The sequence below is a fragment of the Phragmites australis genome, chromosome 1 (assembly GCF_958298935.1).
Source record: "Phragmites australis chromosome 1, lpPhrAust1.1, whole genome shotgun sequence".
In the NCBI taxonomy this organism is placed as follows: Eukaryota; Viridiplantae; Streptophyta; class Magnoliopsida; order Poales; family Poaceae; genus Phragmites; species Phragmites australis.
This window is the reverse complement of record NC_084921.1, coordinates 32,014,009-32,085,936: the sequence shown is the minus strand read 5'-3', so window position 1 is coordinate 32,085,936 and position 71,928 is coordinate 32,014,009. Positions and strand designations below refer to the sequence as shown.

The 71,928-nt window shown below is 45.0% G+C and overlaps 3 protein-coding genes across 6 annotated transcripts; 1 reads left to right on the top strand and 2 right to left on the bottom strand.

The window, feature by feature from the left end:
* The first annotated feature begins 13,181 nt into the window (after positions 1-13,181).
* On the top strand, positions 13,182-14,561 carry LOC133915448 (uncharacterized). The gene has a single exon (XM_062358606.1). The coding sequence runs from the start codon at positions 13,186-13,188 to the stop codon at positions 14,278-14,280; it is 1,095 nt and encodes a 364-aa protein (XP_062214590.1). The 5' UTR covers positions 13,182-13,185; the 3' UTR covers positions 14,281-14,561.
* Positions 14,562-52,447: 37,886 nt separating this feature from the next.
* On the bottom strand, positions 52,448-54,463 carry LOC133915440 (putative F-box protein At3g58860). The gene is made up of 3 exons (XM_062358593.1): positions 53,384-54,463; positions 53,124-53,258; positions 52,448-53,013 (listed from the first exon to the last, which is right to left on the bottom strand). Exons 1-3 carry the CDS (start codon positions 54,413-54,415, stop codon positions 52,654-52,656), a joined length of 1,527 nt encoding a protein of 508 aa, XP_062214577.1. The 5' UTR covers positions 54,416-54,463; the 3' UTR covers positions 52,448-52,653.
* Positions 54,464-56,182: 1,719 nt separating this feature from the next.
* On the bottom strand, positions 56,183-59,371 carry LOC133915411 (uncharacterized). Of its 4 annotated transcripts, none has more exons than XM_062358568.1 (6): positions 59,031-59,350; positions 58,344-58,495; positions 57,155-57,290; positions 56,965-57,046; positions 56,689-56,805; positions 56,183-56,523 (listed from the first exon to the last, which is right to left on the bottom strand). In XM_062358568.1, the coding sequence occupies exons 3-6, from the start codon at positions 57,271-57,273 to the stop codon at positions 56,473-56,475; spliced, it is 369 nt and encodes a 122-aa protein (XP_062214552.1). In that variant the 5' UTR covers positions 57,274-57,290; positions 58,344-58,495; positions 59,031-59,350; the 3' UTR covers positions 56,183-56,472. The 4 variants fall into 4 exon arrangements, with proteins under 4 accessions (XP_062214552.1, XP_062214568.1, XP_062214559.1 ...); XM_062358584.1 differs by having other exon boundaries at positions 57,155-57,308; positions 58,380-58,495; XM_062358575.1 differs by having other exon boundaries at positions 58,380-58,495.
* Between the last annotated feature and the right edge of the window lie 12,557 nt (positions 59,372-71,928).

The window sequence follows — 71,928 nt, the reverse complement described above, 5'->3', positions numbered from 1 at the left end:
TCCTATTTATAGGGCCATGCGTAGCTTGGTGTACAAGTTATCATAATGTACAAATATTCAGGATCTGACTAAATTACTGGGCCTTATCTCAGATAACTACCCTCTATCCTATCAGGGAGATAAATATCCATCGTGGAAATTATCATGATGCCTGCCCCCTGAAGGAGGTGGGCTGGTTGCCAACTACGGCCTGTCGTCGCACTGTCAGGGGCGTCAGAACAGGTACCAGCATGCCAGGGTGTCAGAGCGGCGTCCACTAGCCTAGGTATTTAATGCCGATCACCTCCTCGCAGGCAAAGTACAATCTGTTCTTCCCTTTTGGCAGATTTTTCCTGAGGCCTGATGACTCACCCAGTAACCTCCGGGAACCCAGCCCGGGCAGCGGGAGGCCGAGGCCTTGGGAGGCCGAGCCTTCGAGAGGCTAAGCTCTGGAAGGCTGGGGCTTCAGAAGGGGGAGGCTTCGGGAGGCTGAGCTCCGGAAGGCCGGGGCTTCGGAAGGCAGAGGCTTCGAGAGGCCGAGCCTTCGAGAGGTATAGCTCCGGAAGGCTGGGACTTCAGAAGGCGGAGGTTTTGAGAGGCCGAGCCTTTGGGAGGCTGTGCTGATTAAGCCAAGGGGCCGTTGGGGGTCCTTGATAACGACCCCCAATAGTAGCCCGTCGCGAGGGTGGCCAGCGAAGCGGTTGGGCCCGCGGTTCCTTCGGAGCAGGGCCCCCGGCAGTGCCTGGCTTGTGGCTGATGGCTCGTGGTTTGAGAATCGCTTGGCTTGTCCAGGACGGTTTGACCCAGGTGACGGAATGACATATTGGATGACGTTGGTGATAGGTGGCATTGAATGCACCATAGGTAGAGGTGTAGTCCTGCTTTGTCAGGCGGGGCATGGGACGCGTGTCGTCTTGTCATTGGGGGGGCAAGGGAGTCAGTTTCGTTCCCCATGATTTCGGCCAGGCAGGCGAAAGGACAGCGCGTGCACCCGCCGCCTGGACGGGGCAAGTTGCTACCTATTTGTAGCAAAAGGGGGATTACCTAGAGTAACCATTTTGCCAACTCCTCGTTATCATCTGCCTTTGTCTTCGGTGCCTTTTGCTTTGTGCGAGCTGTCCTTTGATCCCTACTCTTCTCTCTCTCGTAATCCAGCGCCTTTCACCATCCTCTTGCAGTTCATATGGCTAACTTGAGTACCCCATGTGAAGCTAAAACTCAGGCAGCGGGGGAGATGGCCAGAGTAGCTGTGGCGGGGGACCCTCAGGTGGCACCGGCTTTCCCGCTGCTGATGGGGCCGCCGCCAGGAGTGGAGCTCCAGCGTGCTAGCAAAAGCCACTCCTGGCAAACCACTGTGCTGGGAGCGTCTGTCATCGGTGACGAGGAGCTTAACCGGATGGTTAGGGAGGGGAAGATTCCCTCCCGAGCTATCGCTCGGGCTTCGTTGGGTGAGGAGGTCTCGAAGCCCCTGGCCCATGAGGTCATGGTGTTTGAAGCCTTCTTCGAGGTGGGCCTGTGTTTTCCCTCGATACTGTTGCTTGAAGAGGTGCTCCGCCACTTCTATGTGAAGCTTCCGCAGCTTCACACCAACGCCATTGCCTGCTTGACCACCTTTGAGTGGGCCATGCGGGCGGAGGGGTGCAAAGGGAGGGCGGATTTCTTCGCGGCCCTCCACTTTGCCATCCGCCAGCCGAAGTTGATCAAGATCGAGGGGACGAAGAGGCCCCTTAGTTTTGGGAGTATCAACTTCCAGATACGGCCGCAGTATCGCTATGCCTTCCCGGCGAAGGCCATTAACGGCCAGTGGTATACCGGATGGTTGCAGCGGTGGTTTTACTACAGTGTCGGCCCTGCATTGGCCCTTCGCTCCACGAACTGGGATATCGCGTATGTTCTGGAGCTGGAGACGGGGATTACGGACGACCAGTTCGCCTCACGTTTGGCCCTTCTTCGGAGGGTGGCCGAAAAGATGAGCATGCGTGACCTCGTGAAGGAGTTCACCATGTTGCACGTCCGACCCCTTCAAATGGGCTGGAACTGTGTTTTTGAGCAAGGTGTGGAAGAGTGGCCAAAGGTGTATTCCGGTCCGTCTGTCAGTGCTGTTGAGTTCCCTTTGTAGTTGGGTTCTCGATCTGCCGATGTGAGCTATGTTTTCTCTTCCAAAGAGCTGCCTCCCGCTGGAGCGCGTGGCAGAGATCATGGAGGTGATCCTGGGTCCCCCTACTCTCGCGGAGCGAGAGTGGCGGATGGCCCTGGCATGGAGCTGGGAGCGGTACAATCGTGTCTACTTTTACCTTGGCATGGGGGCCCCGGCATGGCGGGATCCTCCAGAGCCTGGGGCTGCTGGAAAATGAGCGCGGGCAGGCCCCCATTTGTGCGAGGATGCTCCAGGCCCGGCGGCCTTCAGCATCTGGATGCTCGCATACTGGTTCGATGGCCGAGTCGTCGGAGGTGCCCTTAGTCGTCTGAGGCGGGTTGGGAGCATGAGCGATCAGTCCAGAGGCGAGGGCCAGGGTGGCGGTGATGACCGGGGGAAGGACTGGGCCTCCCCGGATATTGCGGGTCACAGCCAGAGCCAACGGAGAGGCGTAGCCTCTGTGGACTTCAACTTCAGTATTGTTGACTCGGATGTTGAGGATGCTACGGGTCCTCCTGTAAGAGGCTCAGGGGAACCAGATGTGATTTGCTTCATTTGTCATATCCTTTTTTTTTTGTCATTGGCGGGGATCTCAATTTGTGTTTCTCTTTTGTAGCGACCCTCGAGGTGGATGCGTCCCTGACTCCACCCCTCGAGGCCAAGGAGGCCCAGCGGAGATCAGGGACTCCTCCGGAGGGGTCTCTGAGGGCTGTCTCGGGGGACGTGGCCTTGTTCCTGTGGGGCCCTGAGTCCGCTGGTGGCCCACCCACAACGGCTGGTGCTGGAGGCATCGTGCCCTCCGCCAAGAGTCCCTTCGTAGCGGTTGAGGGGGGCCCTGGCCTCAGGGTCCTGACCCCGGATGACTTCGTGCTACGCCCGGAGGCTTCAAGGGCCTTCGCTGCGGCCTCCTCTCTACTCCGAAGTGGAGAGGTCGAGCGATCGTTGGCCCAGTGTCCCCTGGAGGAGCTGGAGGCGCGGTTGGTAGTGGTGGCCCTTCAGGTCGGCAGTATTAGTTATGATTTGTCGGGTCCGGTGTTGGGTCCTGAGTAGCTCATCTTGTCTTTTTCCATCTTTGTGGTGCCTTGTAGCAAGTATTTTTGATGAGGGCACTAGGAGGTGGCAAGCGCCAGGCTTTGGAAGAGGCCCGAGAACAGGCGAAGTCCGCGGAGGGTCATCTTCATGAGGAGATGGTGCTTCATGAGCGTGTGGAGGCTGAGGCGCGGAAGGCTGCTGAAGACCTCTGGGAGGTGAAGGAGGTTGCCGATGCGGCCAACGCAGCCCGCGTATCCGCTGAGAGTAACGTTGACACCCTCAGGCGACGGTGCTAAATATGCAGCGAGAGCTAGAGAAAGTTTTGGCATTGGAGGGGGCACTGCGTTCGGAGTGCCAGCAGTTAATGGTGCTTGCATCGGAGGTGGCCCGGATTACCTTTGATGCCTTGAGCGGTCTAGGGGCTCGGTGTCCGCCACTGCCCTTCGACTCGGAGGCATCGATCATGCCGCTCTTCTGGCTTCGGTCTGTCGCGAAGGTTATGGTTAGGGCTGTGGAGGTGTATGCGAGGTCCAGCGCTCGTGTGGCCGCTGTGCTTCAGCTGACCCTGCTGCACCAGGCGGGGGTTGGTCCCTTTGAAGCTCTAGAGTGGTAGGTGCCGGACTCCGTGGTCGAGGCCTTCCAGCCAAAGGCACCTCCGGCGGAGATCTGCACAGCCCTGGATAGCTTCCGTGGCGGCGTATGGGCGAAGCATGGCCGGAGCGTGACGTTGCGCTTCATGGCCAGTTAGGGGACTCCGAGTGCCTCAGGGGGCCTTCGCCTGAGTTCTTCGTTAGGAGGTTTGGTGCTTCACCCGGGGTCTACGGGCGCTTCGTGGCCCTCTGAGGGAGATTTGTTAGGCGCTATTGCCCCGCTGGAGCTGAGCGTGGATGCCCCAGAGGTGTAGCTCTGCCGCGGCTATCTTTTTTTTTCCCGGGGAGGGGGGTCGAGTTCTAGTATGTTGACCGCCTCCTTCTGCTTCATGTATATAATCTTTCCTTTATTTGATGGAAACCGTGCCTGTCTTCCTGTGTTTTACCTGTGTTGTTTTTGGAATGTTTGTGCCTTTGAGTTTTAGTCGGAGTTTGCTCGGCGTGTATAGGTATGGCGGCCCGAGGCCGGAGGAGGCCTCGTCCGTACCTTGGATAGTGCCTCTAGGGAGGGATCGAGTGCGTCGGGGGCTACTCCATTCGTTCGTCGGTGGAGTCGTTTCGTTATGCCCCGTGATCCCGAGGGGCGTATTGACCCGCAGGTGGCCGCCGATGTCTTGGTTAAGGTTGAGCCGAAGGATCCCTCGGTGTCCGCTTTGTATGTATGTTTTACCGCAAGAGATGACTGGTGTGCGACCCGAACGGCCTGGGAGGTTGCCAGCTCACGCTTCTTACGACGCTTCGTCTTTCCCTGGGGTTCTGACGAAAGGGTGCCCTCGGAAATCCTCGAGTCTATCTTGGGTGAGGTGAAGGTGGAGGAGGCACAGTCCGCGGAGGCCTCGCTAGTGGGGCAGGAAGAGGAAGAGCTAGACTTATCGGCCTTTGACTCGTATCCCTTCCCGGTTGATCCCTTGTCTTTTCGAGGCCGAGCCTCTGTTTCGGGTAGTAGCCCTTCTTGTGGAGGGGGCTCGCGTCAGCCTCCCATGCGCAGTCATCGTGGACGACTCTCCAGGTCCCACGGTGTGTCTGGGAGGCGTGGTGGTCGGGCACCCTCGTCTTCCCGTAGTGGTACATGGGGGCATAGTAGGCTAGCCAGTTTGCTGGGCATAGATTCGTTGTACAACGGTTAACTGTGTAAAAAGACCCTTTGTATGTCATGTGTGTAAAACATGTGTTGTGCTAGCTTGTTGTTTTTGTTTCTTTTCCTCTCCCTTTTTTATGATTGATCGCGCCGATGTTTCGCCTGTGCCCCTTGTCCTAGCCCCTTCACATCCTATGGCTGCTCCGCGACCACGGGATGACGACGGCTGTCTCGTTGGGAGCTCTGGCGGTCGGTTGGTGCATGGTCTCGAGGAAGGTGCCTAATAGTGGGTCTTTACCCGTGGTTGTGGCCTTTGCTAAGGCTTCTGCTTGATTGTTATCCGCCCATGGTATGCTTCGTATTGATATGCCGCGGAATTGTGCCTCGGCCTTGCGAATGGCCTCGAGGTATGTTATCATGTTTGGATGCCAGAGTTGGAAGTCCTTATTGACGTGACTGGCGATGATCTGAGAGTCGGTTCGGATGATGACTCTAGCTGCTCTTAAGGCTCGGGCCTTTCGGAGGCCTAAGAGGACGGCCTCGTATTCGGCTATGTTGTTGGTCGTCTTGAAATCTAGGCAAGCAGTGTATTGAACTTGTTGTCCTGTGGGGGTGATGAGGACCGCGCCAGCTCCGGCGCCTGTGGAGCAGTATGCTCCGTCAGTGTAGATGGTCCAGATGTCTTGGGTGGGTGTAGTGGTGGGTTCGGTGGGTGCCGGGGTCCATTCAGTGATGAAGTCCGCCAAGATTTGGGATTTGACGGTGATGCAGGCTACAAAACTTACCACGAAGGGGGCTAACTCTACCGCCCACTTGCCGATACGTTTCGTCGCCTCCCGGTTGCGAAACATGTCACCAAGCGGGTACGAGGTTGGGACAGTGATGTCGTAGGCAAGGAAGTTGTGCCGGAGCTTACGCGAGGCCATTAGCAGGGCGTAGGCTATTTTTTGAGCTTAGTGTAGCATGTATTGGCCCCGGCTAAAGCCTCCGAGACGTAGTATACAGCCCTTTGAGTGGGGCGACTGTTACTTTTTTCCTCTCGTACCAGGGCGGCGCTGACGGCGGATGCGGAGACGGATAGGTACAGGAGTAGTCCTCCACCGGGGAGGGGCATCATGAGTGTTTCGAGGTGGGAAAGGTGTGCCTTTAGGGCCTCGAATGCTGCCTGGTAGTTCGGTGTCCAGCTAAATGTCTCGGAGCCCCTTAGCGTTTTAAAGAAAGGGAGGTTGTGCACAACGGATTTTGCGAGGAAGCGACTAAGGGCCGCGAGGCGGTCGGCCAGACATTGTACTTCTTTCGGATTGGAAGGAGGCGACATTTCTGTGATAGCACGAATCTTGCCCAGGTTGGCCTCGATGCCTCTTCGGGAAACAAGATATCCTAGTATTTTTCCACCTCTAGTGCCAAATACGCATTTTTCTGGGTTCAGCCGTACTCCAGCGACTCGGAGGCTGTTGAATGTTTCTTGTAGGTCGACGATGTGGGTGGCTTCTAGTTGGCTTTTCACCACGATATCGTTTACGTAGGCCTCGACATTGCGGTCCAACTACTATTGCAGCACATTGTGTACTAGGCGGGAGAAGGTGGCCCCGGCATTTCGAAGACCAAAGGGCATCCGGATGTAGCAGTATACTCCGAAGGGGGTAAGGAAGCTGGTCTTGTTCTCATCCTCCATTGCCATCCACACCTGGTGGTATCCGGAGTAGGCATCGAGGAAGCTTAGCATTTCGCAGCCGGCTGTGGAATCCACCAGCTGGTCGATGCGGGGGAGAGGGTACAGATCCCGGGGGCATACTTTGTTTAATGACGTGAAATCGATGCACATACACCATTTTCTGCTATGTTTCTTGACCAGGACGGTGTTGAAGAGTCAATCGGAGTGGATGACCTCTCGGATAACATCGGCTTTCAGCAGCTTCTGGACTTCTTCTTTTGCTGCTTCTTCCCGCTCTGGAGAGAGCTTGCGAATCCCCTGGTGTACGGGCCTTGCCTTGGGGTCGACCTGGAGCGAGTGCTCGATGATGCTGCGATCGACTCCTGGGAGGTCCTGCAGGGACCATGCGAAGATGTTGAGGTTACTCCGTAAGACGGCCAGAAGTTGGGCTTCTTGCACGGAGGTGCGATCTGCCCCTATTCGGAGGGTCCGGTCGGGTTAGTCTTGATGTATGGGGGCCAGCTTTGTCCCCTTCTGGCTGTGGCCTCGGAGGGCAGCGGTGCTCGGGGTGCATCGACGGAGGATCTTTCGAGTCCTCCTGTGTCATAGTGTGGATATGGCGACTGGGGAGTGGAGCAGGGTGCCCATACTCGATGCATCTAGCCAGGTCTTGGTTGTCGTGGATGGTTATTAGCCCCTGGGGTCCGTGTATTTTCTGGCAGAGGTAATTGTGATGGGGTACAACTCCGAATCTATTTAGGGTCCCCTGTCCCAGGATGGCGTTGTAGGTACGTCCACGACGTCGAAGGTGATAACCTCGGACGGTGATGCGGAGCCCTCGCCGAAGATGACTAGGAGTTCTATCTGTCGTAGGGCGTTGAGGGGGGGGGGGCATTGAATCCCTGGAGGGGTCTGCTGCTCGGTGAGATCCGGCTTCGCGGAATTCGGAGCTGGTTGAAGGCATGCACGAATAGGAGGTCCGTTGAGCTACCTCCGTCGACCAGTATTCTTTGGACCTCGACTTCGGCGATATTGGCTGAGATGACCAGGTCATCAGAGTGGGGAATGTTACCCCTTTGGAGTCATCGACGATGAATGTTACAGGGGCGTCGTGATGAGTAATGTTGGCCTGATCTTCCGATAGGTAGCGATAAGTCAGTGGGTGGAGAACTCGACGTTGATGATCCAAAGGCTTCGACCCGAACAGATCGTCTCCCTTGCAATCACTACACCACAGCTCCGATGGTTATCAACCGTGTCGCGCGGTTGACCTCGCCAAGAAGGCTCAATCCCTGCAAGCGTACTGAGAACACAAGCAAGAACGTAGAAGATGCAATCTGAAATATTGCGAATTAAATTCAAGCACTCGAAGTCGGGGTTCCACAAACACTTGCGGCGGCCTAGTCGGTCCGGAACAAGAGCGAAAATCTCACAACTGTGTGTAGATCAATATCTAAGCAAAACCCAACCCTAATTAGGGTGGCGGCTACTGTATATAAAAAACTAGGGTCGGCCAAGGACCCCTGGACGCGTCCCTAATGGACTACAACACGATACACGGCCCAACGGCCCAAAAGATGGTGGTGCAGCACCCTGATAGATTCTGGACGTCCACTTGTTTCGACGATTCCCGTTGACTCATAAAGAATTTGGATATGGGACCAGTTCCGTTGGAAAGCTTATCTCCTTAGCTTTCCAACCATGTGTAGAACGTCGAAAACAGAGTCCGTATGCGTCCTGGGCGATGATTTTAGTGTAGGCTAGTCCTGGACTCCGAAACGGACTCGAACTTGATTGGGCCTCCACCTTGGCTTTGGCGCCCTTGCTGTTCTTCTCCCGTGTTCCTAAGTAACAATACATCACAATTATTCAGTAGTATCCCATCCTCATCAAAATATAAAGGAACACTAAGGAACGAGCTCACCTCATGATTTAGTTGACGTGCACGAGCTCGTGTCAATGGACCTATTGTTGGAGGAATACTCAGTGTGTGTGTATCCGAAAGAGTGATGTCCTCATCACGTCGGCCCAGTCGGGGGCCTGTTGTCGATGGATGCTAGCTGCTCCCATGTGGTGTACCCTGCGAGCGTAGTCTCACTGCTGTTATTTCGAAGTGCTACGAGAGCTCCCTCCGCCGGTAATGGCGAGGACGATCTGTTTGCTCCGCACTCCTTCATCACCGTACCATTCTAGGGATGAGTGGTGTAGTGAAGGTAGGGCCAGCTGTGGAGGATTCTGTAGGGCCAGGTGGTCGACCCATCGGTTGGCCGATGGCCTGCGATCTTTGGACTGCTCCTTAGAGGCCCCACCGTTGGAGGCGAAGGCTGCCTGCCTCCCGAGGTACTCATCTTGGAAGGTGGTGAGAGTTCGGTAGTTATCGGTATTATAACCCGTCCTATGTCATGTAGAGTGCACCAGAACTCTTCCTCGAAACGCTGGTTTGGGGCGTGGCTTCGCTCTGGGAGGCCTCCGGAGCGTCCTCGGCTGTGTCCCTTGGGGTGGCCTTGGTTCGAAGCCCTGCGGCTTGGGCTTACGTTTCGGTGTTGTCATTGCCGCCGTCTTTGGGACCCGGTGTGTGACGATCCGGCTGTGAGTGTGGTCTCTCGGAATTAGCACAGGAAGCCTCGCCAGCTTGTGAGCGCCTCCGGCGGAGTTTTTCCTCCTCTGCCCGGGCATACTCCTCAAACTTTCTCATGAGGATTTCTACCGTGCGTATTGGGCATCGGTTTAGTCGATCATATAGGGGGCCTTCGGCCAGGCCCTGAGCTGCGGCATCGATGACCGAAGAGTCCGATATGCCCTTAATCTGGGCTTTGGTCTGGGAGAACCTTCGAAAGTAGTCCTGGAGGGTTTTGTCTGGTCCCTGCCTGATAGTGAACAGGGTGCCGAAGGTTACTGGTTCGATGAAGGTGCCCTGGAAGTTGCTACGGAAGAGGTCTCGAAGTTGGGACTAGGTGTGAATGGTGCCGAGGTCCAGTGCCCAAAACCAGCACATGGGCACCCCTTCTAGGGCGAGGGGTAAGCATTTAGTCATGGTGGTCAGTCCGTCCCTACTGGCCTCTATGGCTAGGGCGTAGGATCTGGCGAACTCGTCGAGGTCTGAATTACCTTTAAACTTGGGCAACTTCGGGGTCCAAAAACCCTTCGGGAAGGGCATGCCTTGCAGGCTGGCCCGCAGGGAGAGTCGTGGTCCTATAGGAGGTCCTCACGACGTCGGCCCCGGGGTTCCGGGGATCAAACGGGTCATGTCCTTACGTCGAGGGGCACGCCTGTTCGTAGAGCTTGGGTCAAAAACGCGTCGACCGTCCCGGGAGCGGTGGCGAAGGTATGAGCAGCTTCCTGCTCGACCCGTAGGGCCGTCTGTAGCTCCTCCATCTGCGCTAGGAGTGCTGCCAAGCATGATTGCTGCTCTGGCGGAGCGGTGTTTTCGGCGGCAGCACCGGCCGTAGCCCCTAGGGGAGCAGCGGGGGTCTCGCCTTGCTGTTGCTAGGTCTCCGGGGTAGAGAACCCTTCGGTGTCGCCTGCAGCTGTAGTTATGGTTGGGTCGGTGGTGGCTGTAAGGTTCTCGTTCCCCGCTGCTAGGGGGCCGTTGTTGGTGCCAGCTACGTATAGCCGGCTGGACTGCCGCGCAGGCGTGACTAGGGGGTCAGCCGCTGCCGATGCGGTCTTGGTGGTCTTTTTCTTGGGTGGCATCCTACCTCTCTTAACATTTCTGTGTTCAAGTCCCCACGGACGGCACCACTGTTGGAGCAAGAGTTCGTCTTGCCCCAGCAAGTACGACGAGGGTTTCTTCTAAGGAGGAGACTCAAACTTGGAGACGAAGTTTGAGAGAAAGGAACACAACGAATATATTGATGATAGGAAAATGTATCACTCTAGGAGGATTATCACAATGTTCGCTATGATGTGTGTTCTTTTTCGCTGTGTCCTTGTCCCCCTTTTCCCAGAGGACCATGGCCTCCTATTTATAGGGTCATACGTAGCTTGGTTTACAAGTTATCATAATGTATAAATATCTGGGATCTGACCAAATTATTGGGCCTTATCCCAGATAACTACCTTCTATCCTATCAGGGAGATAAATATCCACCATGGTAATTATCATGATGCCTGCCCCCCTGAAGGAGATGGGCCGGTTGCCAACTGCGGCCCGTCGCCGCACTGTCAGGGGCGTCAGAGCAGGTAACATCATACCGGGGTGTCAGAGCGGCGTCCAGTAGCCTAGGCATTTAATGCCGGCCACCTCCTCATAGGCAAAGTACGACTTATTATTCCCTTTTGGCAGATTTTTCTTGAGGCCTGATGACTCACCCAGTAACCTTCGGGAACCCGGCCCGGGCAGCGGGAGGTCGAGCCTTCGGGAGGCTGAGCTCCGGAAGGCTGGGGCTTCGGAAGGGGAGGCTTTGGGAGGCTGAGGCTTCAGAGACCAAGCCTTCGGGAGGCTGAGCTCCGGAAGGTCGGGGCTTCGGAAGGCGGAGGCTTCGAGAGGCCGAGCCTTCAGGAGGCTGAGCTCTGGAAGGCCGGGGCTTTGGAAGACGGAGGTTTTGAGAGGCCGAGCCTTTGGTAGGTTGAGCTGATTAAGCCAAGAGGCCGTCAGGTGTCCTTGATAACGACCCCCAACAGCAGCGTATTTAATAATCAAAGAGAGTAAGGTCTCGCTCGCTTAGCGGGTGAGACCTTGTTCTCGCCCGCTGAATGGGTGAGACCTTCGTGGCTGCGATGCTACGTGGGCCCACCTAAGAGGTATCATGAAGGCCCACCCAAAAGGCAATATACCCCTTTATGTATTAGTACTCTGTGTTACTGTTTTACGTGTACTCCGTGCTAGTATTTATATTATGTGCCTATCATATCATGTTGGATGTTAATATGAGATCTATATTATTAGCCATATTTTTATTAACCATGTTCTCGATCGATACCAAGGAAGATCATCGTGCGGTCATATCCCCTTTCATATCATTCACTTGCAATTTTCAAAATAAAAAGCCTTCGCATAAAAAACCCTACTACTATAGCACTTGCAAATACAATAAAATGTTACATGACGGGGTATATTGCCTTACGTACTGTGGCCACAGACAGGCAATAAATGCTTACGATGACCCTTATATGTGATGTACTTTACTTTTTTCAATAAAATGGCTAGAATTTATCATTATACCAATATATTTTTTTCTAAGCCCAATGATTTCATTGGATTCCCTGCCTTACATGCAGAAGCAATAATAACTACTACTTGAACTTTTGCAAAATGAAATGACCAAACAAAACAACATCTTCTGCAAGGAATCTTTGCCAAGCATCGATGCTACAACTTTTCCAGCTTTCACAAAGAATCCTATGCTCCAGCCCCCAACTGAGCCCGTGCACTCAGTCCATGCACCGGCCCTCATCTATTATAAATAACCCCACTCTCATCCATGGATATACCACTCCTTTCTCAGCTCTCTTAACTGCAATGTCTTCCTCAGCTCCACCAAGCCTTCATCCCCCAGGGGGTCGAACCACTGATGTGCTTCTGTGATGACTTTAGTAGGCTTCGCGAGTCCCAGGACATATCCTACGTATATGACCTAAGCTTCTTTATGTGTGGCAACTACCAGTACGACAAGTATCGATATGAATCGTATGAGTACCCACCCGTATAGCGACATAGATACCTCATGTGGCACTTTCCACACGATTTTATGCACTCTCTTACTAATCACCCCTCTTGTTTCTTTTATCGAGTCTCCTCCACCTATCTGCGACTTTGTGCAATGGCTCGACATGGAGCAAAATAAGGACCAGAAGTGATGAGTGGACATGGAGATGTCGTGGAGGAGGGAAGCTTACCAATGCCGTGAGTACGAGCGGCATCAGGAGGAACTACGGATGAAGCGACAAGAGGAGGAGCGCATCAGGAACGCCACGAAGGAGCGCGCCGCGGCTCAAGCACGCGAAACAAAAAGGAAAGGAAGCGAGAGAGGGTCCGTCGTGCTAAGGTGGGGGCTCGATGCCCTAAGAAAGGGCAAATATCCTAGATGCACTCAGTAGAGAGAATCTATTGTACCCCGACCTATTTTTATTTTCTAAGGCATGTTAGGTTTAACAGTGACATGCTATTAGGTTAGTTTTTAGGCATACCGTACATGCCAACGTTTGTTATCATCTCTTTACGGTTATTGTCCATTCATACGGTGATAAAAAACCCATGTCCCATATAATGTTTGTCATCGTATGTAAACTTCGTGCTGAATTATATGATCTTTGTGCTTCATAACTACTATTGTTCAATAAATCGGATTTTGTATTCTCACAAAGTCACTTCGTAAAAGAATTCCACACACTTTTACACCAACTAAATAATTTTTTTAAGAAAATTAATGTGCAATATTTTTCAATTTATCGAATACAAATTCTATTAAAAAAATAATTATATGAAAGTATCACCCATTCAATAGGTGAGAGAAAGATATCATCTATTAAACAGACGAGAGGACTCTCGTCCGTTCAGCGGACGAGGCAAACGAACAAGACCTTTCTCTGTTCGATTATTAAGTCAGCTGTCAACCAGAACTCATAAGTACCACCCTTTCAGTGTGAATGTAATCTTGAAAATTTTAGAAAAAATATATAAATAATTTCGCAATGCACCGGCATTTAGTTTTACATGTATGTCTATCCGCAACTGCCAACCGTGCCCTCACTGCAGGCCTTCAGCCCCAAATTGTCTTCCTCCGATTCCGGTGGATCGATTGAATCTCCCCGAGGGCAGAGTCCATCCAAGATGGCGGCCTCCGTCCTACCAACGCTGCTCCTCCTCGTCCTCGTCGCCCTCGCGCCAGGCCCCTCCAGCGCGAGCCACGTGATCACCTTCGCCCCCGCCCGCGGCGTCAACCCCGCGTCGCTCGCCTGGGACCCCACGGCTCAGCACTTCGTCGTCGCCGGCGGCGGCGACGCCGTCCTCTCCGTCTCCGACGCCGGAGTCACCGAGTCGATCGTCTCCTCCGGCGCATCAGCCGTCGCCGTCGACGACCGCCGGCGCCGCCTCCTCGTGGCGTCCGCGGGCTCCCTCTCCTCCTACGACCTCCGTTCCCCGCGCCCGCACCGCCTCATCCACTCCGCCCCGCTCCCGGACCCCGCCTCGCCCGGCGGCATCGCCGTGGACCCGCACACCGGGAACGCCTTCCTCACCGTGGGCGCCCGAATCTACAAGGTGTCCACCGAGGGCGACCTCGCCCCGCTCCCCTCCGCGCCGGCGTACGGCTCCGAGCCCCTAGCCTCCCTCACCGCACACGTGAGCCGAGGGTTCCTGCTCGTGGGCCAGCCCAGCACCGGTCACCTCCTCCGTGTGGACATGGAGGACGGCGCCACGAGAACCGTGTCGGGGGCCTTCACGCCCCCCACGCCCGTTTCCGTGGCGGTCAGGAGCGACGGGGCGGTGGCGGTGGGCGGGGCGGCGGCGCTGCGCCTCGTCGTGAGCAACGACGGGTGGGCGTCGTGCGGGGTGCGGGACGAGGCAGCGCCCGACGGCGCCGTGGCCGCGGTGGCGGTGCGGGAGCGGAGGCGGGTGTACGCGCTGGTGGAGGCCGGTGCGATGGACGGGGGGAGGGAGTGGCGGATCGAGGAGGTGTCGTGGAAAACGGAGTCGGAGGGGGAGATGGTTGTGATCTTCGTCTTGGTCGGTGCCGCCCTCGCCATCTTCATGTTCTGGAGGTTCCAGATGCGCCAGCTCGCCGGCAGCATGAACAAGAAGATCCGATAGTAACATTGCAAATCTTCCTTACTTTGTTTAATCTTTTGGTTTTTGTTGTGTATTAGTTGGTCTAGGTACATACTTGTGGATTAGACACGTTACTTACTATGAACTGTGTATCTATGATCTTGCTTTGCTACTTCTTGATAAGTTAAGGCACAATTCTGGAGCACCAATGCTCCTGGTTGGCAATTGTACTTTCAAAATTACACAATGTAATGGAAACTACATTCTTGTTATGACGATGAATTTCACTTGATGCAATAAACTAGGAGTGAGGTCTATATAGACATCAGGTGAGAATTTCTGATGTGTTACTGGCAGTCATAGGCATATCTGGAACTCTGGAAAATCATATACAGCTGGTTTTCGGGGACGAGCTGTAGCTATGCGAAGGTTCTCACAGAGGTCAAAATCTGAGTTCATAATCTATTTTAGCCTAGCACATTTTATGATGTCTTACGATAAAGCGCTTCTGACCCTTACGATAAAGCGCTTGCATGGTTTATAATCAAAACCACCAGTGCTTACTTCTCTGTCCTAGTTATGGATGGTTAAGGAAATTCCAGTAGATTTAGGTGTGGTTTAGGACATACATTCGGTCTTCCATGCATTAGTTAGGATGGTTACGGCAACTCGTCGTTGTTAAGAGGTTCAGCAGCATGCGCGGTTGGCTCCAGTTCACCTAAGGGCGCTGCAAAGATTTTTGAAAATTTCACCTCTACACAATGATGGTCATGGTAAAAATTCAGGCAAATTTCTTATTTGCCATAAATTTTTTTGGGTTCCATCCATACCATCGAAAATTTTGCTCTTCTTTATCTGCTATCAATTTTATCTTTCTTTCCTTCTACCACTCCGTGAGTCCTTCGACAGTTCTCCCGTCGAAAAGCACGGTTTATAGTCACAGCGAACTTATGCTCCTAAAAAAAATCAGTGATTTTTTATTTCTTTAAAAATCTTATAATCTTTATACGTGTTTTATAATCTATGTGTAATATATTTTAATTAGATTTACTAAAAAGCATGGGTAAAATTTAAACTAAAATTCTCTAAAAATAACTACTTTATAACTTCTAACAATGTAGAATTTAAACTAAAATTCTCCAAAAATAACTATTTTATAACTTCTAACAATCGTTAGTGCCTGAAATAAAATATTAAAAATCTAAAAAAAATTCACTAATATTCTTATTATGTGATGAACTAATTTTAAAAATTATTTTCAGCCCTAGATTATACGATGAAAAAGTGGTGCGCTCTATTTATATATATTTTTTATCATTATATACAAATAGAGCATTAAAAGGAACTCATTTTTTCACTGTATAATCTAAGACTAAAAATAATTTTTAAAATTAGTTGTCACTGGGTAAAAATAAGTATCTAATAAGGCCAACAGCTTCTTCACCATCTATGTATTCTGCTGATAGAGTGAGGAAACGGTATTGCCATATTCTCTCGAGAACAGGAGAAGAGAACAGAAAGGATGAAGGTCCTGTTTGGATAACATAGTGTAGCTTTGAAGTTGCTAGCTAGTTAGTTGAGAAAATGGTTGGGACCGTTAAATTTTAGCTGTTGATTTTTAAAATAAATTTATAGTTTTTTACATATTAAAATTCAGAAAAGTTTATCTCAGTCGGCTTATTAGTTTAGTTTATTTTAGCCAAAGTCACTTTATAAGTCCAAAAGTTATCAGAAACCAAGATTAAAAACTAAAATCAGTCGTTTAGATAGCTTCTAATTTTTTTTAAAACCACTTTTAAACCCATCCAAATAAAAAAAACAAACACCCTGGCAAAGCACAATAAAGGCCAGCGCAAGAGTGCTAGTCTTCATGCTCCTCGTCGGAAGCTTCGCCACCGGGGAACAGTGTAAGTATGCTTACGACAGCGACAAAATCAAGTTCATTTTATTCTACTTTTGAGATGCTAAAAATATAGCAAAGGCAATCAACTTGATTCATCTGTTGACATTGTGTTCGGTGGTTTTTCCTTTCCTTTTGGAAAATAAATAAATAAATAAATAAATATAATGTACGTGAGTTATGTACATCTTCGTTGTACCCTATAAAAAAAAGAGCAATGTGAAAAGAACCGCCTTCCTCCACGTTTCACTAGTACTGTCACTTTTACTTTTAGGTTGGACATATAAATTTTTTTATCTAAATATATAAAGAATCATCTAAATAGTATTCTAATTAATTATTAAGTTAATTATTTATTTAATCATAATTTTAATGATTAATCAAAATACTATTCTGATAGTCCTGACACGTGTTTTGTATCTAAGATCAGAACATATGTCTTTCCAATATTTAACATCACAACACAACTTAATAAAGAACGAGTAATTAACATTAGATTACAAGTTCTTAAGTAATTACCAAGTTATTATAATTTACAGCAAAAGAGAGCTAGGAGGAGATAAAAATCGACTCAACTCATAATCAACAAAAGAAACTACATAGCGAAAATAAAAGCTAAAGACCGCAAAAGATGGATGAAGCCATATGCCCTTAAGCTTCACCTCAAAAACGCGACATCCGAGTAGTTACCTACTCATACCCGCCACCACTCTCGACGGGTGTGAAATAGCCAAAGACCAACTCCTCCTCGCCGACAGCACTTGAAATAGTAGCGTGAGTACGAGGTATTCGTAAGACTTAATCCATAATGAATACTTATAAATAGCCCAACTCTAAGGATTATGCATTTGAATATTAGCAAGAAAAAGTCACATGGTTAAGTAAACTTCATATGCAAAAGTAAATTCAATATAAACATGTGTGAGCATCTATTCTTGACTAACACGACTATCTAACCCATAAGCCTCAACTGAACATATATGTAAACGGAACCATAAAAATAATATCTGTAAAACACCATCTCAACTAGTCAACCACCTCAATCCACACTTTTAACTCTATGACTGCTGCAAATAGATAAAAGCATACTCATGACAGAGAGCGCACCATTTCAAAATATTTTTACACTCTACATGGGGTACTTCTTTAACTACAGACTTGAGGACCATGCGGCTTGCATGACCACACATGTCCATACAAGGGATACTCATGTCAACCTTTTTCAATAAGCTCCGACCGTTTGATCATGAGCCGATAGGTGCAGGGTTATCCAGAACTACTCGCAGAGCAAACTGGATACCCCAACCAGCCTAATACCCGACACCATCGACCCGCACGCCAAAAAACCACAGCTACAAAGTTAATCGGCTTATCATTCCCATATGTGACATATAGTAAGCACAAAAAGTGCTAAAGCCAATTGCAACAATGATCGGTGCTTAAACGATACAAGTGGTCTACGGTGTCCGAGTCCCTCTCCCGACCTACCTAGGGGAACTCTATATCCAGGCAGGACAAACACCCCTAATACTACCCATATTTTGTCTCATCCTTATCACTCATCCAATTAACACCATCAATCCATTATTATGATCATTGTGCAAGTAATTAAAGCCTAGTCTCGTGAACAATAAAACATTTCATCGCTCGACTTCTACCGAGGACCTAAGCACTTGCTAAGCATCACGAATGATATTTTAAGTTAGATAACACCATATTAAATCTAGGCTATAAGGATACATATCAACAATTATTCAAGACAAGAGAATTAGTGTAATAACATTGGTTCTACCAATCATAAACCTGACATCAACTCGAACTCATGCATAACGTACGAAAAGCGTAATTTATCACATATGATGCATATGATCCAAATTAATAGGAGAAGTATGCTTAGATGCTTACCTTGCTGCTCTGGTGACCGCCTAATGCTACCTACACAACACTCACAGAATTCGGGGAGATTGGTGTCGTCTTCAATCATGGCTGGGTCACGTGTTGGTTCTTCGCTCACTAGAGAAGAACACATGCAATGATGAGCATGAATGAATTGCAACAAAGCATGCTACAATATGCATAACAACACGCTGAAAGTGTAAGACATGCGAAAGAATAACAACTGTGTGATCTAAAGTTCATCGGAAAACCAACAGGAGGCGGAGACTTCGAGAAAATATCCGAACTCTCTGGGAAGTTTTCCGGACTCTTCGTGCTACAGAGCCTTCGCAAAATTCTCTGGACATTCCGGACTTCCAGTGGAAAACGTGTTCACCGTTTCATCAATCGATTCGGCTCGCATGACAAATCTATGCTACAAAGACATGCATATAACTATACAAAGGGTTTTAGACCCCACTTGCACTCTAAACACTAACGATCTTTTAGTACAATTCGACGGCCATTTTCTGGAAAGTCCAAATTGTCCGAACATTTGTCCAGAGTCCCTGGACATTGCGTAGAGAACAATTTCAAGGGGAAATTTTGGTTGATTCGATTCCAAACCAAAGAGCAAGGTTTTTCTATGTCTCATGGGGTCTAAAACTTACTTACTAACCTATCAACTCAATTCCCTAGTTCAAATTCACCAAAGTCTCATAATTGCTCCAAAAACATCAAGAACTCAGGCATTTTGCAACGAAACTCCAAAACTCGAATTTCAACCAACCAAAACACATATTCGTGCCATGGGAGCGTAGGAGACTCACCCAAGGTACTTTGTCGAGCTTTGGGACCGTCGGTTGAAGGGGGAAAAGCTCGGGAAGAGGAAGAGCTTTGATGCTTCTTGTGCTTGAACTATGAACACTGAAAGACATCAAAACGGCTCAAATCCTTCGTGAAAACGAAAATAAATTGGATGGATGTGAAGCTCATGAGCTAGTGATCACATGAGTACCACATACGTACCTCAATTCGGCTTCTAGAGTGCGGATTCGTGGGAGAAAGAGAGAGGGAGCTTTTATGGGAGAGAGGGTAGCACGACTGCTGTGCTGCTTGGGTGGGAGAGTGTGGAAGAGTGAGGAGGAGAGAGAGCAGGTGGGGACTGCTCCAAGGGAGTGAGGGAGTGGTTGGCCTCCTATGTGAGCCACACGCTAGAGAAACTAGTCCATTTTAACTGCAAAATCTATTCTTTTCTCTCCTGAATTTCTTTCTCTCATCTAATTGACTCAAATCAAAGTGCTCTGATGTGCCATAATAGGTTACATAAAATTAAATATAATGCTTAAGAATCATGATTCTGCTTAATTACGTGATTACGGATTTAGGACGTGACAAACCTGCACCTTAAAAGAATCTCGTCCTGAGATTCAGTACGAGTCGGGGAAGAGTACGGTGACTCTAGAAACCTCATGATTTGCGCATTAATGAAAAGCTTTGGAGAATATCAATAGGCTACAGTGTGAGGAATAATACTAAAGTAACACTCACAGGTTGGAAAAGAACTCAGGATAATCAACACGAAGCCGATTTTCTCGTTCCCACGTGGATTCATCCTTGGAGCGATTACTCCATTGAACCTTGAGGAACTTAATTGATTCGTGTCGCGTCTTTCGTTCGTCTTCATCAAGAATGCAAATTGGATACTCACAATAAGAAAGATCTGGTTGCAATTCTTGATTTGCCACCTCAATGACTTCGGTCGGGACTCGTAGATATTTCTTCAATTGTGAGACATGGAAGACATTGTGCATGGCGGAGAGGGATGAAGGTAGCTCGGTTGGTAATCCACCTCACCACATCGGCCAATAATTCGAAGAAGGGCCAACATAACGGGGTGCTAACTTTCCCTTCATCTGAAAACACTGCATTCCTCTGAGAGGAGAGACCTTAAGATAGACAAAATCTCCAATCTTGAACTCCAACTCATGCCGACAACGGTCATCATAGCTCTTCTGATGAGACTGAGCTATGAGTAGATGTTGGCGAATGGTTAAGACATGTTCTTCTACCTCCTTGACTAAATTCGGGCATAGAAAAGCTCTTTCGTCAGACTCGAACCAATTCAACAACGTTCGGCATCTTCGGTCGTAAAGAGCTTCGAACGGCGACACTTCAATGTTTTCTTGATAACTGTTGTTATAGGAGAATTCCGCAAATGGCAAGCAAATCTCCCACTTCTTCCCATATGTGAGAACACAAACTTGGAGCATGTCCTCTAGAATTTGATTCACCTCTCAGTTTGACCGTCGATCTGAGGATGATATGTGGTGCTATAGAAGTGCTCGGTTCCCATGGCTTGATGAAGGCTCCTCCATAAATGAGAAGTAAACTGAGTGCCTCGATCATAGATGATTTTTGTCAGAATTCCATGGAGGCAAACAATCCTAGTGAGTTACAACTCTGCATATTGCTTGACCGAATACGTGGTCTTGATAGGAAGGAAATGAGTAAACTTTGTCAATCAGTCCATAATGACCCAACCAAATCATACCCTTTAAAAGTCTTCGGCAATTCGGTAATGAAATCCATACCGATTTCCTCAAATTTCCAGGAGGGAATAGATAAAAGCTTGAGTGTACTGGTCGGCTTGAGGTACTCGGCCTTCATCCTTCGGCAGACATCACACTCAGCAACATATCGAGCGATTTATCGCTTCATGCGAGTCCACCAGAACCTGGGCTTGAGGTCTTGGTACATTTTTGTGCTCCCAAGATGAATAGATAGCAACGGGTCACGAGCTTCATCAAGAATCTTCTTCCTCAAAGCCTCGACCTTTGGGACTACTAGTCGGTTTTCAAACCATAGAACACCTTGCTCATCTTCAGAGAAACATGTGACCTTGCCTACTTTCATCTTGTCCCGGATTCGGGCCATGCCCTTATCACCCTTCTGAGCTTCCTTGATTTCATCCAGGAGGGTGGATTTTATCTCCAAACTTGCAAGAAATCCGTCTGGACACATCTCAAGCCTAAGCCTTCGAAACTTATCACAAAGTGTAGCATTTCCGGACAGAACCATAAGGCAATTCTCCTTGCTCGGGTGATAGTGAACTTCCAACTTATAGTCCTTGATCAACTCGAGCCATCTCCCTTGCCTTATATTGAGGTCGAGTTGGGTGAAAATATACTTGACACACATTTCCGAGGAGATAGTGATGCTCAATCTTCAGGGCGTGCACTATTGCTGCAAGTTCTAGATCATGTGTGGGATAATTTTCCTCATGTGACTTCAATTGGCATGAGGCGTAGAAGACCACACATCCTTCTTCCATGTGAACACAACAGAGTCCAAAGCGAGAGGCATTGCAATAGACATCAAAGCTCTTGTGAACGTCTGGTTGTGCTAGAGCTAGCACTGTGGTGAGACGAGACTTCAAAGTCTAGAAAGCGGCTTCACACTCCCCGAACCATTCAAACTTGAAATTCTTCTTCAACAATTTGGTCATGGGCTTGGTGATCTTGGAGAAGTTCTCGATGAACCGGCGGTAATAACCCACAAGTCCGAGAAAACTCTGGATATCAGTGACACTTCTGGGCTACACCCAATTGAGCACATCCTGCACCTTGCTCAAGTCAATAGCGACATTGTTTTCTGATAAGACATGACTAGAAAAGCAACCTCCTTGAGCTAGAACTCACACTTGCTGAACTTTGTATAGAGTTTATGGTCTCGAAGGCGGCCAAGAAGAACGCAGAGGTGCTCAAAATGCTCTTCTTCACTTGGAGTAGATGATAATATCATCGATGAACGCCACAACAAACTTGTCGAGTTGCTCTATGAAGACTATGTTCATCAAATACATGAACAATGCTGGTGTATTTGTTAAGCCGAAAGACATAACCGTGAATTCATAAAGCCCATAACGGGTCAAGAAAGCCGTCTTTAGAATATCCTCCGGTCGGATCTTGATTTGGTGGTAACCTAGTCTCAAGTGAACCTTATAGAAAACATGGGCACCGGTCAATTGATCGAACAATATATCAATCCGAGGGAGTGGATACTTGTTCTTGATCATCACGGCATTCAACGGATGGTAATCAACACGCATCGGTAGAGTATCATCCTTCTTCTTGAGAAAGAGCATCGGACATCCCCAAGGCGAGGAGCTCAGATGAATGAAACTATTCCCAAGCAATTTTTGAATTTGTTTCTTCAATTCTGCTAACTCATTTGACGGCATCCGATAAGACCTCTTTGAAATCGGGGGCCATACTAGGCAATAACTCAATGGAGAACTCCACGGTTCGGTCGGGTGGCATTCTTGGCAATTCTTCTTGGAAGACATCAAGAAATTCATAGATGATTGGAATATCTAGGAGATCAGTGGCTGCGACCGCTTTAAGAGTATACAAGTGGAGACCACCTTCTCCAAGGTGAAGAGAAACCCGATCGCCCTTGGGACCTTTGAGATAAATGACTCTCTTGGCACAATCAAGCTAAGCACCATATTTGGTTAGGCAATTCATCCCTAATATAACATCTACTCCTCTAGTGTCAAGGAGGATCAGGTTTGTAGGAAACTGAACTCCCTCAATAAGAACTTTGCCTTCGAAACAACTCGGTCGGTCCTTAACTTAGTTCTGGGTCCATGAATGATATAGGCAGAAGGCAGGGTCTCGGTAGCCAACTTATAACTCAAAACATAACTATCCCTGATGAAATAGTGAGATGCCCCCCAATCGAAAAGAACAACTGCGATGTGAGAATTCATAAATTAGCGTACCGACGAGCACGTTGTTGTCCTCTCGAGCACCCTTGGCTATGGTGTAGCGCACTTGGGCACGCTTGGGGATGTGTGTAGCCCGGGAGGATTGTGGAGTGGTTTGAGCGGTTGGCGGCTTTGGAGTAGTCACCACGACTCCCGGCTTCAGGTAAGGGCAATCTCAGGCGAAGTGCCTGACATGCCCACAGTTATAACACGGGCCACAGGGCCCACCCGTCACACTCACTTGAGACCCCATGGGTCGTGAAGGTTGTTCTTGTGGAGCGGAGAAAGATGGATGCTGCACCATCTACATCGGCTGTAGAGCAGTCGAAGCCAACATGTGAAATAGAGGAGGCCGACTCTCCGTACAGGCATGTTGAGACCCCTCGCCCATGGAAGGCGACGGGACCCTCTTGCGCTTCTTCTCCTCCTGGTGGTTCTTCTTCAACTTGAATTCAACCGTGACAGAGGTGCTCACCAACCTGTTGAAGTCAGCAAACTCACGCACTGAGAGGCGATCTTGCATCTTAGAGTTGAGGCCATTCACAAAGAGGTATTACTTTCGCTCATCGGTGTTGACCTCATCCTGAGCATACTGTACAAGGTGGTTGAACACCTACACATACTCTATCACCGATCTGTCTTCTTGTTTGAGGTCTCATAAAATAGTATATTTTTTAGATTCTGCCCGGTGTGGAGAGTCCGCAAGAATTTACGGAGTGTCCGCAAAAATGTCCGAAGTGTTCGCACATTTTTGCAACTCTTCGCAGTTGGACAGAAATGTAGGTTAGATCTTGACAAGGGAAAATGCATGCTCAAGATCATGGTATGAAATGAACAACGAAACATGTAAGCATGCTCAATCCTTATCTTCATGTTTTTCCCCGAATGCATCTCTCCCCAACAATCATCACAAGCATATATCACCTTTCGCATGAAGAGAATAAGCATTCGTGCGAATGGTCCTTGTGCAACTCGCTACACAAGCGACGCTTCATACGTGGTTGCCCACATATTCACTTCTCGTACCATCTCCTTATGGTGGATGTTCATACGTTATTGCTAACATATTAACTTTCCGTACCATCACCGTACAGAACACATCGGGCCCCTACCTCGCACCAATTGAGCCCCCAATACTTGCCGTTATCAGGATGCATTGATACAACATAATTAACAAATGCATCACAACGAGAAAACCACACAATACATAAACAAAAAAATTCAAGTGCATCACTCAAGCATACGTTACACTTAGGGCATAGTATAGCAAGTTCATACATATTAATCATGAGGAGGCATAAAAGAAAATTTAGTGGGTTGCTTTAGTGGGTTTGACACACTTGCTAACCTACGTCCTAAGTAGTTTTAGACTACTTCATTAAACCAAGCTATGATACCACGCTGTAAGGAACCATCCAAATAATATTCTAATTAATCATTAATTCGTTCATTTACTTAATCATGACTTCAACAATTAACTAGAATACTATTCTGGTAGTCCCAGCACGTGTTTTGTGCCCAAGGTCGGAACACATGCCTTTCCAACATTTAACATCACAACATAGCTTAATAAAGAGCGAGTTATTATAATTTACAACAAAAGAGAGCTAGGAGGAGATAAAAACCGACTCAACACCTAACCAACAAACGAAAATACACAGCGGAAACAAAAGCTAAAGACAACAAAAGATAGGTGAAGCCATATACCTTTAGGCTTCACCCCAAAAGCGTGACCTCTGAGTAGTTGCTGACTCATGCCCACGTCCACCCTCGGTGGACGTGAAGTAGCCTAAGACCAACTCCTCCTCACCGATAGCACCTGAAATAGCAGCGTGAGTATAAAGGTACTCGCAAAACTTAATCTATAATGACCACTTATAAATAGCCCAACTCCAAGGATTATATATTTGGATATTAGCAAGAAAAGGCCACATAGTTAAGTGAACTTTATATGCAAAAGCAAATTTGACATAAACATGTGTGAGCATCTATACTTGACCAACACGACTATCTAACCCATAAGCCTCAACTGAACATATAGGTAAATGGAATCATAAGAATAATATCTGTAAAGTACCATCTCAACCCATCAACCACCTCAATCCACATTCGTAACTCGACGACTGTTGCAAATGGATAAAAGCATGCTCATGACCAAGAGCGTGAAATTTTGAAATGTTTTTACACCCTGTAGGGGGTAATTCTTTAGCTACACGACTTGAGGACCATACAGCTTGCATGACCACACAGGTCCATACAAGGGGGTACTCATGTCAACCTCCGGATTTATCTGGACTCTGTGGGAAGTTTTTTGGACTCTCTGAGCTGTGGAGCCTCCAGAAAATTCTTCGTACACTCCAGACTTACAGTGGAAAACATGTTCGCCATTTCATCGATTGATTCGAGTCGCATGCGAATCTATGCTACATAGACATGCATATATACTATACAAAGGGTTCTAGACCCACTTGCATCCTAAACCCTAATGATTTTTTAGTACAATTCAACGACCCTTTTCTGGAAAGTCTAGACTGTCCAAAGTCTCTGGACATTGCGCAGAGAGCAATTTCGAGGGGAAACTTTGGTCGATTCGATTCCAAAACAAAGAGCAAGGTTTTACCATGGCTCATGGGGTCTAGAACTTACTTACTAACCTATCAACTTAATTCCCTAGTTCAAATTCACCAAATCTCATAATTTCTCTAAAACATCAAGAACTCGGGCATTTTGCAACAAAGCTCCAAAACTCATATTTCAACCAACCAAAACACACATTCGTGCCATGAGAGCGTAGGAGACTCACCCAATGTACTTTGTCGAGCTTTGGGACTATCGGTTGAAGGGGGAAAAGCTCAGGAAGAGGAAGAACTTCAATGCTTCTTGTGCTTGAACCATGAACACCGAAAGACATCAAAACCGGCTCAAATCCTTCGAGAAAATGAAAGCAAATTGGATGGATGGGAAGCTCGTGAGCTTGTGGTTGCGTGACTACCGCATACGTACCTCAATTCGGCTTCTAGAGTGTAGACTCGAGGGAGAAAGAGAGAGGGAGCTTGAGAGGTAAAGAGGGCAGCATGGCTGCTATGCTGCTTGGGTGGGAGAGTGAGGAGGGGAGAGAGAGCAGGTGGGGGCTGCTCCAAGGGAGTGAGGGAGTGGTTGGCCTTCTATGTGGACCCCACGCTAGAGAAAATAGTCTGTTTTAACTGCAAAGTATATTCTTTTCTCTCTCAAATTTCTTTCTCTCATTCGATTGATTCAAATCGAAGTGCTTTGATGTGCCAAAATAAATTACACAAAATTAAACATAATTCTTAAGAAGCATGATTATGCGTAATTACATGATTATAGATTTGGGACGTGACAAAACACAACAAAATTTGTGATATCTATGATCCTTTATAACTTTCTGGAACAAATAAAATAGAAGTACAAACAATAACTAGTACTCTCTCCGGTCATAAATACATAACATTTTGGACAAGGTTCAGTCGAACTTTTAAAATTTTGACCATCAATAACTTTTGAAATATTTAATTTCAAAGCATGAAAATTATAAGCAAGGATTTTTCTTGAAAAACATTTTCATAATCTTATAACTTTATTGGACTTTATAAATATATTCTAGTAGAAAATAATGGTCAAATGTACGCATTGAATACCATGCTATATCTAAAATATCATGTTTTTTTTTCTCGAACACACAGGAGAGCTGCATATCATTGCATCAAAGGAGAAAAAAAAGTTCAAGTACACCAAAACAAACACACCTACTTAAGGAAAGTTACAAAACTTGCCACGAACTTAAACAAACAACCATAACAACAACTAACTGCGCCAAGATCAACTCACAATGAGTTGCAACAACCCTTTAGCACCAACGTCACACCAAAGTCGAGCCTCATCTCCATCTTGGCACAGGACTTTGTGGACACTCGGTGTCACGCCGTTGAAGACACAATCATTATGGTGCTTCCATATCAACCATTACGTGTTGAACCCATGCTTCATCGGTTTGATAATCATGTTGCATGTCCTCACCCACCAATCACTAAAAAACACATTATCTGGTTGAGGAGAACCATCTGGGAGGCCAAATCGTATGAACAGAAGGAACCAAACTTGTCTTGCAAAGACACATGTGGTTAAGATATGTTGAATGGATTCATCCGCTTGATCACAAAGTGGGCATCTCTCTGGATGAGGTAGTTCCCTTTTAGCCAAACGATCGGTTGTCCAACAACGATTATGAACAACTAGCCATAGAAAGAATTGGCACTTCATCAGAGCTCAGGTTTTCCAGATAAGTTTCCATGGTTCAAAACAAATAGCACTATCGAAGAAGGTGAAGTATGCTGATTTGGCCGAATACTATCCAGACTCCATAAACCTCCACCGGTGTTCATCCTGTACCTCCGGCTGAAGCACTACATCGGCCAAGATATCCCATACATCTAGGTATTCTATGAGAGCACTAATGGAAGGTGCTCCTTGGATATCCTGAACCCAGCAGCAACAAAGAAGAGCTTGTTGAACCTTGCGTTTATTAGCAATCCACCTAGGGACTAGGGCTGCTAGATTGGGGGCAATATCTCATGCCCCTAAAGCCATCTATCGGTCCAAAATAGAGTGGTGCTACCATTAACCACCAAAAAAGCCACCGAAGTTGGGAAGAGCGCCTTCACGTTTGCATGGACAGGCACGTTAAAATATGCCCGAGGCTTGTCCGGTGAAAGGATCGAATAGCCCAAGAGGGGGGGGGGGGTGAATTGGGATATTAAAAAAAACTTTAAATTAACTACCGCTTGACCAAATGAAACTTAAAAGAAACGCAAGTAAGGAATTTTAACTAGCACAAGATAGCTAACCAAGCAAGGATTAACTAAGAAAGATAATTCCTAAGAGGAACTTGCAATAATAACAAAGCTCAAAATAAGATACAAGAAAGTAAAGAGTCGGAGAAGACAACACCAATTTTTTCCCGAGGTTTCGAGAAGTTGGCACTTCCCCCTAGTCCTTGTTGGAGCATCCACCAAGGATGTCGCTCCCCCTTGAGTCACCAAGGCTCAAGTGCTCCCTTTTGATTACCCCTTCTCCATCTCCGGATTGGCGGGTATCAAACCAAGTACACCCTCTTTTCCTGGGGCTCCCACAATTCCTCCAAGAGCTCACCGAGAAATCCTCCGATCACCAAGACCGTCTAGGTGTTGCCAACCACCAAGAGTAACAAGCCTCAAGCTTCACTTGACAAAGATCAAGCCTAGACAACAGCTAGATGCACACTTGTTACTCTTCAAGCACTCAAGGAAGTCCTTAATCCTCAACTAAGAACTTAGAATGGACACAAGTGCTCTCTCTCTTGCTTCTAAATGACACACCAAGTGTATGAACTGCTACAGGGTCGCAAGAGCACAAGAGAGGTCCAAATGGGTGGGTATTTATAGGCTATGGATCGAAAATTAGTCGTTGCCTAACAACTCAGAATTTTTCTTAACGCCGGAAGGTCCGGTGTGAATAACACGCTTCACACCGGAATATCCGATGCTAATACTTCTGACAAAATAGCCGTTAACTGTTCCATTAGCCGTTAAAACTCCGGTGATTAATCCTGGCCTACAGCGGATCATCCGGTGCATTAACATGGGCCAGATGATAGTTTACAACCTCTCTATAAAAATTCATCCGGTGATCATCTTTGCTACGCCGGACTATCCGGTGTATAGAAATTGTTCTGGACTTCAATGCTTTCTATTTATCCGGTGATTTCACCTATCGAACGCCGGACTATCCGGCGTGGTCTTCAACAATTTTTCAAGTCAGAACTCTTAGGAATTTACTCCGGCGAACTCACTCTGACATCAGAGGATCATCCGGTGAACTGAAATTTTGCTGATTTTATCTATTTCAGAGCAATTTTGAGTTCTACCTTCGAGATTCGGAACCAATGATTTTCTGAGGTTAACCTAGTAATGGAAAGTCACAAGTGTGCATCGACTATGTCTAGACTCTCCTAAGTCAAGCTACAACTCTTAGCCCCTCTTTATAGTACGGTCAAAAGACTAAGATTAAAAAGAACCTATACTACTCTAAGTGTCCTTCATCTCCTTGTGACACTTAGATCTAGAAGATCCTTATCCTTCACGTTCCGGTCCTTTGATTATCACATAACTCTTTTAATGGGCAAGAGTGTAAAGTCACCATTGACAATTAAGTCTTTCTTTGTTCCTTAAAAGCTAAAATGTTAGTCACAATGATATGGTTGTCATTAATCACCGAAACCCTTACCTTTTTCTTAGGGGCCTAGATGCTACAGTCCGGCATGTTTTTTAAGCCACAATCAACGCATCCGTAAGGTCCATCCAAGGGTTGTGAGATCATGGATGCCAAGTCTTCCAAGCTCTTGTGGCCTACAAACTTTTGCCCTCCATTGACTTGTTCTTTCCCCTTCCAGAGAAATCCACAACGTATATTATTGATCGCCTTGACTGCCCATTTTGGAAGGTCCATTGTGATGGCATAATAAACTGGCATAAAGGTCAGCGCCACCTAAACCAAGATCATCAGAGCAGCACGAGTCAATAGCCCCGGTTTCCAACCTGGTAGATGATCTGTAATCTTATCAATACGTGGTTGCAATTGTGCCTTGTTGGTTTCTTGATAGAAAGTGGAAGTCTGGGATATTTGCATGGAAAATCTTGGAGTTCACATGGCAGACATCCATGAATGACAAGAGCACATTTTCCATGCATTGTATTGGAGTGACACTACTCTTTTGTATATTCATCTTGAGCCTAGAAGCAACACCAAATATATGCAAAATGTCTTGAATCATGTCCATGTCTTCAATTCTTCAATGGTCGGGTGAAGGAATAGGACCACATCATCCGCATACAACGACACCCTGCGCTGAATCCTTTGAGTAGACAAAGGTTGCAACAAACCCTCAATGCTGGCCTTGTGTATTAGGGCATTAAGCACATCCATCACAAGGATAAATAACATAGGAGATAAAGGGTCTCCCTACCGTAACCCGCACCAATGTTAGAGCTCATTTCGTGGAACCCCATTGAGTAAAACCTTAGTAGTAGACATAGCTAGTAGAGCACATATCATGTCACACCATACTGGACCAAAGCCAAGGGTACAAAGAACTTCCAATAGGAATGGCCAAGAGACTAAGTCAAAGGCTTTTGTAATGTCAAGTTTTAGAAGAATTTGAGGCTCCTTCTACCGGTGTAATAGTCTTGCTATTTGTTGGAAAAGCAAAAAATTGTCATCTTTGCATTTACATTTCATGAATGCACTCTGATTAGGAGATACCATAAGTTGAAGTTTGCCTGAAAGCCGGTTTGCCATCATTTTGGCTAGAAGTTTTGCAAAGCTATGTATAAGACTAATGAGATGTATTCCTTCACTTGGACGGCATTATCTTTCTTCGGTAACAAGGTTAAGAATGCAGTGTTTATTAGCCTCAGATTCCTAAAATTTCCATGTTGAACTTTTCTTACTGCTGCCATGATTTCACGCTTGATGATCGGCCAACACTTTTTGTAAAATCTACCAGCACTACCACAAAATCATTGAAAGTAGACAGTATGTCACATATAGTTTCTTAAGACCCATCACAAACAAAATTTCATTAGATGGTTGCTAAGATAGATGTGTCTATAACAAGACTGGTGTCTAGGTGTGAATGAACTCACAAACGGATTTTATAATCCGCCTATTTCTATCATACAGACACAAACAATTTTTCAAAAAATCCGTCTGTGATATTGTTACAGATGGTTTCTTGTAAGATTCGTCTGTGTCTATTCGGTAGACACAAAAAAAATTTATAAACATCTGTCTGTATTTAAAGATGCATGAACGTTTTCAAATTTGACCACCCATCTCCCTAGCTCTTTTGGCTTCCCACGCACCCTCATCGTCTCCCCTAAATATAAAGCGATGAGGAGTATTCTTCTTCCTCACTAGCCATATCCAAGTGTTCCACTGTACTAAGAAGTGTTCTCACTCACCATCAACATCGGAGAACCGAGATCTCAGTGGGGACCGAATCCCTTTCACTGCACCGAGGTGAGTATCATATAGTTCCTGTAAGACCCCAAACTCGGGATCTCCTGTGCCTCTTGTATCAGTCCCAAGATCAAGTAGCTAATACACACAGTATAAAAGTTGTAGTATCATAATTAAACTTCGTACATAAGTATTAAGGTTTATAACACAAAAGGTTTACAAACCATACAATACATTACAAACCTAGCCGATCGGCCAACAGAAATAGCGGAAAGCAAAGACCCAAAGCCACAAGCAGCTAGAATGCGAACGTGACTTCTAAGACTACTCTTCATCCCCGCCTTCACCTCCAGCGAAGTCGGCATCGGCTTCCTCATCTGAATGACAGCAAGAGTTTAGTACGGTAGGTACTCAGCAAGCCCTATACTACTTCAAGGTGTTGATAGATGCATAAAGAGGTAGTTCGAGGATGAGGCTTTATGGTTTATTTTTAAGCGCAAAGCAGTTTATGCAGGTATTCAATTGTATCATCTATGATTAACTTTAAAACAGTTTAAATAGTTCAAAACCAGGTAAAAAGCTATATCTAGGGTTTTTTGGTCTTGGGAGGGGCTACACCTCACTCTGCAGTCCCTATCATTACATCTGGTGTACCTCTAGTACCACACAGATCCTGACGGATTGAGCCAGCAACCTCATCACATGGACATCTAGTCCACACACTCACTCATCAAGACACACGCACCCGGAGTCTAGTCAAAATGGTTACTGTTGTTGCATGTCCATAACTGTGGACACGGCTATTTGAATAGATTTACACACTACAGAGGTTGTACACTATACCACGTGATATGCTCAGCCTCCAACCGTTGCAAGCAGAGGAGTGAATCATATCAAGACACTCCAATCACCTTTCCTACCGAGCTTTTCTATGAGATTTACCCCCAAGTGCCAAAGTCCATGTACTGAAGGTTAGTCCCCTTTTAAAGCCTAGGCCAGTACTAGCAGCCTTCAAATAGAGGGACAAATGGTCACTTAACTGCTCGTTGCTCTCAGCTGTCAGGACCAAGGCCTCGGGTTCCCCTATGCCTCATGTATCAGTCCCTGGATCAAGTAGTAGATACGCACAGAATTCTCCAGAATGATATCAAATACATACTTTGAATAAACTATAGTGAAATAATTACTTGAAAGATGCAAAAGATAGTCTTGTGGACAAGTATCCATAGCAGACCAGCCAGGCAGAAGAGCCTACAGCACAACGGAGCGAAATGAACGATGCAACCCAATGCCACAGGCAACTCGGGTGTGGACACAACCTTAGACTTCTTTTCTTCAACTTCATCTGGGTCAAGGTTGATCTCCATCTCAATATCTGAAAGCAACAAGACTGAGTACGGAAGGTACTCAATAAGTCCTATACTACTTCAAGGGGTTGATAGATGTAGAATGGATATTTCAAGGATGAGCCTTTATGGTATAGTTTTAAGCGTAAAGAAGATTTTATGTAGGTATCCAATTATATTCTCTACTATTAATATTTTGAAACAATGGTAACCTTGTAACAAGATTTTCAAATGGTTTAAACAAAGTAATCTTGTATCAAAGCTTTTGAAATGGTTTAAAACAAGGTAACCTGGTAACAAAGTTTTTAAAATGGTTTAAAACAAGGTAACCTGATAACAAAGCTTTTGAAACAGTTTTAAATCCAGAAAACAGTAACAAGTTATATCTGGGGGTTTTTCGGTCCTAGAAGGGGCTCCACCTCACTCCGCAGTCCCTATCATCTCATCTAGTGTACCTCTAGTACCACACATCTTCTGGCGGATTGAGCCAGGAACCTTATCATATGGACATCTAGTCCACACACTCACTCATCAAAACACACGCGCCCGGAGTCTAGTCAAAAAGGTTCTACCTTCGCATGTCCATAACCGTGGACACAACTATTCGAATAGATTTACACTATGCAGAGGTTGTACATCTTTACCCATGCGATATGCTCAGCCTCCAACCATTGCAAGCGGAGGAGCGAATCATATCGAGACTCTCCAAACACCTTTCCTGTCGGGCTTTTCTACGAGATTTACCTCCAAGCCCAGAGTCCATGTACTGAAGGCCAGTCCCCTTTTTAAGCCTAGGCCGGTACTAGCAACCTCCAAATAGAGGGACATATTGCCACTTGACTGCTCGTTGCTCGCAGCCTCCTAGTATGATGCCCAACTCAGTCCGGTGAAGGAGAAGTCAAGTCCTGCCCATTCAGGACGCATGGTTGCACGGGAGTTGCTAAGCATGGTTATGAAATGACTTGTCCTTAAATGGCCAGGGCATGTGTCTTCCAGTAATGAATACCACAAAGGTAACTCAAGCCCCCAAGAGCATCCTTGTCCAGAGTACTACTCACCTGCCCTTGCCAAACGAGTTTTCATCCATTTTTACACATCTCCCACCATATACCACATGACATCAAGGATTTCAAAACCAACACGAAATTCATAACCATCAAGGATGCATGGTATATGAGTTGTCATTGATAACAGTAAATCTTATCTCTGAGGAGAAGTGTTTTAAAAGCGACGGCTCTGAGGAGCCATATTTAATCCTAAGTATGCTAGATATCAAGATGTCGTATGTCACTAATATAGATAACAACAGATAATCCTAAGGTTATATGTATTTTGGATATTAACATTTATGGAATGGCAAGTGTTGATAGGATTAGCTACTATAAGCAGTTTGTAAAGGCGCAATACATAGCACATGCTATATAAGTCCAGTTTTAAGTTTATCATGTAGATTATTTGAAAACATACGTTCAATATGATCAAGGAGATATGACTTGTCTTGACGAATTTCAATTCATGATTGATCTTGCCATTTGAGTTTCCGGGTCCATCATCAGACCTCGCCTTCAGCTCCTTCCTCACATTCTTGCTTAGAACCTTGACTTTGAGCCTATGTAAATTAACGATAAAAAGCGCACAACGACTAAGCAGATGAACACCAGAACAAAAACAAATGAGACTAGCTTTGAGATATTTGGGATTAAATTCAAATAGAAGTATTTAAATTTAAGATTTGGATTTGAGATTGATTCAAAAAGAATATTTGAGTTGGATTGGAAGATCAATTTTCTCGGATTGATTTGGATTAGGAAATTGCCGAAAGAAACTAGAATAGACTCGAATTGAGAAGCATTAAATTTGAATCGCCACACAAAGAACCTTAAAAGCAAACAAACCAAAAATGCATCTGCTCTCTCTACTGCAAGGATTAATTGGAAAATTAATTTGGTGATCTCTGGAATACTTAGCCAAAATAATATATTTGAATACACACATACCAATATATACATATTCAAATATACATTTCCTTGATTTTATATTGGTTTAATAATTAGAAATTTTTTAATTCAGAGTGAATTTTGCTATTTTATAAAATGCTAAAACTTAGGGTGTTACAACAGCCTCCTAGTATGATGCCCAACTCAGTCCGGTGAAAGAGAAGTCAAGTCCTGCCCATTCAGGATGCATGGTTGCACAGAGTGGCTAAGCATGATGGCGCAATGACTCAGTCCTTAAACGACCAGGGAAGGTATCTTCTAGCAATGAATACCACATAGGTAACTCAAGCTTCTAGGAGCATCCTCATCGAGAGTACTACTCCACCTACCCTGCCAAACAGTTTTCACCTATTTTAAAACATCACCTACCATATCCCACATGACATCAAGGATTTCATAACCAACACAGAATTCACAATCATCAAGGATTCATGATATATGAGTTATCATTGATAACAGTAAATCTTATCTCTGAGGAGACGTATTCAATTCTAAGCATGCTATATATCAAGGCGTCATCTGTCATTAATATATATAACAACAGGTAATCCTAAGGTGATATGCATTTTAGATGATAACATTTATAGCATGGCAAGTGTTTAATAGGATCAACAACTACAAGCAGTTTGTAAAAATGTAATATATATCACATGCGATATAAGTTCAATTTTAGTTGATAATTTAGATTAATTGAAAACATAAGTTCAATATAATCAAGTAGATAGGACTTTCCTTCTCTAAGGTTCTCTTCAATTCTTGGTTGTAGTCAGGATCCTCTTCTCTCCTGATGCTCCCTGCGCAGCACTAGTAGAATTCTAGTGGTTCTGCAATTACGACTACAATAAATAATGGTGACACTAGAGAAGAATAAAATAACACCAAATGAAAAACTAAATGAGCCCTAATGGATATCACATTATGATGGATAAGTAGATCTCGAATTTAGATGAATTTCGGTGAAAGAATCACCAAAATCGGAGCCAGAATGGAGAAGTTATGGCTCCTAAAAGATTTAATCTAAAATTAAATCAAGAAATTATGAAATTACACAGTAGCATAGACCCATATGAACAGTACTGCTTGGGCCGAAGTGGGGTTGGATGGGCTAGGTCCGGGCTTGGACTGCATAGTGTCGGGCCACTCGGGTTTTGGGCTGGCTGATTCACGAGTTGTGGAGCTGGGCCAGCCCATTGGGGTGTGGCCTTTGGGTGGCTGGGCCAGCCTGGCAGGCGAATGGTGCTCGGACCGAGCCATGGACCATGCGGCCAGGCTGAGCCACGCCCTGCTGTTCCAAGTGCACGCGCGGGCGTGCTGGCGGGGAGCTGTGGTGGAGGGGGAAAAGAGAACGACGGTGAGTGATTATGGTGAAGGAGCACAGGTGAGCTCGCCAGAGTTGAGTTTCCAACAGAGTTTCATGATGAGAAGCTAACGCCGGCTATTTATGCGCGATGAGGAACTCGGCTAGGGGCCCCTTGACGGCGGTCGGCGGTGGGAACAACACCTGGTGGCAGCCGGAGTGGATGGCAACGGTGCTAGAAAATCGGGCAGCACCTCCTTTTGGGAGGTGCCAACCTACAAGGTAAAAGGTCCTAGCACCCCTAGGCTTCTCTGCACTATCAACGAACCACATCATAGAGCACAAGCATGCTGGCGGTGAGTATTTTCACGACGGCGGAAACATGAGGACGACGGCACACGGCTATGCGCTAAGAAGGAGCTCAGGGGGCAGCGACATGCTACCTAGTCGGATGCGTGAAGAGACTGGGAGGCTCACCGAGAGCAAGAACAGCGACGGGTAGGGCGGCGGACGGTGATTCGTCGAAGAGGTGGCGGCTGTGCGGCTCGGTCGAAGGCTCGAATGGCCTCCCGTTAAGCTTTTGGTCGACAAAGAGTAGCACTAGGGCGGCAGCGGCGTCCTCCTAGGGCTCCTCAATAGCACGTGGGTGGAGGATCGGCGACAGTGAGCTGTGGTGGAGAGCAATGGCGCGGTGGTGGCACCGATTTGGGGAAATAGAGAGAGAGAGAGAGAGAGGGGGGGGGGGTAGGTAGCTCTATTTATAGAGGGAGGCAGAGCAGTGAGGCGGTGCAGTACATGACGTCATGCGGTCATTCGCAGTAGCGCAGTGGTGAGGTGGTGGGGTGGCACCCACCTCTTTTCTCATGGCATGGACGTTCTGCGCTGTCCACGCATGTGTGTGAGCGTGGAAGTCATGCGGTGTAGAGCCATGGGCAGCGTGAGCATGGGCAGAGAGAAAAGATAGGGAGCGAGGGAGCGGAGGATGCACGTGGATATTTCCCTAGAGGGGAAAACGGCGACCAGCGCATCACGACAGTGAGGTGGAGGAGGGTGGAGATTGTGCGAGCGACCGAGCTACAGATGGTTGACACGCGAGCGATCTAGGCTGGCAGTGCGAGTTAGTGGGCCGAGCGCACAGGAGGAAGGGAGAAAAGGGGCCGGGCTGATTGGGTTGAGCAAGAGAGAAGGGAGGGAAGATTGAGCCCGTGAGAGAAAATGGAAAAAAAGAAGTTTGATTTTAAATTCAAATGAGGTGTTTGAATTTGGCTTTGACTTGGGATTCAGGTCAATTCAAATAAGTATATTTTAATTGTGATTTGGTCTTGGATCTTGATTTTCTGAAGATGATTTGAATTCAAGGGATTTGAATCCAATTTGATTTGAGCTGAAGGGAGCTAAGTGAAATTGAAAGACACTCAATTTCAATTCTCCACACACAAGGAACCATAAAAACCTCAAACCAATATATATATATACGAACCAATTCCATATAGGGACTCATTTAGAAATAAACTTGGTGCAATTTGAAATACTTAGCCCATTTAACATAGATGAATGTATACATACTAGTATACATACATTCATATACATACACATATTTCCTTAGCTTTAGTTAGCTTAATTAATCATAAAAAGTTTTAATTGGGAGTAAAATTTATAATTAATTAACATGTTTAAAAACTTAGGATGTTACAGTTCCCTTCGTGGTTTAGTTAGAGTTTGTTAGGTTTTTATTGTTTCGATTTGTGCAACTGATGGCACAACCTTTGTTTTCGTCATAGATCTACAATGAGGAGGTGACAGGATGGGGTTGTCCCTGTGGTGGCTTTAACGGTATAGATGCTTGGTGTCGACTTTGGCACAGTGGACTTCGTCTTCTTTACTTCATTGAAGGCCCCCTCCGTCGGCCTTGTGTGGCTTCAATGGCGCAGATGCTTGGGGTCGACTTTGGCCCAGTGGACTTTGTCTTCTTTACTTCTATGAAGGCCCCCTCCGTCGACCCTGTGTACACCATTAACCACGTTCTCCATTCTGTTCTACTAGATATAAATTTCTCTATTGTTGTTCATCAAAATAGAGACATTTTTGTCAATTGTAAGACATACTTGAATGTCCATTTCTTACTGAACATGGTTGGCGGTTTGACAGCAACAAAGTCTGGTTCTAGCTCATACGTGAGATAGTTAAGGTGTAGCCAAATCCAGATGACCGTGAGCTGCTAGTTGAAGATGATGCTTAGGTTGACATTGTGCTGAAACACAGGAGACTGAGATGATGCCTATCATTTCATCTTTCTGAAAGACGATGTCGATTAACCCATGTTTGTCTATCACTTTTCATCATTTTGAATGACGGCATTATCATGATGTCAATCATTTCATCCTTTTATGTGTTCAGAACAATGTGTGATTTGCATTTGTATGATATTCTTAACCTTTGTGATATGTAAATACCTATGTTTTGTATTTTGAACAATATATGATCGATGTTATGAAAAATATATCAATGTATTTAATTTGATGTTACAGGAAGCGTATGGAGGAGGATTGATGGCACATTTTGGAGCAAAGAAGACTAAAGATGTGCTGGCCATCCACTTCTTTTGGCCAAAGATGAGACGAGATATCGAACGCTACGTGTCCTGATGCACCACTTGCAATAAAGCTAAGTCTCGCTTGAATCCACATGGTCTTTACATGCCTCTTCCTGTTCCTAGTGCACTATGGAAGGATATTTCTATGGATTTTATTTTTAGACTGCCTAGGACAATGAGGGGGAGGGATATCATATTTGTAGTTGTGGATAGATTTTCTAAAATAGCACATTTTATACTTTGTCACAAGAGCGATGATGCTACAAACATAGCTGATTTGTTTTTCAAGGAAATCGTTTGACTACATGGAGTGACTAATACTATCATCTCGGATCATGATACAAAGTTTTTGAGTCACTTTTGGAGATCACATTGAAATAAATTGGGGACGAAGCTATTGTTTTCTACTACGTGTCATCCCCAGACGACGATCAAATAGAGGTTGTCAACCGTACATTATTGACCATGTTACGCGCTGTTCTAAAGAAAAATTTGAGGATGTGGGAAGAGTGTTTACCGCGTATTAAATTTGCTTACAATAGGTCGGTACACTTCACCACCAAGGTACGTCCGTTCCAGGTAGTGTATGGATTTAATCTCCGTGCTCCTAGATTTACTACATTTGCCAACTTTTGAAAGACTTAATTTAGATGCTCAAAAACGTGCTGAATTTATTTTTAAGTTGCATGAAACAACTAAAAAGAATATAGAGTGCATGACTGAAAAGTATAGGATTGCTGGAGTAAAGGTAGCAAGAAAATAAAATTTGAACTGGGTGATTTAGTTTGGATGCATTTGAGGAACGATAGGTTTCCAGAACTAAGAAAATCAAAGTTGATGTCTAGAGCTGATGGACCATTTAAGATAATTGAGATAATCAATGACAATGCATATAAACTGGACCTACCTGTAGATTTTGGGGTTAATCCCACATTAAACATTTCAGATTTGAAGCCCTACTTGGAGAAGAGGACGAGCTTGAGTCGAGGACGACTCCAATTCAAGAGGGAGAGGATGATGAGCCTATGGCTCCTTCGGATACGATCAATACCACCAATTACATGAGCACGTGCACGACAATTAGACCACCAAGTGAACTTGTTTCTCACTGTTCATGTTTCCTTAGATGGATTACTACTAAATTCTTGTGCTATTTTATTGCTTAGGAATGTGGGAGAAGCACTACAACCTTACACGGATGTCACCCCTCGAAGGCCAAGTCTACTCGAACTCGAGGCTGAGCTCTGGTCAAAGTCGTGGTCGTGGTCAAGTCTCAATATAGCACGTCAGTAAAATGGGCATAACTCTCTCATACGAAGTCCGTTTTAGGCGTTCTTGGACTTGCTGGAAAGCTTATGTCGAGCCCTTTTCAATGGATCTATGCTCGATCAAATATTCCTTATATTCTAGTCAGAGTTGATGGAATAAGGTGTTGCATCACTGTTTTGGACCCTGTCGAGTCTTGTAATCGTGTCGAGGTCGGAGTCCAGGTTATGCACGTCTCTTTCCACAGCTTCACAACCCTAGGTTAATCCTCTCATGTCTCGCCTATAAATATACGGTAGCTGTCGGTGATATGGGAACCGGGGGCTCCCAAGTCCCGAGGCTAGGACAGCGTAGTGCCACATGGCGCCCTCCCTTAGGGACCATCTCCCCGAGGGCCTGAGAAAAGCCAAGTCCGGGAGGGGGTGCTCGGGGCCAAGAACAGTTGATCCCTGAGTACCCAGAGTTCCCCGAGGACCCGAGAAGAGCCAGGCCTGGGAGGGGGTGCTCGAGACCAAGAACAGTTGGTCCCCGAGTACCCAGAGTTCCCCGAGGACCTGAGGAGAGCCAGGCCTGGGAGGGGGTGCTCGGGACCAAGAACAGTTGGTCTCCGAGTACCCAGAGTTCCCCGAGGACCTGAGGAACCCCTTGCCAGTGGACCCCGCAAGGGCTCCACGATGAGGTGTCAATCGGTGGGGGGCCCAATGCTGCATTTAAGGGGGAGCGTGGCCGGCCACGTCCAACCACTCCCCCCCCCCCACACCTGTCGTACTGAGTACGTCAGTCCCTCATGGGGCCCATAAAGGAAGACGGCTTGAAGATATCTTCGATGGGCTCGAGGCGTATCGCCTATCGCCCTATTGCCTCAGACCGTGTTAGACCGACCCTGACCGAACGAGCATGAGAAGGTACTCAGTGGCTGGCCGATGGGCCCTCCTGCACCTGCTAAAGTTGGGGCGTAAAGACCGACGGGACCGTCCGAGGGGCGCATTTTCAACCCTCTGTAATATCAACTGTAGACCCATGATAGTTGTTTTCCATTTATTATTTACGGGAACTTATGCCCTCGTTCTGGGCATGCCCTGGGGGGCCTCCTCCCCGGTAGGATAAAAGGGGGGAGCACTTCGTAGGAAGACAGGCCAATTTGATAGAACTGAAGCACCTGACTTGAAGACCGAAGCTCAAGACTTAGAATAGTAGAGCTTGTAACACATAGAGCGAGAGATCCAGAGAAAGGCATTCCAAGAGCATTAATAACACACTAGACACACAGGAGTAGGGTGTTACACCTCCGTGCGGCCCGAACCTGTCTAAATCCCTGGTGCATTTACTCCTACTAGCCGACGATCCTTCGTCCCGCCTAAGTCCCATACACACGCATTAACCCCACATACGAGGAAGATTCAGGACCAGCCCCCCCCCCACCCCGGCCGAATCTCAAAGGGGGTCCCTCAGGATCCCCGCTTGCGGTGTTCATCCACCGATAGTAGTCATCATAGTTTAAGCTCGGGTTTAGCTTAGATTATTCTGTTTTAGACAGTTTCACCGTCTATCAATTTGTTGAACCCCAAACTCGAGTACTTCATTGGTAATTAGCAATATTCAGATTTCATCTACTTGTTCTTACTTGTGTTCTCGATTCGCTTGCAGGAAAAGCCTTCTTGGCGAGGTCAACCACGTCTTGGCACGGTGATAACCACGGAGTAGTGGTGTAGTGGTTATGAGGGTTCTCGATCTGTTCTGATCGGAGCCTTTGGATCATCAACATCGAAACTCCACCGATCGACTTATCATATTACCTTCGGAAGATCGGGCAAACGCACATCAGCGATCGTCACTAATACGGTGTCTCCTATGTTCGTTTCTTACGTAGTGCCTCATCTCAAATGGTTTTTGAGCCGTCAAAGTTATCGCGTCAGTGATGAAGGCCTATTATCTCAGAAGGGTAAAAGGTTGTCTAAGAAAATTTTTATCTTAGACGATTGGATTCTGAACTGTCTGTGATAGTTGGTTCCACAAGTCTTAAAAAAAGGTGAAAAATAGTAGAACTAGCCAAAAAAAAGGTGAAAAACCTCGTGGTCGAGATTCACCCCTTTTACCAATTGAGCTAGTGCATGTTTCGATACATATATTCCTTTTGATATGCAAGTAATGCATTCACTTAGCAATTTAAATCCAAGTCACTTAGCAATTTAAATAATAAAATAACTTCAAAATTAAATCATACATTTCTTTAACCTTGCTTGTAGGTTTTAAATCTGTGTATTTAACATAGTTGATAATTGAACTCATTCGATGAGGACAGCGTCGATGTTCGTTCAGAGTCTCGTATGGGGATGCATTTCTTTAAAGTTTAATGTCCTTTATCTATCCTTGTAGTTTTTTATGTGTTTAAATCATACATTCACTTAGAAATTTCAATTCATTCTTGTCTTTATTCATAAACGTATATGGTAGAGAATTTAGGGTAAGTTAACTGATATTTTCATTAATTTGCACAAAAGAAAGACCAGCATAAAAGGAGATATAGATTACATGAAAAACTCCATCCAGATTTCAAAAGGCTGCTAAATACGAATTTGCTAAAATTTAGATTAGCGCCATGTCACGTCCCGAAACTGTAATCACGTAATTAAGTATAATTATGTGTCATTAGCACCATGATTAGTTTTGAGGCAATTTATTTTGGAATGCTAATGCAATTCGTCTAAAGCCAATTGAAGGAGATAAATGAATTCGAGAGAAAAATAATGAAATTCGCAGTTAAAACGGACCATTTCTTTAACATGTGGGCCCCACATGCGGGCCTACCACCCTAACCATCTAAAGGGGCAGCAGCCACCTGCTCCCTCTCTCTCTCCCTCACTCCCCCACGCCTCCCTCTCCCTCTTCAACCAACCAAAGCACAAGGGAGCTCTCCCTCTCACTCTCTCTCAAGCATTCTCTCCCTCTCCCCAAAATCTGACCTCAAGAGAAGAAGTTGAGGTAAGCATGTGATACCATCACGATCAAGAGCTCATAAGCTACCCATCCATCCAACTTATTTTTGTTTTCCCAGAAGATTCGAGCTAGTTTTGACTCGTTTTGGTGTTTTTGGTTAAAGAGTGAGGAACACTGACGTTCTTCCTCTTCCCGAACGTTTCCTCCAACCCCCAATGGTCACCAACCTCCACAAGCACCGTGGGTAAGTCCCTTAGGCTTCCCATGGCAAGAATGCATGATTTGGTTGGTTGATTTCAAGTTTGGAGCTTAAGTTGTGAAGTTCTAGTGTTCTTGAGCTTTGGGGTGAATTAGAGGATTTGGATGAGTTTAAGTTATGGAATCTAGTTGCTAGGTTGATGAGTAAATTCTAGACTCTATGAACTATCTCAAATGTGTTCCCCTTTGGCTTGGAGAGGCTTGCAAATCGAATCGGTCAAGAAATCAACGCAAAAATGCAGTTCTGGAAGGTATCGGAAGTTCCGATTTTACCTGGAGTTAAACCAAGTTTAAGTCATGCTACATGCCCAGATCGAAAGTTCTGACCCTTAGAATCAGAACTTCCGATTAAACATTTTGCGAACCGAGCGCCCGATTTCGAGAAGTGCTGGATATTCCGACACGATCGGAAGTTCCGATCTCCATACCGGAACATCCAATTAAACATTTTGCTAACCGAGCGCCAATATTTTCAAACCTCGGTCATGAGCATGACTTCTGTCCATGCGCACCATCGTAGAGTTCCGTTGTAGATTGTGGTTGGTTATGTTGGTTATGGTGGAGATGATTCATGTTACATATATGTTCGTTATGGTTCCAGTTACAATTATGTATAGTTGGTCTTTGCAGGATATAGTGGTATTGTTGTTAGTTAAGTTTAGGTGCTCACACATGTATGTGTCAAGTTGCTTTTGCATGTAAATTGTCACGTCCCAAATTCTTAATCACACAATTAAGTATAATTATGTTTTTTAAGCATTATGTTGAATTTTGCATAATTGTAATTGGGAATACTAATGCACTTCATTAAAAATTAATTGGATAAGAGAAAAGAAATCCAGAAGGGAAAAGAATGAAATTCGCAGTCAAAACGGACTATTTTCTCTAAAACGTGGGCCCCACATATGGGCTAACCACCCAACCACTCAAGTAAGCATCCCCACCTGCTCTCTCTCTCTCTTTCCTCCCTCACTCCTCACGCCTCCACCTTGCAGCTGCAGCTCACCCCCTCCCTCTCACTCCCCTCTCTAGCTCTCTCACTCTCCCTTGGATTTCTCTCTCTAGGAGCATGGCTAAGGTATGCATGTGGTACCATTGCATTCTCTAGCTCGTGAGCTGCTCATGTATCCAATTCATTTTTGTTTTCCCGAAGGATTCCAGCCAATTTTGATGATTTTTGGTGATTAGGGTTGAAACGTGAAGAACTATTCATAAGGCGGTCCAAAAGTTGAAAAATTCATAATAAATTCTTCGTAGCTCCAAAAATTATGAAACCAATTTTGTTGGTTTCATAATAACCTAATCTATTAAAAATGTCCCTAGCCATGAAAGAGTTAATTAACTTTCTGAGATAAATTAATTAGGTTAAGGCTTCATTAATTCATTGTTGGTTCTTTGCGAGTCCAAAATTGATGAATCCAATTTGCTAGTTTCCTTCTGACTTGTTCTATCTAGGAAAAATATTTTTATCCATTATATGCATATTGTGGCATATATTGTTGCATTTCATTCATGCTTATCATTGCACACGTTATGTTTCATAGAACACGCCGATCCGTCGATCCCGGAGGCCCAAGACGATCCCGACGCGCCTCACCTATTTGAGCCAGTGCATCAAGGCAAGCAACTAAGCATATTGATCCATCTTGTGTAATTGGATAAGTCTAAAATTGATGAAATATGCTTATATATGTATGCATATTTAGTGAGTCAGTGTCGGGTACCAATGGGTAGAACCTATGTCGATTGCATTCTTATACTTTGAATACTCGTATATTTACATTCCTTGTGGCCTTGAGATGTTGTCAATGTCTAGGTATGAGTTCGACTTATATGCTTAGCCATGCTTAGGTCATTCGATAGAAGTCAAACGACGGCGCATCCCATTGTTTGTGAGCATAGGACCTTCTTATGATTATATACACTTATTGAAGTTGAGATGGTTGTATGAGTGGTGAGTATGAGACGAGGTGGGGGCGGTGCTAGGAGGTGTTTTGTCATGTCCGGATGTGGAGTTCCCTTGGGTAGGTCGGTAGAGAAAATCGGACACCGTAGACCGCTTTGCGCCGGTTAAGCACCGATCGTGACCATGTGGTTGTTTTCTTGCTAACATCCAAATGTATGATCCTTGGAGTCAGGCTAATTTTAAGTTGCCCATTATAGATTAAGTCTTGCGAGTACCTTCGTACTCAGCTGCTCTACAGGTTTTGCAGGTGAGGAGGAGTTGATCTTTGACTACTTCACGCCTGTCGAGAGTGGTGGCGGGTATGAGTAGTGCATCCTACTCTGTTGACGTGCTTTTGTGATAGATCCTAAGGACATATGGCTCCATCCTCCTTTTTTTAATAATTTTTAGTCTTTCGCTGCTTAGTTTCTTTTGCTGGTTAGGATTTGAGCAGATTTTAGTCTCATCCCAACTCTCTTTTGCTGTAAATTATAAGAACTTGGTATATGCTTAAGAATTTGTAATGTAATTTAATTACTTGGTCTTTCTTAAGCTGTGTTGTGATGCTATATGTTGTAAAGGCATATGTTCCGATCCTAGAAGTAAACACGCGCGAGGACTACCGAAATGGTATTCTGGTTAATCATCGAGGTTGTGATTATGAATAATGATCATCCTGGTGATTAACTAGAATATTGTTTGGACGGTTCCTCCACACGCCATGCATGCATCACATACGTACTAAGCCTACACTACACTACACTAGTCTAGCCCTCTTCACCGGTGGGGCACTGTCGTTGTTGTTGTTGTCGACACCATCGTCACTGCCCTCGTTGCCCGCCTCCTCCTTGGTTCCTTCACCATCCTCGTCGTCCGATCCCACCTACTCCTCCTCCTCAATGAAGGAGAGGTTGCTCCTCTCCTCATCATTATAGAGCTCCAGTGTCTCCCCCTTGGACGTGGGCTTCCTCATTGGGGACCAGTCCACATAGGGAGCCAACAATGGTGGAGGGCGGCGGTGCAGGAGCAGCCATGGTGAGGGTGGTGGAGAGGGAGGAGGTGGATGGGATTTTTTAGAGAGAGGGAGGTGAGAGGATGGAGCCGGTGCGGGAGACGAAGAGTATTTATTACCAGCGGTTAAGAAGTAGAACCTTGTGAGGTAAGCTTAGCCCTCGGTATCACCATCTTTTAGAGAATTCTGGACGCTTCCAGTGTGAACCCATCTAAGAAATTTATACTAGACGACTCTGTATTGGACACGTCTAGGATACAGCTTATCTTAGACGCCATCTGGCTTATCCTAGATGGCTCCCAACACGGGTCGTCTAAGATAATTTATCTCGTACGGTTCCAAAGAAACCGTTAGAAACAAGCCGTCTAAGATGAGTGTTTTCGTTGTAGTGAGCTAGCCATTAATCACAGTAGCTGCTTTAGGGTTTGCTTTAGGTTATTGTCTTAGGATGTTGCTCACAATTATGCTACTCTCTCCGGTTATAAATACTTATCATTTTGACTAAAATCCGGTCAAACTTTTAAAACTTTGACAATCAATAGCTCTTAAAATATTTAGGTTGAAAGCATAAAAATAACACTGGTAGATTTGTCTTAAAAAATACTTTCATAATATTATACTTTTATTATATATTATAACAATATTCTAATATAAAATAATAGTCAAAGTTACACATCAAAAACCGTAAAAAGTTAAAAACGATAAGTATTTATGACCAGAGGGAGTACATTCTGAATCAGATTTATTCACAATTATGACGCAATTTAAGTTTACCCACAATTATGCTACAAATCGCAAGCGGCGAGCCATTGTAGTTGTTACTGGGGAGAGTGGGATAGCAAACAACACAGGTTCTCGTGGCCCGGGCGGTGAGGAGGCATTTTGACATTTGTGCTTGGACGTGCTTGCCACCGGAGTCTAGGTTGGACAGGTACTTGGATCAAGTTTATGAGCAGGCTCGGAAACAGGTACGGTGGGACTGCACCAGATCTAGAGAAGATGTGGCACAACCGCTGACCACAAGGAAATACCTAGTGGTACTCGATGGAATGGACAGCATGGCTGAGCTCAAATCCTTATTGAGGGATAGCTACTTGACATAACAAATATAGTACGTAGAAATGAAGCGCCTTGAACGATCTGACTGCTTAAGACTGTTCCGGCGATGGCTCTGAAGGAACTCTACTCCCTCGAACTCTTGAGGTTCGTAGGTGAGTCCATCCATCCATCGGCATTATTATCCAACTTACATAGAGTCCGATACCTGGAGTTAGACGGGAAGATTGTGTTGGAAGAGGACAGGAGATACGCCTTCTTCGGATCCGTTTTGCTGCCAAACATTTATAGACTTGTGCTCAGGTCGTCCTGTATTTCTCAAGAGTTGGTTGACAATATTCTCTCAAAGGCATCCGTTTCTGAGATGAATTGCTAGAGGAGCATGTAGCGGAATGCAGCTGTCGTTTGAGACAAATGCACTCCAATCTCTTGAAAAGCTCAAGATTGGGGACTTGAAAGTATTGAAAGCTCAATATTCTCTAAGAAGCTCCTCTCAAAAGCCCTATAACTTGAAAAGTTCAAGATTGGGGACTTGTAAAGCTCAAGATTGGGGAATCTGCAGTGCCTGAACTTCAAACCTTGGAGATATTTGGTTGCCCCAACATGAAGTCAATCCAAGGTGCATCCGAGCGTTAGCTTGGTTGGTCAGGACGGCACACGTAAGGCGCGGGCGCCCGAGCCAGCCCGCGTTCGAGCGTGTGCGCTCGTGCGGGTATGTATTCGTATCTGTCTCCAATGAAGACCGCGAATATAGGTCCCACTTAAAAAAAAGTCAATCCAAGGCTTCAGGAGCTCAGAACATCTACTTGACGTGGTATTTCACGACATGCCGGCAGTTGTTGCACAAATTAAAGCTGAGGACGAACAACTCTACCATAAGACGAAGCATGTGAGAGCTGTTGCGTGAGCAAGTACAATTTGAAATGATGCCTGTTGCGTGCAAGGCGTCCAGTACTTGCTGATATTTTTGTTGGGTGACTTCTTCTGAGTTTCATTTGCTGGAGCGCTATCAACTTGAAGTAATTTCTCACCTCCAATCTGTATGTGCCTTTATTAATTACTGTCTGCAAACTTGTGCCCTTGTTTATAGAGGTAGCAAGTAGAATGCCCCCTGCTTCACCTAGAGGTAACGGGACTAATTAAGGACAAGCCAAGGTCAACCCAAACGTTCGAACCCTGGCTAGTCAACCCTTTCTCTACTAGAGGTGTGACCAACCGCGCAAAGCGCGGCCCCAGTGCGAAACCATGGCTGGATCCGTGGCCGGTTCGGCAGCAGTCTGCTACCTTAGACCATCTCCAACCGAAGCGTTTTCCCGGTCACAAAATACTATGCCGAGGCAGATGCCGATCAAGAGGCTCTGCAAAGCACTCACAAAGTCGTTTTCAACTTTTACAAGATTGCAGACGCAAAGGAATGGCTGCAAATTTACGGATGGATGAAGGATGACGTATCACTATAGCTAGAGATTGACGTGTGGGGCCGAAGGGAGGAGGAGAGTAATGGAAGATGGAAAATAGGGTATCTATTGGAGATTAAAAAAATAGAGAATACTATAATAATATTAGAGGAGTCTAGTCTATAATAGTATTATAGAGGATAAATTTTTAGAGTATTTGTTGAAGATGATCTTAAATCAGCTCCACTGGGAGCCGTATCCATTGCTACATCGGGAGCTGTAGCACTAGATGCTGATCAGGGTGGCCGCAAAAGGCTCCAGTGGAGTCGCTGTCATCCACTACAGTGATGCGGATGCCGTTCGGATCAAGGAGCGGAACGGCAAATTTGCGCGAGAAGAGCGACTGTCGCATCACTGTTTACAAGTATGTATATGGGTCTAGGGAGTAACAGAGTAGTGAAAGGTAGGAAATACGGTAGCTGCTGGAGATAAAAAAATAGAGAATGCTGTAATAATGTTATAGAGAATAAATTTTTAAAGTATCTGTTAAAGATAACTTTACCACTGAGCAAACGGCTTGTTCGCTATATGTGGTTGTGATTAACTTGTGCCCTTCTTTAAGTTTGATTTAACTTGCGTCTTTGGTTGATGTCTATTGTAATGCTTAAATAAGCTCTGTAATCACATGGATCATGCATGCTGCTTACAGAGCATCGCTGTCGCTATATGTGGTTGTGATTGTAATCTGTATTTCCTTTCTGGAGACTTGTAAACTGTATTGAACAGCGAAGGAGGTGTGTGTGGGTGTGGGGGTGGCGGCAGCGTTTATATTTTTGTCAACGAAGCCAAGTGCGGCCATTTTGGCTGGCGTAGATTTTGCCCAAGCTTGCTATGAAACATTTTGGTCGGTTATTTTTTGTTTCATATTTCTTGCACATTAATCGATTGAAAATGCGGCTTCTTACATTCAACACCGCTACCGGGTTAGGGATAGGGGTTTGGGAGGTGCCTGGGGCTTAGAGGGACGGCAGTGTGAAGGTGCAACGATGAGAATAGAGAGATCGAGCAGCACGTCGTCTTGGGGAAGAAGATGATCTGCTGGCGATTGTATCTTCATCCTTGAGGTTAACTTCGCTCGTTTTGAGACTACTGTGGTTTAGCATCTCCCTTTTCATTGAAGGAGTATGGCCAAACTTTGGCCCCAAATCACATGGAGATGAAGGCATAATTTCATGGGCACGGCTAAAAATTTGACTAAACCAAAAACGTCCTGAACTAAACGTGGTGTTTTATTCGCAAGTCTCCTGCCTGTGTAATGGCTGAAGTACATACACGACTGGGTGAGCGCAAACTCGCAGACGCGCACGCCATAAAACAGGCGGCACAAGCTAAATATTTCTATAGCTTGAGGGTTGTTAAAACAACCGGCAACCAGTTCGTCTGTTAGAGATCCATGGTACACACAGGGCCGGTTTGGAGGGGTCAAGCGGTGTGATCGCTCCGGACCTCCAAAATCCAAAGGCTCCGTATGTATATGTATGCTGTGTATATCGGCTCAAAAATAAACTGAAAAAATTAGATCTGAGTGATTTATATTTAATAATAGACCCATTTTTAATCTCACCCGAGTCACTGAAATGTCAGAGCCGGGCTTAGGTACACAGCTCCAAGAACCAGTTCGTTTGTGCACCGTAAATTATCTGTACGGGTGCGAAGGCATGCAATTTCAGAAAAGGGTGGAAGAACCAATATATGCCTTGACATTTAACGAGTTTTGTTCAACATCAAAATCATACCGTATGCTACTTCAACGGGACAGCATCGTGATTTTCTGAAAAATGTTGAACCAAATGTATGCACTGATATCTGTCGTACCTGGATGAATATGACTTTTCTCGCGATACATTTAGGCTGAGATCAAGATTCACATTTTACAAACATTTCTCTTCCAATGTTAAAAAACGGTGCTCCAGTTTATCTTTCTTGGAAAAAAAAAAACCGAATGCTGATGTCACGGAGCAAGAGAAACGGAATGCAAGTGTACCAGACAAACCAATAAAAACGAAAACGTTACAGTGCATCAAGCGTCAGTTGCAATCACGGATCAAGGACCTTGCAAAAATTCATGCATAGCTCGACATTCAAAGCCGATAGGGAGCACATTCAGGAGCCATGCATGAAGCATGCTGAGTTCCTTCCTTGCCTCTGAAGATGGCATGAACACATGCAGATCCTCAAAGTTCAGGCATCGAGCTGGACCTCACTGACAAAGCCGTTAGGTGCGCTGGTTGGTACATGAGCTGGGGCAACGGTGATGGTATTTTTCTAATTTAGCAACAAGGGAGCTATGCATTATGGCTGGCATTGTATCAGTTTAACGATGGTGTTTAGGTTAAAAAGATCACTCGGCGGGGATGGAAATCTGAATTCTCTTTATTACAATGTTCAGAGCTCCGGATACTCCTGGTTTGCATTTGGATATTTGTGTCTATGTCCCCCTCAAATTTTGAAACTTCTTATGCTCCAGTTTGATCGCTGTGTTGTGGCTCAGATAGACCCTTGCCTAGTTTTACAACACGAAGCAACTAATTGTCAAGCATCTTTCCAGTTATTTTGTTCTTTTCCAGTCATGTCCACATCTGCAGAATTACACATAACAGACGTGGTCTAAAATGTACATAAATTTTTGGAGCAGTTCTTGTTCATATGCCACCTCCGCTTCGATATATTTCCTACTGTTAAATCCGTATCAAAAAATATTCAGGTTCATGTCACCTCAGCTTTGAAATATTTCATAATTCACGTTAGAACTGACGGTATTCCAAATGGCAAAACTGTGAGCAACTCCAACTGCCTTAGACCCTTAGTACTGAAAATTTGCCTCAAAGAGGAAGAGACGGCTAAACAACCAGGTGAAATATTTCATACTGCCGGGCAGCACATCTTTCTATCAGTAGCCAATCACCAATGGAGATTGAAGGATCTTCAAAAGATTTATACTACCTTGGGGCCGTTTTCAAGTCAAGGAAATGGGGCATCAAAAAATGAAATTGTAATGCAATGCATGTGGCTTAAAGAATTCAAGAATTTCTATTTCATGCATCGGTATGATATTTCAACTGCGGTATACCATGCTACTGCCGTCTGAAAGCAAACCATACAGCAGGACAACCGCACGTGGATCCGAATACAACAGCCCTCTGTTTTTCTGGCAATGAATTCGATTAAATGAAGCAAGCAGTTCAGAAAAACCGAATGGAAGTAGCACGTTATAACTATTTTTCCTACATTTGTTAAAATTAATTTCTTCCATAACATTGTGGGGGCCCACTAAATGCATTTAAAAAATGTTCAACATAGTTCATAAAGACGTCAGGGTATCGAGTAATAGTAACAAGTTCATCTTACAACTCCTGAAAATGGGCAAACATTTTGAGTTAGCCGACATCAATTTAAAAGCAGGGCGGGCTCAAAGTTAACAGGATTATTTGGAAAAAAAACAGGCACCAAATGAGTAGCTTCACAAATAAATGCGCAGAAAAGATATGTTAAGAGATATATCCCAAATTAAAGGGTTCTATTATCCATCAAAAAAGAGGCAAAATATAATTTTCCATCAAATTTTGCAATTGTATTGAGGTATTTTTCATGCTGTCATAGCTCTAAGCATAAATGTAATTTGCCAGAGACAAGTAGACCACCCTTGCAGCAAAGAAATGCACAAAAGGTGGGTCTATATTCACAAATAAATACATTTCACCTCCATACTTTTAAAACAGATTAGGTAATCATATTAGAAACACCAAATATTATTTAGATGTATGAGAGGCAAACTATCAGCCTAGGTAGAGAAATGCCTCACTTCTCCTACTTAAGTTACAGGGTCAACAACATCACTGCAAGAACAGGAATCTCATAATATCTATCTATAATGAGACTAGATCTATGACCTTGTATAATATATAGAAGACAATTTCTCAACGCTGCAAAGGACTCAAAATGTACATAAAAAAAGTCTACAATAATTTTCAGGATATATATAAGCTAGAACTTCTCTGGGAATTTTAAAATGCCCAAAGGATTGGATAATTGAGCAAACATTTTTCCAAGGCAGCATGTCAGGGCTAAGGAACAATTTTGTGAATATCTTTCTCATGAAATAATCCGTCTGCCGCACTATAATGCTAGCTTAGGAGCTCCACATCAGCATCGAAGGTGATGTGTCTGTTACTTTAATTATGCGGTGGACTTAAGTGAGATTGATAAGCTAGTAGAACAATTAATAAGCTTGATGCACTTTACTTATAAGGTAATACATGAAAAAATATCACACTATTTCTTGGGAAAGTAAGTTAGAAAACCAACATGTATACTAAATGAAAAAAAAAACAGAATCTACTATAGTTGCTGACATTCAGACTTCCAAATAAAAATGTCTACTGTAGCTGAACTTTTTACACATAAGGACTTTAGATCGGACAATATATGATCAGATCATGGAGGTGCATATGATGCATGAAATCCTTTAAGTGAAGTGCCAGTGGAAAATCAAATCGAGCACCTGTACTTTAGTACTTGTAGCATTATCAAATATATCATAAAACTAACAAGAGCATATTTTGCTTAAATATCCCAAGGTTCTCTGGTAATAAAATGTTCAAAACACTACAAACATGAGACATAATTGTTTGGATAAAGAAAAAATGAGACAGGAAAGAATTCATGAAAGGGGATACAACAAAGCCAATTTTAATATCTACATTCGAAGGGATTGGTTATAGACAAATCGCGGACATGGTTGATGTGTAGAAGATTATGGGGACATATCTTCACTTTAAAATCTAACCGAGCACCTCTTGAAGCTCTTTTCTCCATCTGAAGCATCCTGTGCTGTTTTGCAAAAAACACCTCATTGTAATTGCTGCTTCCAACCCCAAGTCTCATTAACTCTAACTCTCTTGCATTCAGGACAAAGAACGAGGCAAAGTTGACTTGTGAGTTGATGCCCCAATAAGGCTCCAACACTATTGTCTTGAGACGGATGTCAAGGCATTTGATAAGATGCCTGTGTTTACGACGCCACAGATTCTTTTCCCCTGATATACAACACTGAAAATGGACCCAAAAAATTCCAGCCACATTGGTACAAGGATTAGCATAACAGTAAGTCAATCAAAAGAGCAGCTGAACATTCCGAACTACTACTGAAGAACTGTTACCTTTATGTACAACTTTTCCAAGCACGGGAAGCATTTAATCAAGTCAATAACCATATCCAGATTAATACTCTGCTGATTGATAGCTAAAATCTTGACACTACGCATCACCGTCGTCAAGCTAACAACGTGCACTCCCTTAATCAAGCATAGAACAAAACATTAGACCATAATATGCAAAAGCAGATGATAGGGAGCTTCACTGCGACAGAAATGCAGCTTAGCAGCCTTGTGAAGGAAAGAAGCAAGAAAGCCGCAGCTACCTGGATAGCCGTGCCGCCAAACACGAGTCCCGAGGGATCGGTAAGACAGCATAAGGTCTCCAGTTTAGGTGCCCTGATTACGGATACAAAGAGGCCCACATCTACTTGAAGATTGAGCAACCTTTCAAGACATGGGGCATCCTCGATGATGAGCTCCCGAAACTGGGGCGTATCGAAATACTTAGCACCCACGCCGATGCTTCTAAGGCTATTGGAGTTGATCCGGACGCAACCAAAGCCAGAGTTGCGATTAAGCAGCAAGCACTCTAAAGCAGGGCAGCTGGAAATCATGGTGTGCAGTGAGCCCTCCGAGATGTTGACCTCTTCAAGTGCGAGCTGGCTGAGCTGAGGGAAGTGGAGCGCTTCGACCGAGCTATCCACGAGGTGGCATTTGCAGAAGGTAGCGACGCGGAGGGTGGCCGAGAAGCGGAAAGTAGACGCAGGTGGCGGGGACGGCCGAAACATTCGAACACGTGAATATTTTCGGTCTTCCCAGAAGTCAAGCTGCTGGAGCTTGTCGAGGGCGGGGGACCGTAGCCAGGCGTCCACGGTGGCGGGGCGGTCGTGGAGGTGTTGCGGCGGGACGCAGAAGCGGCGGCCGGGGCCCGGGTGGGCCGAGAGGATGCGGGATATGACACCGGCGAGGGACTCGTCGTCGGCGTGCAGGTCACCGAAGTCGAGGTTGAGAGGGGCGGAGAGCCAGATGTGGCGCCACCGGGAGGCGAGGGTTTGGGTGCGCGCAGCGTCCTTCGTGGGCAGGAGGGAGATGATGTCGCCGAGGATGGCGTCGGGGAGGCCGGTGATCCGATCGACGCCTCCTCCTCCAGCGTCTCCGCCAGCACCAGGCGGCGATGGTTCTTGGCTGTTGGTGCTTCTCATCTTCGTCGGTGTAGGTTGGGGATTTGGCGCCTCCGCGGCCACCGTCGCCGGCGGCGGGGACTTCTCGGTCGCGAGCGCATCCGATCGCCTCTTCTTAGGGTTGGGACCCGCCGCCTCCTCCATTTCCATGTCAGGAGGCTGCGCTGCCTCCATCGCCTCTGCGGACTGGATGAACGGATCAACAGTTTAGGTAGGCTAAGGGTTGTGCCCTATTTTGCGGCCCATTAGAATGTCATTCTTGGCCCGTATAGCATAATACTCTATCCGACCATAAATAATATTTTTTAATAAAATATGATCTCTAATATATATATATTCGATCAATATTTTTTATTAAGATTTATTAAGATCTATTAAATTCGTAATATTATAAAAATATTTTTCAAAATAAATGTACACATATTATTTTAAGGTTTTTCAAACTAAATATTTTAAAAACTATTGTTAGTCAAAGTTTTAACAGTTTAGTCAAATTTTTTCCAAAATGATATGTATTCATGATTGAAAGAAGTACCATCGTTATTTTATTTTATAACAACTCTTTATACTTTTGTATATATAGGTGATTAAAGTTTTCAGATTGACTGTATGTATTCTAAAACCATACGTTTTTATTTAAGAACGGGAGGGTGCTTACCTACATTTTCGTAGTCCTATGTAGAATATAGGACATGAAGATTTTCAATGGGTAGATACTAACTTATTTTATACAGACCATCTACATTGCAGAGATGTTGGATTCATTTTCATGGGAGAGAATTGATTAAATCCAAAAATAGCAACCCCCCAAATCAACTGCTAAATTTTCTTGCACTCTCCATTTGCGCGGCAGCCCTGACTATATCGAAGTGCCGATACCTGTAGACCACTAGCCACCACGATCCATGGCCAGCTTCCTCAGCAAAGTGTCCAGCGCCGTGGCCGCCTGCGCCCGCCGCGTCACGCGTGCCACACGCCGCCTCCTACGCCCGCGACGGCTCCGCCGGGGCGGCAGCCTCTGCCTCGCCAGGCAGCTCGTGCCCGCTGACGGCTGCAGCAATGACGCCGGCGCCAGCGATCGAGAGGAGGACGGCCAGGGCCTCTGGCGCCGGGCGATCCTGATGGGGGAGCGGTGCGAGCCCCTCGACTTCCCCGGCGCCATCCACTACGACAGCCTCGGCAGCGGCAAGGAGGCGGGCGTGCTGTTCTGCCGCTCGTCCGACGCCGTCGACGAGGCCGTCACGGCGACCAAGAAAGCTAGATACGCCTAGCCGCCTAGCCGACTACCGACACTGATGCCTGCGATGTCCATGTTGCTCTAGTGGCGTTCTTGATCGGTCGATCATTGGCGTGAATGTGTTGCTTGTGTAAATTCATTTTACCCTGCTCTCACAATGCTGCCGTATCATGCCCTCTAGTTTATGCTGTACAGATCTATCACGCTAATTATGCATCGAACTTTGCAAGCTACTGGCTGACTAAATTTTCGTCATGGCCAAAGTTGTGGCATTATGAAGACTGGGCCAAAGAAAATAAGTTCGTTTTTATGGTCAAGCAGAAATTTAGGCTGGTTAAAGAAAATAAGTTTTTCCAAGTTTGTGGCACAAAAACAAAAAAATCGAGGCACGGCCAAATTTTTGCCCAAGCCAAATGGAAACAAATCTCGTGGATATGATTCGATTTTGGCTTGCCATAGTAAGGTTGCGAGCCAAACACGCCCAATACTAGACGCGGCATTTGATTTGTCTGTCTCCTACCTCTGTAATGGCTGAAGTAGATGTTCGAAACTGGCAGCGCGGCCGGGCAGGCGGGCACAAACTGAAGTCTGGTAGGCAACCGGCAACCAGTTCGTCTGTTAGAGATCCATGGTACAGATCCAAGAACAGACTCTGCAACATTAAGTTATCTGTACGGGTGCAAATGCAATTTCAGACAAGGGCGGACGAACCAATATATGCCTTGACATTCAAAGAATTTTATTCAACAACAAAAGGACACCGTGAATGCTTGAACAGGACAATGTCATGACTTTCCGGAAATTGCTGCGCCAAATGTACTAACGAACTGATATTGTACCAATTGATGGCCTACAATTCAGAATCCATTTCTGATTTCAGTTCTGCAATGCATTGTCAAATGCGATCACAACTCATATTCCAGCAAGGCAGCTCTTTTGTACAAGGTCTAGTAAATTTTCATTGCGCTGATGATGACAACAGAACATCCTGCAGCTAGCCGCGTCCATCGAGTTGCCCATGGGAGAGGAGGTGTGCCAGATATTGCTGAAAAACACAGGAAAAGTATATATCAAACTTGCATATCATGCAGGAAATATAGATGCAACACGAAGACAGGAACATGGGCGTTTTCTTCAGATAAATATGAATTTATGAGTGGTAAGACTGCAAAGTGAGCAGTAAATGAAAGACGAGCGGGTATCTACTTACAGCATGGTAGGCATATGGTGGTTTTCCTTGCCGGTCAAAATGCTTAGCCATGACGGAGAATTCTATTGGGCCCCAGTCATCTATTTCGAAACAATTACCTAATGCAGCCTTGTAAAGCTGCAAATGAACAAATCAAATCAGATATCACCTCTCTGATGCAAGCGAGCAATCAGCACAGGGAATAAGAAATATCACTTATAACATTTGCGTATTGCTAACATTTACAATAGCTCATGGTCATACATTGATAACAATGCATATTTTCATTTTCTATACCTTTGCAGTGTCAGTAAGTAGCTCAGTACCAGCAGGATAGGAGGCATAATACTGGTCGGCTCTTGAAATCCCAGCCCTTGTCCTGTGATATGCTCAGACAGAGAATACTGGCAGGTGAGAACAAATAATGAGGTTTATGCAACTTATGTAACTATAAAATAAAGGCAGCTCTGATTCAGTAGTGACATACGTATTGCTTGTGTAAGCATAGGTAATGAGGGCGGTGAAGCAGTAGAATCCAGCATAGGACACCATACGCCGAAGCTTCTGAATCTTTAGGATTTCCTTACATTGATAAAACATATCCATCTCACTAAAGCTTGATGCTGGTTTTAGAGGGAAAACTAAACATCAGTTAGACACAAACAGCCAGCTGGTAAAAAACTGTGTATAGTATAATATTGGAAGTCATTACAAGCAATCAGCAAAAGATTTAGTATCTTAAAAATGCTTCAACTGAATCCCAAGGCACTAATGCCATTAACATAACTAGCAATCAGATTGATAAAGGCAAAACATTTGCATCTCCTTGAAGCTTGGCAAGCAAAGCAATGATGTGAGCGTAGTTCCTTGAGAAGGTTACGGAATACTACAATTATTGTTCATTACTTAGGCCGGATGCTTACAGGTTGAGCAAATGGTGACGACACTACCAAGTTTTTCATGTTCCTACATGTTGCTCTGAATTTTGGTATACCATCTTTCTACAATACTTATAGCAGTGTGTGCATTCAACTCGTGATGAGCTCCCCAGGAAGCTTTATCAAACAAATTCAATCTGCAGATATGACCTTTGCAAGGATGACATTCCAATTTCACAAATTATTCGTTTTCTAATCCTATTAACAACAACACAGTTTGTTGTCAAATAACCAAAGGATGCAACCCACATAAAATAGAAATTGTGCCAAAGTGCGTATCAGTTGCCTTAGCCATTGGTCTGGGAAATCACAGCTGTCTCCCCAAATCACTGCTCAGTATTCACTGGACCACCTCAGTGTCACATTTATTCAACATCTTGGGTGATCCAGCATGCATATTTAAGAAGGAAAAAAGGAAACCATGGAATATAACGAAGCGCACGGTAAACTGCAATAACATTCCTCTCGGGAATTTCCACAAACACCTCACTTACACGCCTGTTGAACGCCCCAACATCTAGCGGTTCTCACCGCGTGCTTCTGAGAACCCTATAATTGCAACAACCATGTGCCAAGGTAAGGTCACACAGTTGGCGTGACCTCCAAAAACCAGGAGGATTAACCAATTCTTTGGGGCATCCAACTCTTAAGTCTAAACATGAGTACGGCCAGTGGCGAACCAGGAATGAAGCAAGGGGGTGCTAGTATAAATGGTAAATTCAAAAATACAAAACATGCCACTATGTTCTAATAATGGGCTTGGGTATTTGGCACCTGCAATTCTTGTAATCTTGAAAATGCTTCAAAATGGCATGATCTTGAATGTTTGCAAATATATCTAGCTCAATATAGCATAGCAAAAGACCTCTCCACGTTCATAAACTTCATACCTGCATTATAGCAAATCAAAATAACTCATTAACACAATCCCTGAACAGCTGATGTTTGTACTTCACAAAGCATCAGCAGATGAATTTAATTTTAGATTACTAGGACCATCTGTTGTCCAGATCAAAAGAAATCAATCATTGGCAAATACCAAAAGGATCTTGCTTTTCAATCATATCAAAACTCCATAGAGTATTCCAGGTAGCCCCCCCGCCCCAATTATCCTTTTCTAGATGGTAATCATACCCCAATACCAATATCTGTTCTCACAAAATACAACACATGAACCAACATAGATTGATTAAACAATTTAAGATATCATCGGGCTATGCTTTCCAGGTCTACATTTCTTCTCGAACCGACTGATGATATCTCCAATGTACAGAGTGAGAAAAAAAAGCTCCCAATCAAAACACCCATCAAACGTGGTGCCCAAACCCAAAAAACATCAAATCTTGCCGCAAACAGATACGAGCCCGAGATCAATTGAATCCCTAAAAATCTTCTCTGGAAAACAAGGAGCAGAAATCAGATTACCAGGCCTCGCTGGACGCTGTCGGGCTTGATCACCGCAGACGCCACCACAGCCCGAGGCCGGAGGCGGGGAGCGGGAAGGCGGCGGGCGGCGGTGTCGGAGCTCGGAGGCGGCCCGCGGCCAGGCGGGGAACGGGGATCCCGGAAGGCGCGGCGGCGCCGGCAGGCCGTGAAGGAGGAGGATGCGCGGTGGGCAGTGGCAGGCCGGCCGGCGGCGGCGCAGGTCAGTAGACGGCGCAGCCGCGCAGGTCAGTAGGCGCCGGCGGACGGCAGCGCAGGTCAGGGAGGCAGGGAGAGAGAGCCGAGTCTCCAAGAGGAAGGACCGATTCGACATTGGACTGGGCTTGAAGTTGAAAGCAATGTTGGACTGGGCTGGGCCGCTGGGGTGCTGGGGGGCCCTCAGTACAGAAGCAGCAGCACGAGGATGGAAATTTTTTATTTATATATTTTATTTTTTCAATAGTTGCAAAATTACACGACCGTTTAAATAAATGGTAAGAATAGGCTATTGTCCCTGTTCATCGGGTCAAGGTCTCGCCTGATGAATAGGCGAGACCTGCAGTTCCCGTTAATCAGAAGATTAAAAAATCCAAAAAATAGTCTGATCGAGACCTTACTCTCGCCCACTAAGCTAGTGAGCGGCACATCCTGCCTACTAGCTTGGGCTGTGTTCTGTATGTGTATATTTCTTTTTTATTTAATTCATGATTTTACTTGAGAGTACATAAATGGTCAAAAAAATTTAAATATTTTTATGAGCAAATTAGAGCTCACTAACAACCCATTTTAATTATTTTGATAAAAAAACCTAAGTCAATATTTAATTAAAATTCTAAAAAAATACTTTTATAACTTCTAGTAATTTTAATGTCTCAAATAAATTCCTAAAAAATCAGGAAAAAACACTAATATTTTTCTCATGTGATATACTAATTTATAAAAATGTTTCCAACCTTAGGTTATTTGGTGAAAAAGTGAGTTCCTATGTAATACTCCATTTATATGTATTTTTATCATTTCATGTGATATTGTTTTAGTGAACTTACCCTAGGTTATTTGATCATCATAAAAAAAAAGATCATCACTACCTTGATCTCGCCCGGTGAAAAAAAAAAACAAGGGCATGTGCCTCTCTTGGCATAATAACGGCTCGTACAAGGTTTAAATTGTTGGTTAAACTTTGGCTATGATTTAAATATAGCTTTTGTAGGTAATGAGATTGCTCTGCACAGTAGTAAGGAGCTTATCTATTATTCATGTAATTATATTTATAGCTTATCATGTGTTATATATATGTCTCAATTATTTTAGTCTAACTATAAGTTAGACATTGAATCCAAATCCTTTCAGCTATTTTATTTTTATTTTGTTTAGCTTTGCCCTTTCAGTTATTTATGTAAATTATACGTATAAGTTACCCCTATCCTACATTACAAACTTGTTATTTATGAAGCCATATCAGTTATCTTCTATGATTATACTTTCTTAATATATGTATATTAGGTATTCATCTCAACTGTCTATCAGTTATACCATATTGCAGCAATGATCTTTTAATAAACTTATCCTAAGTTATTTAGTGCAATTTTTCATGATACTCTTTTAGTGAACTTACCCCTTAATTGTGTAGCATTTGGATTAATTTGTACATGTTTGAATTCAAATTGAATTAAAAAGGGAATATCACATGAAATGATAAAAATGCATATAAATGGAGCATTACAAAGGAACTCATTTTTTCACCAAATAATCTAGGGTTACAAACTTTTTTATAAATTAGCACATCACATGAGAAGAATATTAGTGAATTTTTCCTGATTTTTGGGAATTTTTTTGAGGTATTAAAAATTTCTAGAAGTTATAAAGCAGGTTTCTTCGGAGAATTTTAATTAAATATTGGCTTAGGATTTTTGGATCAACCTAATTAAAATAGGTTGCTAGTGAGCTTTAGCTTTCTCATAAAAACATTTAGAATTCTTAGACCACTCGTGTACTTTTAGATAAAATCAAGAGTTAAATGAAAAAAGAAATACACATGTACAGAACACAACACAAGCTAGCAGGCAGGGACATGCCGCTCGCCCGTTCAGTGGGCGAGAGCAAGGTCGCCCTGGGTGAGACATGATTTGACCATATTTTTTGAATTCTTAAATCTTCTGATCGGTGGGGCCCATAAGGCTTTACCCGTTCATCGGGTGGGATCTTGATCTCGCCTAATGAACGAGCGATAGTAGCCTATTCTTACAATTTGTTGAAACGGTCGTGTAATTTTGTAAATATTGAAAAATATATATATAAGGGTGCCGATGAGGAGCGGGATGAAAAATGTCGTTCCAGAAGGTAGCACGGCAAGAGAGAGAACCGGGTTGTAGGTCCAGCCTGGTAAGCTGTGTTGGGCCTAAATGTGCCTAGTGCAAGCTCGTATACAGGTGGATGGAGGAGGTGAGTGACAAAGGCGAGATAGTGATGGGGCTAGAGGCTTGTTATATGTTGCTTAGGGGGCTCAATAGCACAGGTCCCCCCCCCCTCCGTGCCCCGCTACACTCTTGGCCATCCTTGTCGCCTCTCGGTCCCTCCTTTTCTTGCCTTTGATGACCTTGAGCTTTTCTTGTCGGTGCTCGTCCCTCGCCCCGTCATTCTAACCGACTTCGGTAGGCTATTTCCTTGACTCCCCTCCCCCCGACGTCGATACTGCTCACCGGTTGTGCTCCGCCTCACCACCCACAACCAGCACTGGATCGGCCGGATGCCCAAAGCCCTTCTGCTAAGTCAGGAGGCCACCTAATCCCTGAACCCTAACTCTCAAATCCCCGACAACCCCAAAACCCTAATCCTAGTTCGCCAACGAGCTCAAGACAATGGAGGGGATGTGTGAACTCAAGACTAACAAACCCCTATGCGATGTATAATATTCCTGGTGGGGCTCATCTTCCTTCATTGCCTCGTCACCGTCGCCCTGCTCTGGATGCTAGGAGCTGAGGAGCAGCTAATGGAGCTTTTAGTGCTAGTGATCCTTTCATTGCCATGGAAAAATATTCGTTTTTCCTGCATTAATTTGTACAGATGCCTTTTCTAAACAAGAGATAAATCCAAATTTTGGTAGAGGATTACAGATATCAGTAGCAAAATTCAAACGGAAGCCAATTCTTATTGACGCTTCGAATATTTGGTTTGGCTAGCAAACCAAACAGTGATGGTATCTCAAACCACAAAGTATTTTCCTGTATTTTCATTGCCCAATTAACATGCATGATCCCACCAATATTTTGCAATAGACTAGAAATACGTTGGAGCCTTTTTCAGGAATTGGAACATTTTCAGTAGCAACTTATTTAATACTGGCCATTTATAACGCTAAGATTTTGGATTCTCTTTTCCCTAGTAAAGATATCGCTGAATTGAAGCCTACTTCATCAATAAATAAGACCCCCAAGAAACTAAAACTTCCAATCCAAATTCCTGTCCCCATTGATGATCTCGTTACCCTGCTCTGGCCGATCCCAGTCACCGACCACCACACCACCCATGGCGAGTCTCCTCGCCAAGGTGTCTAGCGCCGTGGCCGCCTGCGTCCGCCGCGTCTCACGCGGCACGCGCCGCCTCCTCCGCGTGCGCCGGCTCCGCCGGGACAGGCAGCTCGTGCCTGCCGATCAAGGGGCTGGCGACGGCGAGGACGGGGAAGGCGCCCTGTGGCGCCGGGCGATACTGATGGGGGGCCGATGCAAGCCGCTCGACTTCCCCGGCGCCATCCACTACGACAGCCTCGGACGGCTGCTCCCGGCGGCGCCTCCGCCCCGCGGCGGCAAGGGGGTGGGCGCGCTGCTTTGCCGCTCGTCGGACGCCGTCGACGAGGCCATCAGGGCGACCAAGAAGGCTGAACGCGTCTAGCTACTCTACTCCTGGCGTTAATGCTTGCGATCCGTGCTCCGTGCTAGTTCGATCTCCATGTTGAAACTTGTCGCCATGGCGCTCTTGCTCGATCGAACCTTGGCGTGCATGTGATGCTTTTCTTTTGTGATTTTCTTTTCTGGCTTTGAAATACATCGGTCGGTCATATTTGAAAGAAAATTCGATTCCGTCCTTCAGATTTGCGTGAGCATTCGTGGCAGCGATGACGACCATATGCTAGATTAGGGTTCATGGGTGAAGAAGGTTGAGGTTTTGGGCACAAAGCCCTAGAATTAGTGTGCCGGTGAGGCGGTGTAGCCGTCACCAACCGGGAACCAATTCATCTGATCTAACGTCATACTAGTTACTGCATGTGAGTCTGGTTGTGTGAGGATCACACATCAATGATTTTATCATAACGTCAGAAGATCTCAATCCTACCAACCATGAGTGTGGGGACTCCTGGCAAGCGAGGAGGAGGGAGAGGATTCAGATACTCTCATTTCACTCATGTGCAGTTGATTATTGTAGTAATTCGACTATTCATACAGTACTGTATCAATTTTATTGTTTGCAAAAGTATTATAGCATTAAATTTTATTCATCCATCTGAGATCGATAGCGTTTTGAAGGCATCGCCGCGACTTCGATTCATATGAAGTTAGAAGATCTCAATTCCGAGGGAAAATGGCAGAAGGGTAATTATTTAGGATATAACAGTACTTAATTCAATGACGATTTAGGATTTGTAACTTTATTTCTCGCTGTAAATTCTAAATTGAAATTGTATTGATTGTCATATCCGGAATTCCGATGGGCAGAAGATGAGACAAGCCCAAGCTAAGAGATATTGTCATATCCGGATAAAACATTTTGTTGCTCAATGAATCAGCACTTTGGACACCAGACATCAAGTAAGGGATACCTTCAGAAACTCAAGAACTGGTACCCCAAAAAGAAAGCCATTCGAGGGCTCAACTGAAATTAGAAGGGAACGAGTTGTCATTCAAAGTTCAATCACCACCTCCAGTTGCCAGCTCTTCTGTTAAGAGATTATGGGTACAATTCTCACAACAGTTTGCATGATTGAGTTTTTTTTTATCTTTGTTGTTGCAACCGCAATTTGAGAAAAACAGCGCACGAACCAATACTATGTAATGCATTAACAACCAAATAATTTTATTCCACATAGAAGGGCACAATGTTTCAACTGAGCAGCGCCGTGTTTCTTTTTAGAAAATAGTAATTACGCACGTGAAACTCACGTGATCTAAAGAAATTGAACATAGCAAAGTATTCAAGTTAATCATGTAGGATCTCAATTTTGTTACAGGTAATCAATGATTAACAGAACATACTGGTTCCATTATATCATTGATTTATTCAAGTTAAACATACTTGTTGCTTCGGAAAATACAAAAGAAATATTTTGTACTGAGGAACAATATAATATCTTGCTTCATTCAGATGGCGATGATCTTACATAAACTAAATTTTCTATATGTAATATAGCTACAATATACATACAAGGATATAAAAGTGTTGTAAAATTACTTCTATCATGGACACGCAAGCTATGTCCAGAAGCTCAATTCCGAAATACAAATTGTGAACAAAAAAAATCTGATACTAAATTTTAGCGAATGAAGCACAATTTAGACATGCTAAGAGATTTTAAGAATAAATCAATGATACTAAATATTAGCTAATCACATAACAGAGGATACACAGATTAAAAAATTGTTTTGTTTACTATCTCAAAGTGGAAAACTTATAGACCAAATTGTGTGGAAAGTAATCATTTTCCTAGCATAAATCATTTGGTCTAGACTTCTTTCAACCGCCAGCATATCAAATGATTTATGAAAGGAAAATCTGTTAGGAGAGTAAACTCAGCTGCCATTGAACATGCTATACCAAAGAATATTGAATATAGAATACTTCAGGCTGTACACATGCCACAAGGATTGTTGAGTTGCCTCTTTCTATATATTTCCTAGCAGGATTTCGTTTAACCATTAGAACTTGTGAAAAAACAATTGAATTGTAACTTGTTACAAAATATAATTGTAAATTAAAATACAGTATAAAGAAGTACAAGCCATCCTAAGTATTTAATGGGATGCAGAACTCATTACGCTTGTAGTTACCGATCTGCCTTTGAGCCAAAAGGACTGCACTGTTTAGTTGATGCATATCTTAAATCAAAGGCGATAAAGCAGGACTTGTTTTTTCATCTCTGTGCAGAAATAAAGGAATTGATTCCATTATATCTATAAGAGCTACAACTAAAATTTGGTATAAAAAATTGCATACTTGTTGCCTTATGAATTACGGCTGGGTGAAACAAACACAACTCCTTGATATATAGTAGTTAATCCAGCCATTTTTTAAACAATTCGTCAACGAAATAAAATTGACACCTTGTACAAAGTTTGACTCAGCATATGAAACTGTAAGGATATAAATTTCTTAAATTAGTTAACCCTTCAATAAAGTCGCACCACTCCCATGATACAAAGAAAATTTACCATTGTATTCAGTAGATTATAGCACACTAACAATCTAGAGTTGATCTCTTCTAGTGAATTGATTTCCATAAAAATATATTCTGATATTACAAAAATGCATGCAAAGCACTCTCAATATATGGCTATCCTAATTTGAGGATCTGAAATGATTACGTGTCAACAATAAATGAATGCCTAAATATTGCACCACACATTGTTATTCCAATTAAATGTCAATTAAATTATTTGTTAGCTTGCAAACATGATAATAATAACACGATTCGCGAAATCTGCCACAATTCTACCTGACGTTAGCACCATGAGAGTACAAATCACCCTACTAATCTAGCCAATTCGAACCAACTGAATCGACCAAAAATTGACCAAAAGCACCAAAATTTTATGGAGAATCAAATCGCTAAAAATCCCTAGAACAGAATATTAAAAAAAAAACAGAGAAATCTCGCATAGTGTGTACATCCTGCGAGCTCCTCTAGGGATATTTTTTTCAAAACGACGGCACGAGCTTTACCGATTTTATATTAGAAGAAGAAAGTTAGTTCAGTTTATGAGGGAACCGGACCCGAAAACCATACAATTGATTGGTTCCGCTGTAGATTAACGTTGCCAAGCATGAGAGCAGCTTCTACTTCCTACGGTGAAACACCGCAACTGTTTCAAACTCATCACGCCCAAGTCCCAAAGGCTACCACTGATACTACCGCGCGGGCAAACCGTGCATTGTGTCATCATTGCCGAGCTCCGTCGAACCACGGTGACGCAGCAACTCCGACTTCACCACTACACAGCTAGCCCAACGCGCATCATCCGAGGGCTTCGAGAGGTGGAGAGCACCTCAAATTGAGCAACAACAACAGAGTTGAAGTCTGCTGCCGAGAATGTCTCGGTCCACGCCAAAGCCGATCGAAACCAAGGAAAGGACCTCCAAAGCGAAGCCTCCAAGGAGGGCATGATGTCCGAGGATGCCGCTAACGCCTATCCAGATGCCTTGAGCTAGGTTTTTCACCCGGAGAGTCCAAACCCACAAGTGAGAGAGCGGGAGGGCAGGGGGTTCATGACAACGCCTCCATGGAGGGGAGTGGCGCTCGAAGGTGTTACCATCATCAGCGTCGGTAGAAAGCCAAGCAGGGATTTCGCCCGAAGCCCCCCACCCCAACCACTGAGAATGCGGTCGCCATCCCCACCTGCAAGCGTCATCCCTAAGCCAACACCATGCCATCAGGCTCCCTGCGGGCCAGATCTAGGGGAAAGGAGACAAATCCGATAAGAGGAGGAGCACAAGTAGCGGTGGGAGGCCCAGAGGAAGACACCACGAGAAGGGGAGGATCGACAGTCGCAATCATGCAAGGCACTAGAGAGGAGTAGCATGACCACAATACCAGAGGCGCACATCAGCCACCAACCCAAGCACGGGGGCACGATAGGGGGTGCCACGCTACGGATCAAGGCAGCCGAGCTAACTGGTGCAGAACCCCCGCTGACCCACCGCATCGTCGGGCCATGCCCCGTCATCGCGAGGGCAGCCGAAGAAAGGAGAAACGGTCAAGCCATCAGGTGCGGAACTTCGCAGCAGGGGAGGTGGCACGATGACAACATGGGGGTGACTGAAGGCCCCACCAAGCCCAATACCCCCGCGGCGGGGCACACTGGCATTGACGCCCACCACATGAGCCCACGTCCAGCGCGCCCACTCCGATGGTGACCTCGATCAGCACCCACGGGCCACAGACAGGTGCTGCAGGAACTGAAGAGACGATGAACCAAGCCCGGACAAGGAACAGACAGAGCTAACACAAGCCGGATGACAAACTCCATGCACGGATCTAGCCTGCAGCCTACCGGATCCAGGCCATCTGAGCGGAACCTAGTAGCCACCAGTCGAATCGACGGCCGCCGTGCCAAAAGAAACACCGGAGACCACCTGAAAAAGGAAGGAGAGGGGAGGGAGGAGAAGGAGGGAGGGAAAAGAGGGAGGGAAGGGAGGCCACTTGTGAGGAACTGACCAAATATTATTCCAATTAATCATCAGGATGATCATTTGCTTAATCATGACCACGATGATTAATCAGAATACCATATGGTAGTACCGACACGTGTTTTGTACCCAAGATCGACACACATGCGTATAACATCACAACAAAGCTTAAGAAAGAGCGAGTAATTAAATTATATTATAAGTTCTAAAGCATTTAACCATTTACAATAATTTACATTAAAAGGAAGCTAGAAGGATAAAGAACAGATCACCTCCTAACCAAAACTAGAAACTACGCAGCGGAAAATCAACACATATCAACACCAAAAGCTAGGTGAAGCCATATGCCCTTAAGCTCCACCCAAAAGCACGTCACACGGATAGCTTGCACTACTCATTCTCACCACCTACATTGGCGAGCGTGAAGTAACCAAACACAAGCTCCTCCTCATCGGTAGAACCTAAACGAGTAGCGTGAGTACGAAGATACTCGCAAGACTTAATCTATAATGGGTATATATAATAGCCCAACTCTAAGGATTATGCATTGAGTCATTAGAAAGGAGTAGGCAACAAGGTTAAGTAAATTCATATGCGTAAGCAACCTAGACACCTATGTGTGAGCATCTATACTTAACCAAAAGCACATTTCTACCCTGTGGCGGTCTAATCGTCGGCCTGCATAAGGTTTTGCCATCTAGCGGTCAGACCGACGGTATGTTAGTGGTTAGATTGCCATCTGGCGGTCAGACTGACCCTAGTGATGATCAGGCTGTGAGACTCTGTTGGCTGCACCTTTTGAAGATCGCTAATGAAGGTTTCGATGATGCATTTGACCGTGAAGAGTACTGAAATGCTCTATGGGACTAGTGGAGTGCTTCTAAGATGATTTGGACAACATTCATCGGGCTAAACTCAAAATACCCTATGGAGAAGCTCTAGGCTAGGGTTGAACTTGGGTAAATGGAATGGGGACCGATTAGAGCTCGGGAACAACGGGAAAATAGTAGGGGATGTCTCACCATAGTGTAGGGAAGCCTTCTATTAGAGGGGATCACTCCGGAGAAGCTCCAATTTGGAGATCGAGCTCTAGGGTGGTGTAGGGGCTTGATGTGGATGAACGCGCATATGGACTCCTCCGATGAAGAGGATGAAGGGGATGAGCTCGAGGAAGTCTTCAGGGAGCTTGAGGAAGTTAACTTTGTCGATCTCCGGTCCTCATGGACGTTGAGGTGATCTCTCTCTCTCTTGGTATGGGTGAAGGAGTGAGTGAGAGTGAGAGTGTGAGAGAGAGCGAGTGTGAGAGAGTTGGCCGATTTCCTTAAGTAGAGCCTCTGCGCTATGGCAGTCAGACTGCGGTAAGCCTACGTGGTTGACCCCTAGCGGTCAGACCGCAGGGAAACTTGGTCAGATCGCGAGAATGGTCTTTGTGCTGAAAACTTCATTCTATTTCCCTTTTCTATTCTTTTTCATCTCCAAGGCATTTAGGGTTTTACTAAAGGGCTCTAAACTACCTCTAAGTACTTTTAAAATATGTTTAAACTCAAGTTATCAAACGAATATGTATAAACATAATTCCATGATGATTATGAATGTTTAATCACATGATTAGCGTTTTGGGACATGACAAACCTCACTCCCCCCCCCCTAAAAAGAATCTCGGCCCGATATTCGGCAAACTCAGTGAAAAGGTGATGGTGATGAAGTAGAAGAGAATCTCCCACAAATGGAAAAGAATTTTGTCGAAATTCTTCGACGGAACGAAATGATAGTCATTGGGCCTTCACATGAGCTGGCGTTCAGACCGCAGCTAGGCTTGGTCAGACCGTGGCTCGGTTAGACCGCGGGGATGATAGTTAGATTGAAATCTATATAGAGAGTTTTGGGCTTTGGCGGTCGGCGACGTTATGCTAGCAGTCAGACCACAGACCAATGGTCAGACCACGAGCCTAGGGCGGTCAGACCACTCGGGAACAGAGAGCTTTTGGGCTCTAAACGACTCTGGCAGTCAGATCGCCAGGAGTGTGGTTCTCTCGGTTGGATAGTTTCTAAGTGCAATCATTTGGGAACACACTCTCCATTCAACATGGTGATGATTATAGACATATGAGACGCTCCAATTATGCAAAATTACAACGAGATTTACATGTTCTCAAAAAGTTTGGGATATCCAAAGCTAATTTTATCCTCACACTCCCAAGTTGTTTCATCCTTGGTGTGGTTGCTCCATTGAACTTTGATGAACTTAATAGAGTGTCTTCGAGTCTTGCACTCCACTTCATCCAAGATTCGAATTGGTCGCTCGCAAAATGCGAGATCTGGTTGTAATTCTTGATTTGCAACCTCAATGACTTCGATTGAAATTCAAAGGCATTTTTTCATTTGTGAGACATAAAACACGTTGTGAAAAGCGAAGAGGAACGGAGGTAGGTCCAACTGATAGGCCACCTCTCCACATCGAGCAATGATTTGTATAGGCCCTACATAACGAGGTGCCAACTTCCCTCAAACTTGAAAGCGTCAAACCCCTTTGAGAGATGATACCTTGAGATATACAAAGTCCCTAATATCAAACACAAGTTCTCATCGGTGGCAGACCATATAGCTCTTTTATCAGGACTGAGTCATGAGGAGACACTTGTGAATAGCCAGAATATGCTCTTATGCCTCTTTGACCAAATCCGGGCCTAGAAAAGCCTTTTCGCCAGATTCAGATCAATTTAACAGCGTTCGGCATCTTTGGCTATAGAGAACTTCAAATGGTGACATTCCAATGCTCGACTGATAACTGTTGTTGTAGGAGAACTCAGCGAGTGCCAAACAAATTTCCCACTTCTTCCCATATGTGAGAGCATAAGCTCGCAACATATCTTTTAGAACTTAATTCACTCTCTCAGTTTGACCATCGGTTTGAGGGTGGTAGGCGGTGCTATAGAAGAGCTTGGTTCTCATGGCTTCATGAAGGCTCCTCCAGAAATGTGAGGTAAACTGAGTGCCTCAATCAGAGATGATCTTCTTCGGAATTCCATGAAGGCAAACGATCCAAGTGAGGTACAACTCTGCATATTGCTTGACCGATACGTGGTCTTGACAGGAAAGAAATGAGCGGACTTAGTCAACTGGTCCATAATGACCTAAATTGAGTCATATCTATGAGAGGTCTTCGGCAATCCGGTAATGAAGTCTATTCCGATCTCCTTCCACTTTCAGGAGGGAAGAGGCAAGGGTTGAAGCATACTAGCTGGCTTGAGATGCTCAGCCTTCACTCTTTATAGACATTACACTCAGCAACATATCGAGCAATTTCTGGCTTCATGTGAATCCACTAGAATCTGAGCTTGAGGTCTTGGTACATCTTGATACTCCTTGGATGAATGGATAGTAAGGAGTCATGAGCTTCATCCAGAATCTTCTTCCTCAATGCTTCAACCTTCGGAACCACTAGTCTCTTCTCAAACCATAGGGTACCCTGATTATCTTCAGAAAAACATGTGGCATTGCCTTCCTTCACTTCCTCTTGGATTCAGGCCATGCCCTTGTCATCCTTTTGAGCTTCCTTGATCTTATCCAGGAGGGTGGATTTGATCTCCAAGTTTGCAAGAAATCTCTCTAGGACCATTCTGAGTCCAAGCCTTCGGAATTCATCACAAAGTGTGGTATTTTCGGACTTGATCATAAGACAATTGCATCGAGCCTTTCGACTCAGTGTATCGGCGACCACATTCACCTTTATTAACTCGAGCTATCTTCTTTGTCTCATGTTCAGATTAGCTTAAGTGAAAATGTATTTGAGACTTTTGTGGTCCATATAGATACGGTAAGGATTACCCAATAGGTAGTGGCACCAAATATTCAGAGCGTGCATAACTATCACAAGCTCTAAATCATGAGTAGGGTAGTTCTCTTCATGGCGCTTCAATTGGTGCGAAGTATATGCAACAACTCAGCCTTCTTGTATAAGGACACATCCGAGGCCTATGCGGGAAGCATTGCAATAGACGTTGAAACTCTTGTCCACTTTAGGTTGAGCAAGAACATGAGTGGTCGTGAGCAGTTCTTCAAAGTTTGAAAAGCTGACTCACATTCACTCGATCACTCGAATGCACTTTCTTGCTTCAATAGCTCAGTCATTAGCTTGGCAATCTTGGAGAAGTTCTCGATGAACCAGCGGTAATAACCCGCAAATTCGAGAAAACTCCAGATGTCGGTGACATTCTTAGGTTGAACCCAATTGATGACTTCTTTTACTTTGCTCGGATCAACGGCAACACTGTTCTTGGATAGAACATGCCCCACAAAAGTGACTTCCTTGAGCCAGAACTCACACTTGCTAAACTTAGCATAGAGTTGGTGATCTCGAAGTCAGCCAAGAACAGCAGCGAGATGCTCAGAATGTTCTTCTTTAGTCTTGAAGTATATAAGAATGTCGTCGATGAAAACCAAGATGAACTTGCCAAGTTCCTCTATGAAAACTGTGTTCATCAAGAACATGAAGAATACTGGTGCA

Bases quoted from the DNA above. Each gene is read 5' to 3' on its own strand.
- LOC133915440 (XM_062358593.1), bottom strand. From the start codon at position 54,415: ATGGAGGCAGCGCAGCCTCCTGACATGGAAATGGAGGAGGCGGCGGGT. The intron at 53,259-53,383 runs GTAGCTGCGGCT...TGCTTGATTAAG, and splicing joins TTGGCGGCACGGCTATCCAG to GGAGTGCACGTTGTTAGCTT. The intron at 53,014-53,123 runs GTAACAGTTCTT...GTCCATTTTCAG, and splicing joins TGGAAAAGTTGTACATAAAG to TGTTGTATATCAGGGGAAAA.
- LOC133915411 (XM_062358560.1), bottom strand. From the start codon at position 59,361: ATGTCGAATCGGTCCTTCCTCTTGGAGACTCGGCTCTCTCTCCCTGCC. The intron at 58,496-59,030 runs GTAATCTGATTT...GCTATAATGCAG, and splicing joins ACAGCGTCCAGCGAGGCCTG to GTATGAAGTTTATGAACGTG.
- LOC133915448 (XM_062358606.1), top strand. From the start codon at position 13,186: ATGTATGTCTATCCGCAACTGCCAACCGTGCCCTCACTGCAGGCCTTC.